Here is a 71446-nt window from a genome sequence, read left to right on the forward strand (position 1 = left end):
AAAAAATAAAATAAAATAAAGCAAGCCCCAAAACAAGCCCCAAAAGCCATGCCCAGGCTGAAGCCCCAGTTTGTGGCAGGCTCCGTGGAGACTCAGAGCCTGCTGTCCCACTCCTGGTGTTCTGCTGCCATCCCGTGGCAGCCGGGCGGGCACCTGCTCTCCCCCTGCGCGGCTGCAGGCGGGGGTGACCAAAAATCAGCTTGTGAGCCTGCCTTGATTTCTTGCAAAGGACGCTGTAACCTGCTGCCTCCTCGGTAAGGGTTTGCCGTTACCAGTCTTGGTGTGATTTCTGCTTGATGAACCTCAGAGTTAAGTAGTATAAAAGCAGGAAGCTGCAAATGATACCAGCCAGGACGAGATAGCTTGTGCAGAGAGGTTGGGAGTCCATATCCAGACTGCCAGTGATCTGTAACCACAGAAAATACAAAATTAGGAACGGACGCAACATTTTCACGCTGGATCTGAGACGTGTGCTTTATGTGTGAACTTCTCTGGTCCCTGACATCTCTTTCCTCGTTTTCCGTCTTGATGTTACTTTCAGAGTGGTCTGATAGCTGGTTACAGCTACACTATGTCTAGTGGCTGTGGTGTTTCAGAGGAAAACAGTTCAGCTTCTGAACAATTTCGCCAAGCACATAAGTGGGGTTTGCGAAGAGAATAGTTGCCTCTTTTTTTTTTTTTTTTTCCCCACTAAAAAGAAAGGGATAAAAGGAGTGACTGCAGTCAGGACATCTGTAGAGACAAATTTAAAATATACGAAGTGTAACAGGACTTCACAAATTAAATGCTTGCCAAATATGAGGCCTACAACATCTACTTAAATACGACAGGCATATAACTAATTAGAATGCTATTTATCAAACATTTGTAACAGTTTTTATTAGTGACTTACAAGTTTCCCTGGTATTGAAAAAGTAATATTTCCAACAGTGAATTCATACGTCACGTCAGTGAACTGAATTTGCATCAGGCCTTGAAAAGTCCATCTGAGGAAAGAAATTTTAGAAAACCAAGATGGAACTGGAAAAAAGAAAAGAACGAAAGAAATTTATATACATACACAAAATTTACTTGAGATCTCAAAAGCTCCTGTGTTGCTGCCAAATATAGCAGTTTTATCTATTTTCTTGACAACCAAAGGCTGTAAACACAGAACAGCTTATTATTTAACAAAATAGTGAATATACTTTATATTGTTCTGTACAGATGGAAAATTATGAAAAAGCTCCAGTTGAGGCTCATTGAACTCCTGCTGTCAACAAAGTTTCACTGGAGCTCAGTCTTCATCTACTGAATGTAATTAGTTTTACTGAGAAATTTAGAGATCATGTAACAATCCAGCCCTTCACTAGTGTTTTTTTTGACCAAACTTATTGTTACCTCATTTCCAGGTGGAGAAACCGATGTAAAATGAACCATCTCACTCCAATGTCACCACCCAAGAAAATAATAGCGAAGGTGGGAATAAAGCTGAGCTTTCCTGCACAGGACTCACTCAGCCTCACAGCCACCAGTCACTAACAAAAACCATCAATGCTCCAGTTCGGAGGGATGATGGGAGCTTTGTCTTACCTTCCCAGAGGTTTTCCAGGCTTATCACAAAACCTCCGCTCAGGTAGAACAATGTGAAAAGGATGTTGCCGAAGAAGGCTGAGAGCTGTAATGTGGGCAGGAGTGCTGCTGCCCAAAGTGCCATCGTGCGGGCACTGTATACAGCCAGCCACACCAAGAGAAAGTTCAGCAGGAAATGTTCTGGGTCAGGAACGAGGTTTGCCAACCAGTAGATGGGAATGCCATAAAGTATAACAAAAGCGCAGTGCTCTGGGAGCTCCCCCAAAACCTGTTTGGGGGGGGGGGGGGGGGGGAAAGAGAGAAAGTAAGTTGAATGATAATCACAAAACCTTGTGAAATGTACTTCAATGTACTTACAGACTGTTTATAAAAACTGTAGGAAATACTCCTTTAGAAGGTAGTCACCTCCCTGTTAGGTGTTGTCAGTGACATGCAAAACCAATCCACAACAGAAATTGAAATCCTCACTAATTTTTTCTCCAGTTGTGACAATTCTTATAACTAATTGTTAAAATGAGAGTATTCTTGTTACAGATTAGATGTCTTGGTTTGTTACAGTTTTGGCAGCTTCTAAGAATTTAAGGCACTTGGTCCCTGAGAACTGGTGCACTTGGTAACAGCGATACTGTTACTGACTCATCACATCTCTCTGTTTTGTCCAAATGTCGTTGAACCTAGCGTGAGAACAAATTGAGACAAATTTGGCTGTTGGTCACTTCTCCACTTTGTCCCAAAGGCAGTCCAGTTATTAACTTCTTAACTCACTGTAAAACAAAAACATGCTTAGGATTTTCTCAAATATCTAAAGATATGTATAGAGAGTATTATGATTATTTCTTCCAAAGTGGGTTGCTACTATCCTCTAATACTAAGGTTGTAACAAATTACATCGATTTCTCTATGAATAATGTGCAATCTTTGTGACACAATGCAGAGAATATTTTTCTCTGGCAACCACTAATAAGCATTTAAAATCTTGTGCAGAAATGGAAACCTAAATTACAGATGCCATGGCAGGCAGAACTCATCTAACAGTGGCAACATCACAAAGAAGGGATTATTCTAAACCCTTTTGAAAAAGAGAATATAATTTTTTAAAGTTCTTATTTATTTCCAGAAACTCTGACTCTTTATGCACTTAATACAATTGTTTGTCTCTGACCAGTACAGGCCCAAACAACTACTGAAAATATCACAATTAGCATTTTGTCATTTCTGGTTTACCTTTGCTTTAGCATTTAATATGAATATTTTGTTTTACAGATCAAGACGTGTAATCAGACTTTCGAAGATGCTTCAGCTAATGAAATATGCAGGTATGTAAAACTATCTAAACCCCCAAATTTGAGTTTGGGAATTCTCAAATTTTGGCCAAACAACCCAGTGAAAAATTCTTCTTTAGCTTTTCTGGGGTGAGATCTCAGCTGTGACTTATGGCAACATATCTGAAGTAGTGTGAAGTTTAGTCCATTAATTCCAAGGAAGCAAGAATGATAGCCTTAGCTGGCAGACACAAAAGAACAGTCTGTTATGAATGTGATCGTTTATACAACAAGGCTTTGGTTTGTTTGTGGTTTTTAATGTTAAAGCCAGTTGTGTGCATTTCCTGGCAACAAAACCAATTACCTTAGCAAAGAAATATGAGCTAACAGAGTACATTCCATCTTCCAAGTCATGATAAAGCATAGCTCTTTCCGAATGACCTGCAGGGTAGAAACAAACAGGTTGGTTTCATCCTAAGGCTGCATTAAGGAGTATAATTTTTTTATTGATTTAGGAATTTTCTGGTTTTGATTGCTTATAATATTTACAAGAAAACTGACACTTACACTTGGCAATAACATCCAAAATCACTGCGAACGGGACTAGGGCACCTATCATGAACAGCAGTGCTGTCGTGTCACGAACAGAGAGTCTGGTTTTCTCATGGCTGTAGTACAAAAATCCAATTAAAAATGACATGAAGAGGGCCTCAAATCCGCGGATTAGTAACGTTGAAATATCTCTGAAGTCATTGGAGACTTGACGACTAGGAAAACAGCAACATTGACCATAAGGTATTGCACATACTAATGCCAGTTATTGTCAGATATATTGCCCAAATGCTCTACTAACATCAGTCTGTGGAACTTGATGGTTTTGAGTAGGATGGAAGTTAGACTGTCTGGTTCTGTAAAGGATTTTACCTAATCAAAGCTATTGAGTGTCTCTAGCTGCCTAGTATTTCAGGTCTGAAAAGCTGAAAGCTTGAAGGCAGGCAATGGGGGCAGGAAGGTCGAATTTCAGAGACACAGAAGCAATTATCTGAGTTATAGAAGTCTCTCTGTTAAGGACCTGTATGGTATGCTAACAGCAGGAGACACTGGTAGTGATGTCTACATGTATCAAACCAGTTGATTGTGTTTCTTTTGAGTACACACACGTGAGACACAGCTACAATTCCCATCTATGCTGGCTGTAATCAGTGAAGCCTCCTGGCTTCAAATCTGAGGCAGAAGTGTGAGGATGGCGATGCCTAAGCCTACCATGCAACTTCCTGGGCCTGCTGAGGACTGAGTCACCATGCTTAGGCATGGGTATCAGGATGGCAGTACTCAAAACCGGGACTAACGTTCCTGAGCCTCGAGGTTCCTGCTGCCGCTTAAAATTGCAGACTCCCAGCAATGAGAGCTGGAGCTGGCTCTGTCTGGAAGGAGTCCTGGAGCAGAAAGCTGGGGCTGTACATCTGGCTGCTGTCCTGTGCAGGGGATCAGGGTGAGTTGGTACAGCAACACCTCTGCTCTATGGCTTGCTCAGGCCTAGCCCTAGCTGTGCACTTTTGGCATGCATGCAGTTCTCATTTTGTGCTTCTTAAGCTTTAAAATACAAATGGGCATCGTACATAACTGTTTAAGCTGGAGATAAGGTTACCGTAATAATATAGTGAACTGCTTTAAGGCTGCTGGTAACTGATCACTTGAATGGTCAGGCATGTTGATAGTCTCTTCTGAATCTAAATGGGACCTACCCAAAAGAAAAGAGGAAAAGAAATTGAAATTATCACAGGCGGTAGCTGTTATTTCAGATGTGCTGTATGACACTCTTCTTTACCTTTGGTTGCTGAATGCAGTTGCAACGCTGTCTCCTTCAGTAACTTTCCATAAGAAATCATCAAAATCTCTCACTTTTTCTAGGAACAATTTGGCAAGAGTATTTGCTCTTTTTTGGCTTTCCGTCTTCTTTTCTTCAGTCTGTTTATCAATACTGGTCAAATCAACTGCAAGACATTATTTGACAAGAGTACACATGCTATAGATGTGATATAACTTCGTGATATGTTTAGAATCAGAGATTTCATGGTGAACAGACAGTACGACCTGTGTGCCTGCATTAAGCTACAATGGGTGAAACTTTATCAGTTATTTTAGGTAATTTGAGAAGAACAGATTGTTAATGTGTATTTTGTCTTGGGAGATGTTTCTTATCTAGTCATTCAATGAATCATTGAGAGATTTCATAATTGATTATTATAATATTGTAAACTACTATTTCAGGTTTTTCTAAATTTAATAGAGGCTGAGAATAAACAGTTTGAATTTCCTTCCTGGGGTGTAGGCATTTACAATCTGTTATGTAACTTTGACTTAAATCATGTTTTTTTCTCCATCTGCAGAATGATAGTTATCTTTTTTCTCTCTTACAGATGTGCCATAAACTTTACCTGATACTGAGAAAGTCCAAGAATATTACCCAAGGATGACATAGTAGCAGCAACTTACAGTAGTTATTTCCCAGTGCTGACCTTCAGTGTAGAGTGAAAATATCTGACATTTCGCAGATGCTTTGTGAGAGAACTAGCACTGCACGTTTTGTAGCTCCTTACATTGGGCTGATTGTCTCCGTTCAGCCTCTCCAGCAGGAGTCCATCAGAAATGAGTTGCAATCTGCCCTACCTCTTACCTTCTCCCATGGTCTCCTGTTCTCTATCTGACACAAAGCCAGCATTTGTGTGTTTGTCAGGCGTTCCTTCATGCTGTGGCATCCTCTACTATCCTGCCCCATTTCCACCTTCCTGCTGCCCATGTTTCTCTGCGTTTTCTATGGGTTCTAGCTCGGTGTATATCACTAAATGATCTTCCACCTCTGTTTCTCATCCCTTCCCACCTTCCTTGTAGTAGGGGTTTATCTCTGCAACCACAGGCTCTAGCTACGGGTTTCCCCAGGACTGCCTCAAATTCTCCGTTCCCACGTGGGGGTGCTTGGAAGCCTTCCTCACGGCTGTGCTTGGCTGCGAAGAACTGCTCTGAACCATGGTGGCGACAAAGGTCTTTCTGCAGGGCTTGACATTGAGGTTAACTTCTGTTTATCTCTGCATGGCTGACACCAGCTCACGCCACCTGCCAGGCACAGCCAAAAAGGTTACTCCACAGCATTGCAGTTGGTGTCTGTACAGGTCTCCTATCCAACTTGAGTGCAAAGACCTAAGGGCTGGAACTGAACCAGCCTCAGTGGTAAGAGACTACTGCCATTAGACTAACGGAGCCAGATTCCCTTTGCATGTTGCAAAAAACAGAAGAGGGATGGATTTGGAATGATGTAGTTAACTTTCTTTGCAAAGAGGAATAAAAGGATTGGTGTCCTGGATTTGTTTTTTCTCTCATCCAGTACACTCTGTTTGGCAGCACTCCTCTTGAGTCAGAGAAGTAGCTACAGAATGCAGTTGATCAGTTCATCCATGTCTTTCTCAGTGAGGGCAAGAGTTTCAACCAGCTAAAACACAGGAATAAGTGCGCTAAACATGTGGAAGAGTTGCTACACCTGGCAGGGTTAGAAGGAGGATTATTTAAAATTGATGTTGTCCATACTGACAAATAGGTTCTTATTAAAAACTGAATGTGCTGCAGTATTGATCTGAGTCAGTTATAAGGCATTTCTGAGACAGTTATGGTCAATAAAAATCAATGTTAGCTGATACACTTATGGAAGTGAGTGATTTCCAGTAACCTTTTTTCATGGCAGTGCTTGATACTAACCGTAGAAATCTGCAGGATTGCTGTACCTTGGGCAGGGATAGCCTAGTTCAGTGAAATACTGGACCATGTCTCTAGCTGTTCCAGAATAGACAGTGACTCCAGAAGTCATCAAGAGAACTAAATCAAACAGTTGGAAGATATCTGACCGGGGCTGATGAAGTGAAAGAAGAACTAATCTGTTTCCTCTGGCCAGTCTGGATAATGTTATCACAAGGTTATGTGCAGTAAAACTGTCCAGTCCAGATGTTGGTTCATCAAGTATGAGTATTCCTGCCAAAGACAATAAGTTTAGCTGTAGAAAGCAGCGTGTTTGATTTGGAAAATATGTTCTAAGTGAAACGACGCTAGTGCATGAAATATCATGGATATATTCCTTTTTTTTTTAAAGTCCAAAGTGTATTTCATGCCAGCGTCACATAATATTCAACAATGGCAATTTCTTCCCCTATCTTACTGAACACGATGACCAAGAGTAATTATTTTAAAGCTTTTCTTGCTCCCACTGGAAACAAGAGATTTTTGTAATTTTTATAGGGATGCAGATTCAGTTTCCTTATTAAATTTACATTCTTCTCTGCAGTTCTGCACTGTCTGTATGAATATCAGGTACAAGAATATTAATTAACACAGTAGTACTAGTTTTGTATCCTACCTACTGAAATATTTTAACCTAAATGCTTGATACTTAAACTTCTTGCATTATTCATGTGTAAATACTCACACAGTATTCATTTAGCTCCTCCTCTTCCCAACCTGCGCTCTATTTTGCCCCTGTTCACACATACATATGAAGAGATATTCATATGTTTGGATTGTTTGGTTGGTTGGTTTGTCATTGGTTGTTACAAACTTGAAAGTGTTTTGTTACTTTGCAGTGTTTGTGTTATTATAGACCTTAATGCCCTCAATCAACTAAAGGCAACATCTGTACACAGATGTGGTTTCTGTGCTGAGGGATATCATCCATTTGAAACGTAAAGAAAACTTCGCTTATTTTTCCTAGAACTAATTATTTTTTTTTTTTACTTCAGTACCAGCACATCTATTCCTAAGCATCACTTCTTATAAAAAAAACACCTCTGCTTTCCCCATAATTACAAAAATATAACTTTATACAAGCAAAAAATTCTCAGATCCCTTTCCCAGTGGAAGAGCTGGTGGGAAATCTTGCTCAACAAGAGACTCAGCCAAGATTAGTAGTGCTGTTGATATTTATAAGAGCAGACAGGGCATTCAATCCTGCAAAATCAACTGCAGATTTAGCCTCACGTTTTGCTTCTACTGAAGACGATGGAAATCTCTGTGTCACCTGTGGCATGAGCCAGCCACGTGACTGAGTTGCCCAAGACCACAATGACTGACTATACAGCCAAGAAAATGACCTTCCTTGTTAACTCTGCACTTGTAAATGAGCTAGTTGGAGGAAAGGAAAACAATCTTGATGTTGTAATAGGCTTCCAAAGTAACTTGTGGCATGTGGTCAGATAAACAAACCTCATACTGATAAGCACAAACCAATGGCTGCCAAAATAGAATCATAGAACGGTTTGGATTGGAAGGGACCTTAAAGATCATCTAGTTCCAACTCCTTTGCTATGGGCAGAGACACCTTCTGATACATCAGGTTACTCAAAGCGTCATCCAATCTGGCCTTGAACACTTCCAGGGATGAGTCATCCACAACTCCTCTGGGCAACCTGTTCCAGTGCCTCACCACCCCCATTGTAAAAAATTTCTTCTTTATATCTAATCATGGAATGGTTAGGGTTGGAAGAGACCTCAAAGATAATCTAGTTCCAACCCCTCTGCCATGGGCAAGGACACCTTCCGCTAGGTCAGGTTGCTCAAAGCGTCATCCAACCTGGCCTTGAACACTTCCAGGGGCGAGGCATCCACAACTCCTCTGGACAACCTGTTCCAGTGTTTCACCCACCCTCATTGCAAAAAATTTCTTCCTTAGATCTAATCTAAATCTACCCTCTTTCAGTTTAACACTGTTACCCCTTGTCCTATCACTACACGACCTTGTAAAAAGTCCCTCTCCAAACACTCCATTTACAGAATTATTACTGGAATAATTTCGGTATTATCTGTAATCAGCACTGACTTCAATTTAAGGGCATGGACCAGCACCCAGTCACTGTGTCTGACTTTGCTATGGAGAGGCAATCTCTGGCAGAAGGTGACGCAAGACCTGTTAAGTGTCCCAAGTATGAACTCCTCAAGCTGCCCCAGGGGTAACTGTGTACCACTTTTCCCTGAAAGCTCCTATCTTCATTTACTGCCCCATTTCCCCCAGTGCTCTGTCGTGGGCACAAGGAAAGTGTCAGGGTTTTGCTCACCTGGGTTCCAGAGCAGCTGCACACCGATGCTCACTCTCCGCCTCTCACCTCCCGAAACACCACGGAGGTACTCGTTCCCTACCCTGGTGTTTGCGCACTGACGCAAGCGTAATTCCGCTATAACATCTTCTACCTGGGGGGATCCAAAGGGTAACAGAGACAAAGCAAGAGTTCATTTGCACGTTTGTGCGTAGCTAAAGCTGAAAATATGATTAGTGTGGTTAAAATTCACCTGTATGTTTCAGTGCTATCTGATCAAGAGACACTTGAAAACAAATCTTGATTTCAGACATAATATTAAAAAGGCTCAGCAATCAGCAATTTAATTCTTCTTTCAGCCTCTAATGCTTTCTCTAGATTGTAATTTTTTTATGAGCTTTAGAACAATTGCTGGTTTCTATCTTGAAAGAAGAAAAAGGTTTATAATTCATAATCTATATTAAAAAAAAAATGCCAGATTAGCTGTTCTGACTCCAAACACACAGGATCTCTTGGATAATTCCTGTCAGACACATTTTTTGACAACTTTATTTTTTACCAACAGCTTAATTACCCTTTTTTGCCTTTGTGAGTCTGAAAAAAACTTTGGAAGGCGCAGTCTGGCAACGAACAATAGCGTTTCTCTGACAGTCAGGTGGGGGAGCAGTCGGTCATCCTGCCGCACGTGTGCTATGCATTTCTTAACAAGCTGGGGAGTGCTGGGTTTGTTATTGATCGTGATTTGACCGGACGTGATTTTGCCTCCATGATCCCGGCAGGTTATCACATCAAGCAAGGATGTCTTTCCACCAGCTAGAAAAACCAAAATTGAAAATTAAATTAATTTCCAAGGGATCACTTTGAAAAGTGATTTAGTCATAGAAGATACAAGTTTTCACTCCTTAACATCTTTTCCCCAAACCTTCATGAAGCTTTTCCAAAGCCACAGAGACATAATGGTCTTGAAAGAAAATACCAACTACAAGCTCACGTTGAGGCAATCTCTCTCCTTTGGAATGCAGTACGTGGTTTTAACCTTGATCCTTTCTCAGCAGAATTGAGTAGAATTGGGCATTGAGGGTAGCACCATGAACTCAAGAAGCATGATCTCTTTGTGCTCTTCTTACCTCTGCTTCACTTTTGAAATATAGGTGAACGATGGTGATCCATGCTGGCTGTGGGACTGGTGCCTAAATGCATGGCAAGAGCTTGCTTTGTGAAGGGAATTGTGGATTCGGAAATGGCAGCTGGAGCAGCTGAATGAGTAAGGCGCTGAATGATTATGCAGACAATAAGAATCTTAATCATGATTGAAATAAAAATTCTTATGACTTCAAATAAGACAAAAAGCCATTTGAATAATTAAGAAAAGCTGGCTCATGGTGGTAAGAAAAGTAAAACAATGAAAACAACACCTGATTTGGAATTAAATAGCAAATTAGTTTTTCCTTTTGCTGTATGATACTGTATGTAAACACACAGAGCTCTCTTATTATGATTAGATGTCATTTATTTCTAGTATCCCCGTTGAAAGATTAACTCCACACTTGTTTCTTTATATATACATTTTAAAAAAGAAACCCATCCATCTGTAAACCATGTATTGCTCTATTTAAGAGTGACATATTGATTGCCATTGACTATGTGAAACCCATCAGCAGTTTAATCCATTTTACTAAGGCATTTGATGAAATAGATGATAAACAGCTTTTAAAAATAGTTTGACTAGTTTGCTGAAAGAGGTTTGTGCTTAGTGTATGTTACCTTACAAAGGTACTATATCTGTAACTCAATATGTTATTTCATCACAAGCTTTTCCTTTTATTATCGGGAGAATCTCTAAGGTAAAACTTCAATTACATTAAGGATATGTGCTAAGAAAAAAATTCCTGCGGCAATGGGGAAGAAAAACCTCTTTTGTAGAAATAAAGTTAAAACTTTTTTGGCAAATATGCCTTGCCTTTGAGAGAGAGTATCTTCATTGAATCACTGAGTTAACCTGATGTAAGAGTCTAGTGGAGACAAAGCATGAGGGTTTTTACCTCCAAAATATGAGTACTTTTAACTCCACATTAACAGATCACGTGTCTACTTCCTATCACCCTAGATGAGCTTAGGCTCAACTAACCACATAGGGTAAAGGCCATTTTTCCATTAGTCGGCCTCACCCTGGGGAAGATTAAACCAGTGCCACCAGAAATTGGGCGGAAAAAAAAACACCACCACCACCACCAAAAACAGCTGTAAGAAAGCAGGGACTCATTTTAAAGCCAAACAGAAGAGGAACTGTCTTTTCTTCTCCATAAGTTTCTCTTAATTAATCCAAACGTGATATGTTATCCTGTTAGAATTGTTTCAATCCAAAGAGAATTCCTGCTTATGGCTATGCAACTTGCCACTGATCTTTCTTACAGGGCCTGGCCTCGTTTGTCTGAAAGGTCTGCAGTTTGCCTGTTTTGAATCTGAGCCATGAAGCTGTTTGATGCCCAGCAGGGCTGAGACTGCAGGCCGCAGTAACAACAATACCCCAGCACATCTCGGGAAACAAACAGCAAATGTGTAAAAGTCACCAAAAAAATTGCTTTCTAAAATAAATGTTATTTTTTTTTGTCCCCAGGTATCATTCTTGTTTCCTCATGCATTTTAAAGAATGTATTTAAGTGAAACATTTCCAATAGTTGTTTCTGAACTAGATTTTGGCATTCAAAAGACTGCAGAGTATTCCTCTTGGCTGTGTACATTTTATCTGAGAGTTGGTCAAATGACAACATTTGGTTGCTCTTACCAGTACTTCCTATAATAGCTAGCATCTGACCACTGTGAACTTTTAAATTCAGATTCTGGATTATTGTCACATGAGAATGGGAATCCGCTTTCCAGGTCCAGGGCATTTTCATCTGCGCAAGATTTTCATACCAAGGAACCTGGGATGCCATGTTAACCTAACAAAGAAAGAAACGAGTTATAGAATCAGAATGGTTTGGATTGGAAGGGACCTTAAAGATCGCCTAGTTCCAACCCCCCTGTCAATGGGCAGGGACACCTTCCACTAAAGCAGGTTGCTCAAAGCCTCATCCAACCTGGCCTTGAACACTCCCAGGGGTGGGGCATCCACAACTTCTCTGAGCAACCTGGTTCACTGCCTCACTTTCTCAGAGGAAATAATTTCTTCCTTAGATCTAATCTAAATCTGCCCTCTTTCAGTTTAAAGCCATTACCCCTTGCCCTATCACTACACACCCTTGTAAAAAGTCCCTCTCCAGCTTTCTTGTAGGCCTCCTTTAGGTACTGTAAGACTGCTAGAAGGTCTCCCTGGAGCCTTCTCTTCTCAAGGCTGAAGAACCCCAACTGTCTCAGCCTGTCTTCATAGGAGAGGTGTTCCAGCCCTCAGATCATCTTCATGGCCCTCCTCTGGACTCGCTCCAACATTTCCATGCTGCTCTTGTGTTGGGGGCCCCAGAGCTGAACACGGTATTCCAGGTGGGGTCTCATGCGAGCAGAGTAGAGGGGCAGAATCACCTCCCTTAACCTGCTTGAATTGAAGTCCCTTCAATTCGAACAATAAACTGTTTAGCAATAAATACCTTTGAAGTTATGATGTTACGAGCAGAGAATATATTAAAATAATATTGTTAATCTTCAGAAATACATTGAAGAAAGCTCTTTTACAGCAGATGTATGGTTTTCATGCTTTGCTTCTTATTCTGTTAATCGCTAAAGCTACCTTTGTACTGTTACTTTAGTAATTTATTCCTGTTGTGAATTCTAAATGTTTAAAAATTTTAATATCATTTGAAATTATGCAAAACTCAAAACTGTGAAATCTACTTCAGATGCCATGGTGGCACAAAGAGAGATGAAAAATTTTACTGGTTCCCTGAAATCCTCCTTGTTAGTCATCCTCTCTTTGTCTCCTTCCACATACTTACTCTTGCCAACAAGGGCTCCCACCATCCCTAGCTGGACAGAAAGTCCCTCTGCCCCAGCCCTCAGAGGAATAATTTGGCTCAAGACTGAGAGAAAACAGAACCTAGAAACAGACTTCTTTTCCTGTCTTACCACCTAGCTTTGCTAGGTATGTTTACAATGAAGGGTTTCACCTGCTGTCAATATTGCAGCCAAAAGCATGTTTCTGCTCACAAAACTTCTGTGTATTTGACTGTGCAACAGTCACGTGAACTTTATGTTGTGAACTTCAACTTTCTTTGGCTTTTAAAATGGCTTGCGTATAGAAACAGGCATTTCTGGATATGCTTCCTGCTGAACGGAGGTGTATAAATTACAACTTTTACCTGGTAGTTGAGTTCTTTGACCTCGAGAACGTTTGATTTGCCACTGTATGTGAAATACAGACTGTTGTCTTCTTCAGAGCAAAAAATAGCATCCTGGACCTTGGTCTGGAAAAGTTATTAGATTAATTACAATAGTTAATTACAATTCCTAAAGTGCTGTTAAAATTTGAGTTCAGAAAAGGTGAAGCACAAAGGGAAATATATTTTATGGGATATAACAGTATTGTTGATGAGTTACTGTAGTGCAAAAATCTGAAGGGTTGAAATGAGTTATCTGTTAATCAGTGTGAAATGTACATTGTTCTAGCACATGTATGAGGGCCAAATGTGCTATGCTCTTCTTTGCTTTCAGTTTAAATGAGATCACTTTCAAAATGGAGATAAATGTCATATCACTATAAAGAGATTGGATTTCTGGTTTTGAGGAAAAAATGTACTGCTTCAGCAACGTTAGTCTCCTAGATCACAATGGTGCATATTGAAATTCATGAGTTATGGCAGCTAAAAATGAAGGTTTACTGGAATTATGTTCGTTATCGAATTCCACAGGGACTCATTAACTCGATGGCTTTATGAACAAGTAGGTGTGCAACCACGAGTACTGTCTCTTTTTCTCCTCTTTTGTTTTTTAAATTCACAGTTTGTCAACTGGAACTTTGCATTCTGAGATACCAGTTAAAATAACAGTGTCTACTTGACTTGCTTAATCTTTTGCATACAGCTGCGCTTAAGAAGTCTTTGCTGAGGCAGCTTTCTGGCTTTGGGTTTAATTCGGTGTGTGAGCCTGTAGGTTTTACTCTGGCCAGCCATATCTCTCCCACAGCCTTGCGCCGTTCCTACGAGTCAGACTCATATCCTAGCCAAGGCAAATGTACCTGTTCCCTGTGTAGCAGACCCTGTCCATGCCTGTGGTAGCTTTGGCAAATGGTGACCACAAACTTTTTGGCCTCCTCCTACCCTCACAGCAAATGACGCTGGTTAATCTTTTTGGTCTAGATACACAACAGAAAGCAATGTGACACCAGCAGCCTGCAAAGCCATATTAAAGCCCTCCAAGCTCCCCCTGCTGCCAAAGCACTCTGCACTCTTGATTAAGTTGAATGTAACTTTAAAAAAATCACACGTGGTCTCCAGCAAATGTGGGGAGCTGGTTTTACAGCCCAAAGGCATGTCCTGGGAAAGCCAGTCCAGGCTATGCTCAGGGACTTTCTGCTCCATCCACGTTTTTCGTTTTTGACATCCCTCTGTCAGGTCCAGCACTGTGGCATCTGAGCACGGCTTGCATGGCAGCGGCCTCATCCCCAGTGTGCTCTCGTGGGGGTGAGGACGCTTCCAGCTCCTCTGTGGCTGGAGGGAGTAAGGGCTCTCCACCTGCGAAGGGCGGTGGGCAGGCTGGCCACCCGCCTCTGCCGGCTCCCGGGCAAGCACTGCGGCTGCGGGATGGTCGAGCCCATCGGGTCCCTCCCAGCTCGCTGCAGGTCTCACTCACCGGCAAGCCCTCGCGTGCCACCTGGCTCCAGCCGACACCATCCAGAGAGATTTTTTCAGTGTCTTCCTTCATGGTGGTGGCGGAAGGTCTCAGTCCCTGCCGTGGTTTGACTGTCGTCTCTTTGGAAGCTGTGGAAATCCTTCTCCTCTTGGTTTTGAGCTCAGCCCGTTCCAAGCGCCTTCACCGCAGCACCGTTTCTCCTGGTGCGCCGTGTCTCCACAGCAGGAGTGACCCCATGGACCAGGAAACGTTCCCCACCTGTGGGATGGTAGCAGCTCAGGCTAAAGGTACATCAGATAGTGGCCTCGGCTAATCACCTGTCAGCTGGCAAAAGGGAGGCTGAGCACCCCACCCCGCTCCTTTCTTTAGGGCACCTCCCAGGGTGACGAGCGGTGGGGACAGCGACTCGCTCCGACCCGGGGCAGCGTGGAGCAGCCCCTGCCCAGCGCAGGGATCATGGCGGTGGCAGCGCCAGGCGCCTGCCCAGCTGCATGAAGGAGGTGGCCCGTGGGGCCCTGGTGCCGGAGGATGTCGGGCAGAGGGTCTCCTGCCCCGGAAAGGAGCGGCAGTGGTGAGCAGACGGGCGACATGAAGGCTGTCACACAGTCCTCTGGCAGCATCAGTGTCCAGGGCATCTCCTACACCGTCAGGTAGGAGCGGGGAGGGTGGCTGCCTGCCGGGAGCTGCTCCGAGCCCAGGGAGCCAGGGGAGAGGGGTCGGGACCAGTGGGATGTGGGGAGAAGGAGGGAGGTTGCCAGGTCACCCGCCCCATGGCACCGGGCAGAGTACTGGGCTTGAGGAGGGCAGAGAACTGGGCAGTTCACCAGTTCTTCTTCTCGTGTCTCTGAAGGAGGTGCTTTAAAGGAGATTTCCAAAGATCATGCCCTTTCTTACTGCTGCCAGAAGGATGACAACGAGGCCCTAAGAAGGCAGCCAGGTGGATTAATGGCTGGCAAAGACCGTCAGCAAATAAAGCCTCAGTTTGCGTTTCGCCTTTTAGTTGTAGTCCGAAAGCCTCCTAGCAATCACTCTCAAAAATCTGTTCAGGCTTCGTTTTATCTTCCAGACAACGCTGAAGTTAAAAAGCTAAAGCCTGAGGTGGGAGGAGGAAGAGATATATATATATATATATATATATACATTTTTTTTTAAATATTTTAAAATCCTTGCAGACTCGCACCCCACATGCAAGTAGCTATAAACCATTTGCTTACTTGATGCAAAATTTTAAAATCTTGTCTATTTAATGTTTTTTGATGTTTGTTTTTCAAGAGAACGTGTTGGCCCATGGTGGAACGTTTCTTTATATCGTAAAAAATGGACCCGGCAAATACTTAAGGATGTTTCATTTCACATAGAGAGTGGTCAGATTATGGGGATTTTAGGAAATTCTGGTAAGTTGTTCCAGTACTTTAAAAGAAATCAAAACGGAGTTAATAACGGTGACTTCCACAGTGGGATGAATGTGGCTAAGGTCTGTGTTTTAAATAATGAAATTGAGCTGATTTTAACCTCTGCTTTGTAGAATTATGGTGCTTGGTTTTCAGAGTTCAATCTTCTGTCGTCTAACTAACAGTTATAACTTCAATAAAAGATAAGGTTACTTCTAAATGCAAATGTTGCACTATGAAGTGTGAATTTGTATGAATTAAATGATAATTTACACACGTTCTAGGTTTCCCATTTACTTCCCCTTAACTAGCTTCATTTTCAGGACCTATTATTTTAGTGTTACTGAGAAAAAAAACCCACATTTTTCTTTTCCTATGTCTCCACCAAGTGAGGCTACTGTTCTTGAAATCGTAAAATTCATCTCATTAGATGCTCAATTTATTTTGTTTGAAAGGATCTGGGAAAACAACACTTCTGGATGCAATATCAGGAAGATTGGGATATAAAGACAACTTCTTTGGTGAAGTGTATGTGAATGGGCGTCAGCTGAAGAAGGAACAGTTTAGAGATTGCTTCTCTTATGTGCCACAGGTTAATTTCTACATTTATTTTTGTGCTCTGTGCTTCCTCTCATGTAAAGAGAGTAAAGTTGTTAGTGTAATGGAGTAATGTGAGCTGACTGTGATATTACTGGTAAATTTGGTATGAAACAGTTAATAAATTGTATGAATGAATGAAGGTTGTGTGAGCAGGGGCAAAGTCTTCATTACCACAGGACTAACTGCTTCTTCCTCTTCACCTTCTTTTTCAGAATGACACTTTGTTGAGCTTCCTTACCATACAAGAGTGTCTGACCTACACTGCTTTACTGACTCTTCAGAGACGTTCTGACGACTTCATCAAAAAGAAGGTCTGTATTCTATTGTCTTCCACCAGAAAGGCAGACGTGATGTCATGTAATGCTTTCACCAGCAGCACTTTCCATCCATGGCTGTGGTTTACGTTTATGTAAGGTTTTGTAATCCTCATTCTGCAAATGGGGAGAAATCCTCCAGCTGAGGAGTAGGACACAAGCTCTCTGGTGCTTCCGCCTCTGCAAGGGGCTTGTGCTGATGCCCCAGGGAATCATAATTATGCTGGGACAAAACTCTCCCTCTCAAAGCTGCAGCAGTTCACTGCTGCAAGAGATGCTGCTGTTGGTATCGAGGTCAGTTCCCCTTCCCCAGCTGGGAAGCCCAGTTCTCTGGGGTGTTTAGGGCTGTACGTGCTGGCAAGTCTCGTGGACAGCGAAGGTGACTCTGGCTCCTGTAGGACACATCTCTTACTAATCAGAACAGCTTCAAAAAGCACTGGTCTAAAAAGCCCCCTACAGGCTACTTTCTTGATAAAATAGATGTGTATCAGATCTCTTAAAGGACACTTTTTGCCCACTGTTGGGAGTAAAGATTGGATATTTCTGACCAAAGGCTCTTGCTCTTTATCTTCTCTCTTAACTTGTCTTCCACTCAGTATTTTGTACTTCCCCAGAATTGATGTGCTTTTCTGCTCCCTTATTTTGGAAGCCAGACCAGCACATCATGCTTCATACCTTAATTTCTGAACTCTTCATTTCTTAATGTCAGCTGAAGCTAAAATTCTACTCATTTCAGAATACATGAAAATAAAATTTAAAAAATAATAATTGAAATAATATATTAAAAATAATCAAATAGAAATGAGGCCAGATACCTTCCAACTAGAATGGATGCAAGCAGCATATTGAGAAAACCATAGCTTAAAATTATGTTCATTTTTTCACATACACAGGTATCTGAGTTGGACTGTGTTTAGTCTTTCTAAAATGGAATTATTTTTCAGGTAGATGCGGTTATGGCTGAGCTGAGTCTCAGCCACATTGCTGACAAAATAATTGGAAGCCGTATTTTTGTAGGAATTTCTGGGGGTGAGAGGCGTCGTGTTTCAATTGCAGCCCAGCTATTGCAAGATCCCAGTAAGTACCACTGCATGGATTTTCCAAATAAAACAAAGCAGTGTCACTTTGTGCACCTACCATGGACCTCCATAAAGCACTTTAAAGTGTAAAAGCATTTATATTCTGTAATCAGCAAACGCTAGTCTAGTAATGTCAGAAAAGGATGAGCAGTAACTCAGGTCTGCCATTAATCTATTAGTTGATCTTGGAAGGCAGACAATTTTAAAATCTTAGGGACTGAACGTAGGTTTAGACTTGCATTTATCCGTTTTAAGTCTTTCTGGGCTTGCCCTTCCTGGGTATGCAATGTTGGCTGTGGACCATCAGTTTATAGTTTTTGAGTGCGTTAGAGTCATATGTATGCAAGCATTGAGCCTTGTAGCAGAGAAGCTGCCGTTAAGCCACGGATGTGTGAGCGCCGTGTACGTTCCAGAGCCAAAAAAATTCATAGAATCATAGAATTGTTAGGGTTGGAAGGGACCTCAAAGATCATCTAGTTCCAACCGCCCTGCCATGGGCAGGGAAATCCTCCACTACACCAGGTTGCCCAAAGCCTCATCCATTCCAATGAATGAAAATCAAAGCAGGGTGACTAGATGGATTAGCCATGGGACATAGCTAAAACCTGGAAATTTTGTCATTTTTGAGATAGTTTCTTAAAGGTGCCAGAATCTTAAGGAGTGAATGTAGCATGCATTTGTTGGATTCTGGAGTCCTCGTAGTGGTGCAGATGTGCTAGGACTGCATAGCAGGCAGGAAGAAACATTTCAGTAGCAAAGTGAGGTATATCACTGCTACTGGTGACTCCTGGAGCGTTCACTGGGTGTGGTTATTGCTCAGCAAGATCAACAAAGCCTGTAGTAACTGTATGTAGATAAACATACAAAGAAAGCACTCCTCCCCCCGTTATCCTCATCAAGGCTGAACTATCCTCTTCTGTGCCATGTCTTCTCTATGTGAAAGTACTGGCTTTGACTGTAGCTTTTACCCTTCCACACACAATAAAATCATGAAGAAAATGCAGTAAAAATCCTTCACCTCTCTGATCTATGGAATTATATATGCCTTATTTTAGCAACTCTTAATCTGCTCATAACAAACTCTGTGTGTATATGTAGATATAATTCAGATTATAACGTCTAGCTAATTATGTCAGTTATATTTACATTTGTACACACGCTGAAATTTATCATTATTGTTCTTAGAAGCTGATGTATACATCAAATTAATTTTGATATTTTTCAGATTTCACCTGAACTTAGAAAAAATGATTGTGCTCTGATCCTGCAGTAGTTTTTTATGTCCTTATCCCTAGTCATTGAAACCGAACCGCTGTAGCTAACGAAAACTGAAAGATCACGTCATGGCAATATCTATGCATACCCTGTTTTACATGTGGAACTTCACATGTGAAGTAACTTCTATACTGTTTGCCAAATTAGCTTCAAAGGCAGAAGCTATAACTTTTGCTCCTCATTTACTTAAGTTTTAATGCTGTTCCTCGTCGTTTCACAGAGGTCATGCTACTCGATGAACCAACAACAGGGCTGGACTGCCTGACTGCAAACCAGATTGTCTCGCTTCTCTCAGAGCTTGCACACAAAGACAGGATTGTGATTATCACAATTCATCAGCCTCGCTCAGAACTCTTCAGGGTAAATGATACCTACACACCATTTGCTCTTTTTACCAGGCTTTTTAGTACCTAGGTTCTTTTCAGGATAGAAGTACAAGATCCAGTATATTTGCTTTCAAAGCGTCTCTTCCTTCCCCCCTGCATAAATATGTAAAAACAGTATGTACACTGACCGTGTGCCTAACTTTTGTGTTATGCAGCTACCCAAATCAAAAACACTAGGGGAAGCCATGTAAATCCCTTAGGTGTGCAGGCACTGTAAAAAACAGTACTTTATTTATGTTTACATATTCACATTTCAGTAACACTTGCAACTTCAGACAGATAAAGCCATGACTTGGAATGGAAAGGAAAAGGAAAAAAAATATCTTTTTTCCTCTTTGTGTGGGGCGATCTGGGTACACCTTGGTCATGTGATGAGGCAGGCCTGCCTTGTGGGGCTTGTGGTAGGGAGAGCATTATCTCCCTTCCCGTTACCGTTTCGTACTTTGCCCTTCTGACACATCCACCACCCACCACAGGAATGGAGGCACCTTTTCTCCGGCTGACTAAAGTGAACGCAAGTGATTGTGAAGCCAGAGGAGAGCAACAGTGCTTTTCTGGACCGAAAGCGGTCCTGGTGCCTTGGGAATATCATAGCTGGTGGGAACCCTGCCCTGGCAAACGTCCACCCGAAGAGCAGTGCTGTTAAAGTCCTTGAGCACTTCAGGATAATCTTCCCAACAATTTGGGGATTTTACAGACTGGGGCTATTAAGCACCAAAGGAGGTCAGTCAGTAAGTGAAGATGCATTAGAAGTGAAGCCAGAAGTCTGCAGCTCCCATTTCTGTTTGTGAATTACCTCTGTATGCTGCTGCCTGTTAGTCTCGAGAACCAGTAGTTTTAAGAACTTACAAATGTTTTGTCTTGCATAACCAGAGGGGTGCAATAGAAAGGACAAACTTCCTTTGACAGAAACATACTAAGGAAGTTTGAACGTGTCAAAACTATTTTTCCTCTCAAAGCATTTTTCTTATCAAGACAGTAGCTGTACTCAAGAATTAATGTGCTGCTTCTTGGTATGTATTGCTAATGTACTAATTTGCTCCCCACAGTTATTCGACAAAATAGCCATCATGAGCTTTGGAGAAATGGTTTTCTGTGGGAACCCTATGGAAATGATCACGTTTTTTAGTGACTGTGGCTATTCTTGTCCTGAGCAATCAAATCCTTTTGACTTCTATGGTAAGTTTGTGTATGTTGTTTTGGTAAAAATATGGGTTTTCTTTAGACAAACAAGTTGCTTCCTTCCCCACAATTAAGTTTTTCCAGAGATAGAAATGTGTTTGAATTCTTCCTTAACTTTGTAATTATTCTCAGCTCAGAGAAGAGCAAGAGCTGGGCCCATGCAACCTCCACTGAGTCCATAAACCAGCAAAAGTTTGCAGTAGGTCTGAAACACAGCGAAAAGGAGTAAACTACCAATAAGAAAAAAGGAATCTCAGCTTCATGAAACCTGTGAATTTCTGATGGCATCTCCTTGTGACTGTCCTCTGAACGTTGGAAAATTGATTTGATTCCAAAACTGTGGAAAGTCCCATGCTTTTACAGACTCTGTGATGCTAAGCAACTGAAGACAGTTGTTGCCTGGAGGAGAGGATGTAGAGTAAATACGGGATGAATGAGACATCAGTTTCCAGAGGTACTGAGGTTTAGGTTTGGAAGTTTGGAGTTGCTTCTGGAAGTTTGAAGAGTTGCTAATACCAGGGTAAGCTACTGAGCAGCACATACAAATGCTTCAGGAGACGATGATAGCAAGCTGTTGGCAGAAACTGAACAGCACTGTTTTACCAACTCAGGATGAAAAAAGGTGTCAGTGTGAGATTTTGGAAATGAGGCTTGGTTTTGCTGCAGGGCATCTGTGTACTTGATCCAAGTGGACTCATGTTTGAAGAACGTGTGTGTGTGTGTATGTGTACATCCATATGCGTGTGTCTATGTACATCCATATGTGTGTGTATCTATCTATCTATCTATCTATCTATCTATCTATCTATCTATCTATCTATCTATCTATCTTTTTTGATCTAGTATTTAGGCTGATTTCTTATGATACTAGCTGAGCATTAACCAGGGAATTTGACCAATCCAAAGAGCTGTATTCAGAAATATGGCACATTCAGAGGAGGCAGTGTTTTTTATTGTCTAGATGGCATCCTAAACTCAGAGAGAAGAGAGGATGGTTGTTGGGATGAAGCTGAAAATACTGGTGTGACAGTGAGGATAATTTTGCCTTCATGAATTTGAATAGTCTTGAAAAGCATAGATGATTTGAGATTTAGACCCACTTTTAAAAAAGCGTGGTAAAGAGAGTACTGCATTCTTCAAGTGTCAACCTTTGAATGTGACAAGAAAAGGAAAAAACAGAGTTTAGAGCAAAGAATCATCAGAATATTTAGTCTTTGGAAAATTGGTAGTTTATATTTTTTGTGTGATTTAATGATGTGAAGGAAGGGACAGATTCTGATATCATTTACACCAACAACAGAGGAAAATAGATCCTATATATTGAGCGTGGATTATATTATTGAAATGTCACACGTGTTTATAATGAAAAGTACAAATGCACGAGCGGCATTAGCTATTTGGTCTAGTGACTAGTTGGTGTTGCAATTTTTTTTAAAACACACCTGGTTGCCATTTATCTACTTTGTGACTTCCAGCAAGTCACAGTGGCCAGGTTTTAAAAAGTGTGCCTATGTTTCAGATGTTCATATTTACGAAAGTGAAGACTTACTTCATTTTGGATACGTTTACCATTAAAGACAATTCTGCTGAATTCAAGCTTTCAGAACACCAGGGAAGTATTCATAAGCTTAATTCAGGTTTTGAGGACAAATTAAGAATCTTGGACAAGGGCTCCTTTTCTTTTCTTCAATTTGTATTTTGAAGTTGAGCATAACACTGTTAAACCGAAATCTAAGGATGACAGAAACCTTAGGAATAAATAACTGATAAAGATGTCTTATCAGATGTAGAAAAAGTAATATAAAGGTCTGTAAGAACAGCTATTCCTGCGAACAACGATCTAATTTTTTGAAGCCTTAGATAATTCATTGCTATTAGGGAAAAGGAAAGTTTCTATTACATTTTAGCATTATTGCTGAATCCGTATGGCTTGTACAAATAGGACACACAAAGCTCCCATCTGCCAGTAAAAGAATTATTGGTGTCAGGAATAGGTATAAGTGGATTTATTAGAAAGGAACATTAACTCTGTGAAGTATTTACCTTTCCTACGTTACACAGCAGGAAGTAATATTTTCTTCAGCTTGGGCTGAGCCTGCTGGGGGAATCTGGCCTGCTGAACATCATCTAACTTCACATTAAAACAGAAGTCACTCTGAGAAGGAGGTGGATGAAACCCAGTGCAACAACACAGGAACAGCTCAAGTAGAGAAGAGCAGTGTCTCTGCAGCATGAGCTCAGACTAACTGAAAAATAAAGCTCCATGGTTATGAAGGAGCAGGCAGAGGACAAGAGGGAATCAGGAAGCCGTGTCCAAGTATTTACCTGGAAACCTCAGAAATATATGACCAGAAAGCTGTTTCTTCATCCTCTTCAGTGTTCAGCATCAGCTGGTGCTCTGTCTTGCTCTTGGCAGCAAGCAGTGCTTTGCTAGTGGCACAGCTCTGTGCCATGCAAGGACAACACTGAAGGTCTGACCAGCACACCACTCAGTCTTTGCGTTTCCAGATAAAGGACTCGAACTTCAGGGTCCTACAGGGGCCACAAAGCACAGAAATTTATTGTGGCCACACAGTTATTCATTCATGCTGCTTCTAATGGAAGAGAGGAGTAAAAGAAACCTTGAATACTTTCGATGGACCTTTTCTTCTTTGCAGATTTTAGCATAGAGACAAGGAAAGGTTAGTTGTGAGGAGGGGAAGAGTTAAGAAGGGAAAGTGATTGTATTATAGTAAACACTTTGTAAATTTACAGTGGATCTGACATCTGTGGACACCCAAAGCATGGAACGTGAACTCGAAACCTACAGGAGGGTTCAGGTAATTGTATCAGCCTACAAGAACTCGGAGATCTTTAACAAAGAACTGGCAGCCATTGAAAGAACAAAGTACATGAGAGAGCTGCCACCAATACCATTCAAAAACAAAGACTCACCCAGTGCCTTTTACAAATTATGGATTCTTTTACGGTAAGACTTTTTTTCTTTCTTTCTTTTTTTAAGATTTTTTTTTTTCCCTCTTCCACTAATCCTGCACTGCTCCCTCTCACCCCCCCCACCCCCCCACCCCCCATATATGTAAATGCACTTTCTTGGTTTTTTGGTCTACCGCTGTACTTGTCAGTGTCTTTTTTAAATATTACCTCTTTGTGGACATTGTGGTGTAAGATTTGTTCAAACCTAAATACCCTGTCAACATGTGGACAGTCATAGCTAACAAGTATATTGTTATTGTTTTGTTTCGTTAATAGGAGGACAACAAGAAACTTCTCCAGAGATAAGATAGGCATCATCATGCGTCTCCTCCAGAACCTGTTATTTGGCTTGTTTGTAGCATTTTTCCTTCTCAGACTAAGGACTGACATGCTAAAAGGAGCTATGCAGGACCGTGTGGGACTTATCTACCAGTGCGTCAGTGCTCCTCCACTCACAGGGACACTCAATGCTGTTGCCCTTTGTGAGTTTCTGTACTGTATTATGTGCAGCAGCAGGTATTGGTGCCACTGTTTTGTAAATACGGAAAAGTCTTTTTTGAAGGTAGTCGTTTAAAGGGTCTGAATTGTTATAAGTCATGTCAGAGCTGATATAGAAGCATGAAATTCAAAGGTGAAGCAACAGGAACCTTTGCACCACTGAAAAAAGATTAGCCCATCAGAGGGGCTCCAAGTTCACTGTGCTTAATGAAGTAATCCCTGCCTCTCCCTTTTACAGCTGGCCTCTGTTTGGAGGCTTTGTTCTGAATTGTGCAAGAGCCTCGGTCTGTAGTTAACATCTTAAGTGAGATCAAAACCAAAGACAACAGAAATGATGGAAGAACAACACGGCTTTGACAACAATTAAGCGTAATAAGATTTAGGAGTATTATTTGATGATTACGCTTTTCTTAGAGGATGTTTCTCTTACAGCTGCCATACTAAGACCAACAGAAGTTTCTGTTTACAGCCCTAAAAACTGCTCTGCTTATGTAGGCAACATACATGGCTGTCATCCCCTTGAGATGAGAGCACCTCAAGAAATTATCCAGCGATGGCAGTTTTTTCATGGCTTTAATTTGTATCGGCAAAAAGAGAAGGCTGTCCTGCATGCTGCCTAGTTAGGCCTCTTGCATTAAGCTTAACACATTTTTGCAATCTGCAGGGAGCATGTTTCGCATATATAGTGGGGGGAAAAGCGATCGGAGTGGTTTGTACAGAATGTTTCTGATATATTCCCAGTTGTCTCTCTGCTTCAGGTCATTTTTGCTAGCAACAAGTCTTAGTCTCTTTATTCAATGGTGATTTAATTTATTTCTTCTCTGTTTAATCCAGTCCCACCTTTACGTGCTATCAGTGACCAGGAAAGTAAAGATGGCTTGTATAAGAAATGGCAAATGGTTTTAGCTTATATAGTACATTTCCTGCCCTTCAGTGTCATCAGCGTGGCCATTTTCAGCACCTTTATATACTGGTAAGCACTTGTACCATCTGTTGGATTGCTGTTTTCCTTTTGTTACCAGTTTCAATTCCCATGTCAGCAACAGGCCTCCTGGCCTGTCTTCCTGATACTGCCTCTCAGAATGACTACAGAGAAAGTTTAAGGGAAGACAACACAATTTTAACCCTTCTTTTTCAGGCAGTGTTAAAATAATTACTAAGTGAGTAAGTTACCAGTTCTCTAGGTAGCCTGGGAGGTTTTAACAGGCCTGGGACATTTATCATTCTTGTGTCATACCAAAAGCAGAAAGTGTCATTTTACATTACATTTAGAAAGATATGAAATAAGAGGGGAAAAAAGTGAGGAGGACAGCAGTAGGTATGTGACAGTAACAAAGCTTTGTATTTCCTGAGAGGTTTGGGGTTTAGCTACAGCATATGGAAGTGATGAAATCTGGATCCCTCTCTTCCGCTCTCCAGAGTAAGGCACAAAAATGGATTTCTGATCGTGAGAGGAAGGGTTTGATTGTAAAGCTTGCTTCCCCCCCCCCGTACATTCATTTCCTTGCATCATTGTGAAGTAGTACCTCAGAATGGGATGATGAAATATTTCATCTGTTCATCACCTTATTTGTCATATAGATCAGCTCTTTTTCATTTCTGTTCCATGGATTTCTCACCTTCAATAGAGTTCATGGCTGCTTATGTAAGCTACTAGCAAAGTAACAAGAACCAATTTCTGTCCTTCAGTCTTTGTGTTTTTTTTTTTTTTTGTTTTCCTAATTATGAAAGGAGAGATGTGTAGTGCACTAAAGTTAACTTTTGTTTTCATGTGACAGTTGATAGTAAAGTTGCAATCAGATGGCAGTTTATAGCAAAATGTGTACAAATGAATAGCAGTCTTGGTTTGCGTCCTGGATGCGTGTTCTCTGGTTAGCTGTTGAGAAATGGCAAGTGGGTAGACCCTTGTAAAAGAGCTAAAGTGCAAGTGAAGGCACTATTCTGCTGTAGCTCTTTGCACTAAGATGCCCTTGGGCGGTTTGAAAATGAATGAAGTAAAACTGCACCAAATGGCTTGGACTACTGAATAAAGACTTCCACACAGAGAGCTAGTCTGCCACGGGAATTTTGCAATAGCTGTTTTCCCATCTAGAAAAACTCAGGAAAAAGATCACTGATTTCTTCTTCCTTCTGGTCTGTAGTAGGTACTGAGGGGAAGCGCTCAACACTGACTGAATTCTTTCTGTTTGAGATCTCAGTAATTGTCAGCTCCTAGATGAAAAGACAAAAGCCCAGAGAGAGAGATTTCTGCTCCTCCAGATGTGAGGACTTGTGTGCATGGTTTGTTTTTTCGGTGGTTTGGTGCTGATATTGAAAGAAGCAGTTTTGTTCAAGCAAGGCCATCTTTCTCTTTGTCCCCTTAGCTACCTGGGCTTTTATTTCTGTGAGCTGTCAGTGCTGCCTGCTTCAGGCGGTACTCCTATAGAAGTCCTTTTTCACAGGCAAACAGGAGTTACTCCTTCTCCCACTAAGTGTTTAGAGGATGCACTGTGCTCATCAGGGCCCTTCCATTTGTGTCTGCTGGTGAGCTGGTTGCCAAGGCGGCAGCCCTTTGCAAAGCAGCTCTTCAGGCTCAATGAAGGAAGGTTTGTGGAGCTCTGGAAGATCACGAGCCACTGTTTATCACACTCACTCCTTAACGAACAGGGAATTTGCATGGGCAGAGACTTTGCCCTTGTGCTTTGGTAGCTTCGAAGACAATCAACAATAGAGAGCATGGTTCCGGTTAATGGGTAATAATTACAGTTGTTACCCTCCACACATCTTTGCTGTCTTGTGGTTGTTTGGAAGCCATCAGTCCTGTGTCAGAGTGATTTCATAGTGCCCGTAGACCTCTTAGGGCAAGCAGTTTCTCTGTCACATTTGAAGATTGTATCTGTGCAGGACTAAAATTTTCTGGATGGACTAACTTTTGGAGAAGCTTTGATAGCCCCTGGTATGTGTCCTTACAAGCCATTTCTCTCGGAGTTTATGTTTGTAGGGTCAGACAGACGCAAACTCTTACCTGATCAGGCACGAGGCGGCTCTGGCCGAGAACAAAACCAGCCATTTTTGCAATCATTTTTTGTATTCTGTTTATGTAGATTTTCTTGGCTAAAGATAGCCCTGGGAAATGTTTTAACAGCTTATGTTATCCTACCATTCTATTGCTCTAATATTATCTCAGAAGAATTGCTTTTTTCCTTATCTTTTAGCTTTCTTCTCTTTATTCCTACCCCAGATTTACTAGTCTGTATCTACACAGCTCTGTGTAAAATAATAGGGCATTTCAGAGACGGTGGTACTTTTATGCTAGGACTTTGGAAAGCCGTTCCTTCTGCACCAATCTGTGATTAAAGGCTGTTAAACACCTGCTAGCTTGTTGAATGTTTAATACTTGAAGAGTCAATGTTCAGCCATCTATTTATAAGAAGAATTATTTTGGTATTACGTGCAAAAAATGTTACGGGAAACCTGTAAGAAAATTAATACCTTTATTTTAAGACCATGTTCGAACATGATGGAGTTAAAAAAAAAAGACATAGGGCCTTGCATTGAGCAATGAAAAAGAAAATATAAGTGCTGAAGAGTTGCTTGTTCTAGCTAAGCAAAACGTGCATGTACTTAGCATGAGGCAATTTTGGTAAGAGGTATTTTGGAAAAAGAGTAATATGTCACCATGTGACAAAAGGTTTTGTCATCTGTCTATACACTGTAAGGCCGAATTAAGTTTTCCAAGCAATTGCTGGCCTTTCTTAACATTTTCATCTTTCGTATGGTTTGGAGGGGACTGTTTTCCTTAGGTGCGCTAAGGAAAATCTAGGAAGAATGCGTTGTATTAAATAGTGCAGGAGTATGGAGGAAATTGCATTTGCATGAATTATATGGGTGGTGAATTCAATTAGCTTTCCATTTAACTGAGTACATCCATTTTTACATTGGCATGCACAGTATCAGAAGTGCAGAATTCCATCCGTTAATTATCTGCTTAAAGACGTTCTTTAAATATGTGACTTATTTATGCAAGCTGCGCTGCATAGACTCTAAAAGGAGGAGGATATTAGTTTAAGGGATTGTAAAAGCCACGGTGGTTATCCTGAACCAACATGGATTTCTGCTACAATTACATCTTGACGTAACCTTCTTTAATCTAGACGGAGAAGACCTAATATATCTGCACTTATGTCGCGATATTAAGCGGGTATCCTTAACGTTAAGGCTCCAAACAACACACAAAGGATTAAGACATGACCTGTTCAATTAATTGAGCTATAATTGCAAAAAATAAATTAAAGCAAAAATAAAAGCTACATTCCACGTTCAGTACCAAACCACTGTTTTTTAAATGCTCTTTTGCTCATTTTTGTACAGGACTGTGGGGTTGTATCCTGAAGCTTCCAGATTTGGAACTTTCTTTGCTGTTATCTTAGCGTCTCATATAATTGGTGAACTACTAACACTTGTTATGCTCGGTGTGGTTCAAAACCCAAACATAGTCCAAAGTGGAGTGGTGCTACTTAATTCAGCAGGTGTGATAGTGGGAGCTGGACTGCTAAGGTAGGAAGAAGCTTTACTTCATTATGGTGTTGATGTTAAAATAATCTGCCCAAAGAAGAAGAGTGTCGTGAACAGTGTGTATTGCAGAAGCACAACAATGCACAGGTAGCAATGGAGAGGAAGTGTGGCTGTTATCCTTCGGAGACAGAACTACCTAGCCATGTTAGACTTTGCACTGAACACACAAAAAAGACACTTAATAACTTTAGATATCTAATCAATGAAGATATTAAATTTTTTTTCACTTTTGCAAATAAATTGAAGATAAAACTGAGCAATTAATACCTATCAGCTCAGCTGAATGCTTTAATTTATGCCAATATTGTCACATGAAATGCTGTGCTCATAAACGTGTCTACAAAACCAAAGAGTAGCTACTTCTAGTAACTGCTGGAACTTGTCAAACATTAAACACTGTGAATGATGGTTTTAAAAGTTGTTCTCAGCTATCTTATTAGTGTATTCTCCAGTTTAGCCATTAAACTTTTCAGATGGTTTTTCTACCTGTGCAGACTGCACTACACAAAAACAATAAATAAAAAAGTAGTGTAGTAAATATGTGGGGAAATTATGATCCACGTGCTCTATGACTGTGAAAATAAATGTTTTTGCATTGTAACTGCATGAACTTTGAATGGTTTTCCTCTTGTATTGGACAATACAATACAAGTATTGTACTGACCAGCAGGAGCAGGGAAGTGATCCTGCCCCTGTACTCGGCACTGGTGAGGCCACACCTGGAATATTGTGTCCAGTTTTGGGCCCCTCGCTTTAAGAGAGATATTGAGCTCCTGGAGCGAGTCCAAAGAAGGGCAACTAAACTGGTCAAGGGGCTGGAAAATAAAACTTATGAGGAGCGGCTGAGGGAGTTGGGGCTGTTTAGCCTGGAGAAGAGGAGGCTGAGGGGAGACGTGATTATGGCCTATAAATACTTGAGAACAGATGGTGGGGAGGTGGGGGAAGGGCTCTTTACATTAGTGATGGGTGATAGGACAAGAGGAAATGGGCATAAGCTTAGTCAGGGGAGATTCAGGTTGGATGTTAGGAAGTATTTCTTCTCTGAAAGGGTTGTCAGCCACTGGAATAGGCTGCCCAGGGTGGTGGTTGAGTCCCCATCCCTGGATGTGTTTAAGAATAGGGTGGATGATCTACTTGAGGATATGGTTTAATGGGGATTAGGGATGGTTGGACTCGATGATCTACAAGGTCTTTTCCAACCTAGAAATCTATGAATCTATGAATACTGAAATTATTATTTTTTTAACAAACATAATAAATTATTGTCAAAAAAAGTTTTCTTGAGATGTTGAGCAAACACGATATGTTCACCTGAGATCTTCCCAATAAAAATGAACAAAACAAAGCCTAATGAAAGATATCGAGTTGTCCTCAAGAAAAGCATACGAGTCTTCAGAAAGCTGATGATGCTTTGACTCTTCAAAATAGATCTCAGCTAATACTTGCTTATCAAATAAAACCAAGTTCATATCTAATTAATTTGGTCCCTGCCTAAGCTCAGGAAGGTGTGTGTTTATAGTGACAAGACAGTTATTCCCACTACCATAGTCTAATGCCTTAATGATAACTTTTAAAAAGTATTGGAGTGGTTTCTAACCTAGTTTGGCAGTACAGACATTGCTAATTAATAGTGAATCTCTTTGATGATTAAACTTCGTAGGCAACGAAGGATATTAAAAATAGCATTGAGACCTGAGTTGCTGGTGGTTTTTTTTTTTCTGTTCATTTAATTATAAAGTCTGGCAGGATTTTAGGTGCAGAAATTGCTCCGTCTTGTTGAATAATGTTATTTCAAAATTTTTATACTGTGTTTCTCTTCTTGTTATTCTGTGCATCGTTTTTGTATTGCTGTTATTGTTCCAGTGGATTGGTTTTCAGTCATTTTTGGGTTTGAAGATGGAGTGAGGGGGTGGTGGTTTTTTACTTTGGAAGCAACACGTTTTTGCAATTAAGGTTTATATTGGGTCTCATCATGTTCAGTTTATCACTGCAATGTGAATATCAAAAAACTTCACAAAATTATTCGTGGCTGGCCATAAACAAGTCAGGGCTGAACATTGCGACCAAAGTCAAGAGACAGCCTTCATGGCTGTCTCCTCATTTAGCACTAAAATGGGCTTTATATTTGAAAACTCTACAGGTGCAGCCAAGAACCGTTTCTGTAACAGGCTATGACCAAAGATGAGACCTTGTTTTAATTTGGGGTAGAATTTGCCCTTGGAACATAGCAAAAGCCGACTTAACTTCTCTATTTCTTTAAGGACCATCGAAGAAATGCCAACACCTTTTAAAATTCTCAGTTATCTTACCTTTCAAAAATACAGTAGTGAGATTCTTATAGTCAATGAATTTTATGGCTTAAACTTCACATGTGGTAAGTGTTCCAAAAAAAAAAGGCCTTTAAGTCCATTGTAAATAATTTTAATGAGATTTCAATGCTTATTTTCCTTCTATGTACGATAAAAGTATCTTGATAAGTTAAAAGTAACTTATGAGTTGTTAAAAAAAGCTTACTAATTAGTGTAAGATTCACTGTAGTGCCATATCAGCAAGCTAGCCAAAGGTTTGACTCTTTTTTCCAACCATTTCTCACTCTTTCAGTTTTTCATCTTTCTCTTCTATCTATTCTTTCATCCCTCCTTGGGGGGCATTTTGGAAGGTAAACTTTGCAGCCTGTTATGTGCTTATCAGAGCAGCGTTACACAAATAGAAGATCAATAGAATTGCACGGTATGAGATCAAACATCAGTGCAGGGAGCACTGTCAGGTAACATCTGACCATATGTTTCCTCTTGCACTAGTGAGTCTTCATGGCATGTATTGAGCAGCTCAGATCTGTCAGGCTGTGCTTTGCTGTTTGTAAGATAACCGGCAAAACATTAGAATCAATCAGGTTGGCAGCATTAGTAGCTAACATCCATCAATGGGGCTGAAACTTAACAGCTTTGGACCTACCCTGAGATATTTTGGGCTTTGTAGCCAGGTGTCTGTGCTCCTCTCCAAGGTTATATATTCTTTATCCATTAATCTCTCCTGCCCCTCTTTATTCTGAAACCATAGGTGACAAACATTAGAAAATGAGTCCATGACTTTGGTAGTGATAATAAACAGCTGCTTTTTAATGTGCCCTTCAGACAGTCTCCATTTCTTGAATCTTGGAGGCACTCAACAAATAGGAACACTGTAAGCCTACCACACTGGGCGACTTGCTTCTTGAAGGTCCCTCCAGATAACGTGTCTGAAAAGCCATCAATCTTGTTTTGTTTAACATGAACTAAAGAGAAGGCTCCTAGTGACCCTTTAGTTTGCCCTTCAAAAAACACGGCACAGATTAAACTGCAGAAACATACGGCTTGCCTGTTCTTACTCCGAAATGATGGGAAATACTGCTGTGTGTACAGTTCTGTGTTAAAATAACGTTAGGGCTAGGCACATGAAATGTATGAGCTAGATACTGAAGCCTGAGTTTTAATCTTACTGATTCACCTACTAAAGATACTATTTTTTTCTTTTGACAGGTGAGCCCAACAGTTCCACTGCAAATCATCCTGAGTGTATGTTATCTCATGGCCTTCAGTTCATTGAAGAAAACTTTCCTGGTGCATTGTCCCGGTTCACTATCGATTTCCTAATACTCTATGCTTTTCTACCAGGACTTGCCATTATAGCAATTCTGAGCTTCAAAATAAGAGAGAGAATTATTGGCAGGCAATAAAAAAGCAGCGGTTCTCACAATTCTATGTCTAATACTATGTTTTTAACTTTATTATGGTTGAAGGCTTAAATTGTTGGATTTTTAGATAGAATTTAAGTGATTATACATGTAGAAACACATTCACCTTCTCATGTCTGTTTCTAGCTGGATGTCTTCTATCTTGAAAAACAATCTTCTCTTAAGAGAGTGAATGGCTTCCTGCTATTGGTATTCCCTCTCCACTCCCAAATCAGCCATAATCAAAAGTAGTACGTGTTTTAAAGGACTTTCTGAATTTAATTTAGTCAGCTGGTGCTGTCAATTTTTAACAATGTAGCAATGATGCTCTAACTTTTTCCCCACTATTTTGTTTTTTAACCATTACCAATAACCAGAGGGGTACAATTGCTAGTAAATCTCATTTCTAGAATTGTATTTTAAGTCCTATGCTTGCTTTGATACCATTTTGGCGATTTGTAGAAAGGGAACAAACATATTATGCATATTATGCAACCAATGAGTACAGGATCTTTAAGCAACACAGAAGTTACCTAACATGTTTTTTCTAATGTACATGATGATAAATCAGAGAAGACAGCTGTTATTTACATCTGTTCCCTCTTTTTATTATCAAGTTCTAAATCTTGTTTTTGAAGCAGTTTGTTAATTACTAGAAGAATTTTTCATTTGTTAATAAAATGCCAATCTAACTGGGGAAAAAAATATACAAGTTGTTTGCCAGTTCATGGAAGCGATGTAGTTTGCATCTTTGGAAATTATTTTCATGGGCTCACAAACATCAAAAAAAGTCTAATTTATCCATTTAATAAATATAAGTATCTCTCAAAATTGAAAGCCTAACAGAATTCCTAAGTTTTTTAACTTACTTTTTATGTTCAGTGAAGAAATTATTTATTACAGAGGGATAGCTAGAGACTTCTTTGAGGAGGTAATTATATTTGTATCTTGAAATTCCCTCATTATATGATTAGAGATAATTTCATAGTTTTAAGATGATGCATTTTGTAAGGAAGAATTTGAAAGACTTGAGTAAATGCAAGTTCTACACTGAAGTGTGAGGCCAAGATTTTTTTTTTCCTAATATCTTTACGTATAATATTCTGAGATACAAATATTATATCAGAAAAACATTTGGTGAACAAATATGTTAAAAATAACAAATAACTTGAAAGAGCTGGAAAGATACCACATTAGTTTCTTTCCCATTTTTATGTGGATGTAGGGTTGTTCATCAGGGAACATTCTTATGATCTGGTCTGCCAAGTGACTGTTCAGACATTTACTCTCCAGAGACACCTCTGGCTTTAATCTAGATCTTGTCCTGAAGATTCTCAAAACACTCAGTCCATCTCCTACTAGTGAGGATCTCCATAGACAAAAAGCCGTATCTAGTTGAGGCGAGCATTTCACCAGCTTTCGTGAATCGATTATACTTCCACTACTAACTAAATATCTGTCAAGTTGATTAGACTGACTTCCTAGCATTTGAGTATTTGACAGACATGTCTGTCTTCTAAATTCTGTGCAAGTTATTATAACATTATACATTGCAAGAAATAATTCCGGTATTAAACTGTGTAATACTGGAGCAGAGATAAGGCAAACTTCTGAATTCAGGTCAAACACGGTTTTAATTCCACCTTATTCTGCCACTTTTTGTGGACCTATCCTATTGAAATATATCAAACAATGATGCCAATATATTCTTAAACTTTGCTTTTGAATTATATCTGCAAAGAACTAAGCAAAGACGCCTAGCACACTTTACTAGGCAGTTTCGTATCTTGCGTGTGAAAACTGGTTTATATTTAAATACATGTTTAGGGCAGAAGCATTCAAAAATAAACCAAATAACGTGTTATAACTTCAATAGGTAGAACTGACTAATGCCAGTTGTTCTATTCAAACCCATCTCTGAACACTCTAGAATTCCTTTCTCCCCACTTTTTTGAATTCTGTGTGAGTACCAAGATACACTTAAATTTGGACTGAAGGAATAAACAGCACTTTTTATTAAAAATAACAACAGGAATACTTAATAAATATTAATTTTGTAGTTTGATATTGTATATTCTCAACTGCATCAGATTAAATTGCTGAAGACACCTACAGCAGTTCATCAGTCGGAATCAAAATTCATTTCTTTCCAGGATTTAGAGGCATTTCTTTTGTATTGCTCAAGTTCCTAAAACAGAAACATACAAACATCTTAATCTAATCTCCTCGATACTAAAAGTTATGAGATACATATGTTAGCCACTTGAATATTTAAAGCATGTACAAGCATTTTTCACTGTATTAAAAATATACTATATATGTTTTTATCTTTAACAAAATTATACTAAAAGCGCTATAAATTTTGCCACATTTACTCTCATATAGGGAGCTAGGTTTTTTTTATTTATTTAGACCTAGATACTTTCTAGGGAAGAAGAAATTTTGTCTCTTGGACATCCAGTTTGAGAAACCAGGCTCCCTATAAACATACAGAAACGTAACACTACTTGTGTTTTCAAAACAGAAACCAGAATTACCCAACGGAAACTACTGTTACACACTTGAAGTCAGGGCCTTTCAAGAAGCAAAATGGATCGGTAATTCCTTAAGATTACAGAAAAGAAACTACAAAAATAAAGCCTACTTTCTTTTTTTTTTTTTTTTTTAAGCATAGGCCATAATGAACTTCTGTAAGCTTATACATCACCAGTGGTGCTAACGTAGAGAGCTACCTGTGGACCTTGGACAACCCTGCAGAACATGGGCTTGTCCAGAAAGCAGTAAGCAGAAATATATCTTAGAGGAATGCAATGGGTGTTTAGGACATCAGCATACCATGTCTCTTCAGTCTGTGGCACTGGATATTTGTGGAAATATTCATCATTGCTTGAGGTTTTTCAGGAAGTGTATTACTCATGACAGGCAATGATGCTGTGCTTTTACTTTTCTTTTGTTTTTCAGTTACTAGTTAAAATATTCTTTCAGGTGCTACTGTTTAGCAGATTGAAAAGTTAGCATCTGTGTGTAAAATTAAAATGCAAACCCCATGTGGTAATTAAAATTATGCCTCTTTTAGGTAGTAATTAGATTATTAAAAGCAAACAGAGGCTCAAGTTGTGGAGGTATAAACAAAGTGAATTAGGTATGAAAAACGATGCAGTCTACATTATGCTATACTTGACATCAGCTGAGTACTAGCAAGGTAGTCAAAAGTGCTACTGGGAATTTTGAACCCTAAAATAAAAGGATCTAGCAACATTACAAAACAACAGTTTCATCTTCTGAATTTTAGGTAGTGGTGCATACTGTCAGGAATTACTTCTGAAGATTTTTTTCAGCAAAAATTAATTTGGAAAGCACGGCCATTGCTTCTCGTTCATTTAAGAATAAGGTGGCTTCCAACATATTTGCAGGAAGATGATATTCTAACGAGGTACTATTAGACCTGATCACGTACTGCTTGCAATACAGAAACGTCATCGTCTCTTACTTAGATCACAGAAAGAGGTGAACATAAACCAGAAATTAGTATAAATGTAGCAAAGACTCTCAAAGGTGAGCATGTGCTCTAGATGATTGTTATTCTGATTTTAATTGAACAATTAAATTGAAACCCATCTCTAATTTAACTGAATTGACTTAACAGAGTAAGGGGGTTTCACTGTAGGGATACAGAGACAAGAACTGACAAAAATAATAAAATTCACACCCAGTGCATTTAACAGCAGTATTAATTATCAACCCAGAGCACAGAGGGAGAAAGGAGAAAATAAAGGGCAGAACAACAAAGAAATAATCATCTAAGAATCGTATGAAAATAATAAATGGAATTTTCCCTCTCTCAGAAAATCACTTCAGCAGTTTTGTCAGCAGTGTAAACTTTTCAGAAAGCATCTCAGGTTTCTGAGCAGTAAGAGGTTAGTGCAGACTCTTCACGATGCTTGCAGGAGTCTAGTTTTACAGGGAAGTAACTCGGAGATGACTGACCCAGAACGTACTGTGTCCAGTCTAAATCTAGTAAGTTGCATTATTAAACACAACTCTTGTACTACTGAACTGTTCTATCTGTAGGCCAGTCTTTACTCAGTATTTTCACTCCCTCGTTATTACTATAAAGTCATTATGACCTTGGAACATACAGAACTGTTCGAAAGTTGCCAACAGTTAGAAATAGAGAGAATACTGTGATGTTTTAAGAAGCACGCTAAGTAAATAATTTCCATTCTAACAACTTTCTCAAAGGCTACAGGAAGGGGTAGAATTAGACAACGAAGTTTTACATATAAAGACAATGCTGTCTGGAGGTCATGTCTAGAGGTGTCGCCTAAATAATTTGCCTTACAGCTTTATCATCTGACTAAACTGTTTCAAGAAAGAGACAGGTAATTCAGCAGAATTTATTTTGCTGTAATTTTAGTTAGCTGGAAGGCAATTCAGTGTAAAGGCAAATCAAAGCAATACGGAAATGCAAAGTATCAAACTCACAGCACGTATTAAAATGGCATAGTTATTCCATTACATAAAGAAATACAGAACAAAAAGAGAAATTTTTATTTTGGAGACATATCTAGATAAGACTAACATTTAAACAATGAGAAATGAAAGAAAAAAAAAGAACTTAAGTAGGAGGATATTTACAAAAAAAAAAAAAATTTTAACAAATTCAGTGATTCAGGAAGAAGAATGCTGTCAGGAAAGTAAAGTACAATTCCTGAGTTTTCATGCAAAATAGAAAGTAAAATAAATCCCCCTAAATCAGAAATGTAATGAAAAAATCTTTCCAATACAGCTTAAAGATCACTTGAGAGACCCTTTTGAAAAAGGGGTACCTTCCTGCTCATAAAGTCCTACACTACAAACATAAGTGGAATTCTGGAATATACTTTAATTATACACTCAGCTAGATATCCTCTCTCCAAATGGAAAGAAGATCCTACAAAAGACTATATCTCCAAGTACACCAAAACGTTCACACTAGCATTATGCTTCATTTTCTGGGTACCAAGTGTAGGGGTCACAGAGCAGATTTACGAAGAATTAACAATTGCAATTCAAATATGCTTTCAATGTGCTCTGAGAGCTTTAAACATTGTTAGTGCTAACAACTTGCCCTAGATGTCTCAACACTGGTATAAAGTGGATTTTTAGAATTTTTTTTTAACCTTCATGCTTCTGTGTTTCTATAAATTCTTCATTTGTCAAATGGAGAAGATCACACCTAAGCTCATAAAGGGATTGGGAAGAACGACTTAACTGATGTTTGTGAGGCACTCAGATATCTAAGATTACATTACCACACATTCTCAGAGAAAAAAAATTAATACTTTTGTGTTCATTGAAGTGTCTGAATGGCAGGTTGAGAAATAAGGTACACAAAGAATAAGGATGATGAAAAGAAATACTGAACAATTGAATTGAGACATCAGCAAAATAGTATATGATCATGTAATTAAAGACAATACTATAATGCCTACAAACAAGGAGAAAAAATTAAGATTGTAGGAAAAGCCTTAATTGCTGCGTTCCCTCAGTTCTGATGGACTGACATGACTTTAACTTTCTTTTTCATGCAGTTTCTCACTGAAAGTGCCCTCAGTCTGGAACATGGTGAAAATAACCAAGTACTGAAACAAGGATTACAAATCTTAAGCACCTAAACTTCAGTAGGAAATTTACTAACAGTGCCCTAATAATGATCTTAAATTGGTATATATATAAAAAAAAATAAATCCATTTGCACATGCTTGCATATGAAAATGAGAAAGCTTATTCTTGGCAGCTTTGTAAACATCCTAAATAACTTTTTCTCCACAATATCAAGACTAGCAGTTTTCCTCCTCTGCAGAAAACGGAAGATGCAACTGCTCTGTTCTCCATGTTAAGGTGCCTGTCATACTTCTCTGCCTAGTAACACCAGTCTGACCAAAGAGGTTCATCACGCAATGTGCAATCTTCTGTTGTTGAATGAGAGTGAAATTGTCTCCTGAAGTTCTGCAATATGGTCATGTCAGCAAGGTATGTTGAAAAAAATCGTGTTCTTGTTCTGTTGGCCCAACCTCAATTAGACAACTGCAGGTCTGACACTGAGATGACTTTTAGTTATGAATGACATGGTTAAATACGTCACTCCTATTTATTTTAGGGGAAATAGGACTACACTTCCTTGTGAGATGTCATAGAACTTTCCCTTCTTCTGTTTAAGATTGGTTAAAGTTTCAACAGTTATAGCCCTCTTCATTGAGATCTGCTTCCTTTACTTGTCAGCTGACACCAAACAGCACTAGCCACCTACGTCGTTTTTTTGGTTGTTTTTTTTTTTAACTATACTTTATGGCATTAGGCTTCAGCTAAAACTGGCACCAATCCCTACAATCCCTAAATAACACCGTTGTGTAACAAGGACCAGTCAGTGTGAACTTTGGCATTGTGTGACACTGACTTCTTAAGTACCTGACTGGGAGACTATCCAATTCTTTGAGCTCAAAGTCAGCTTTATCCTTCGCTTCAACACATGAAGCCACAGTCAAAATGACCAGATAAAAAAGATCCAAGCACCTATTTTGAGTGTTAGCAGTATGAGGTATAACAGGGCAGCTAAGACCTGAAAGTCTAGAGTAACTTACCTCTGTGGTAGAGAGCATTTGTAAAAGAAAAAGAGCAGCCTTCCCCATGTGCCATCTCACTGCCACAACCGTTTAGAAGGAACTAAGGTACGAGACTTTCCTGCGCTCCTAAGTGCTCACAGCTGCAGGTGGTATATGTGCAGCTCTAATTGACAATGTTATTTTAAAAGACCTCACTCTTATTCAAGTGATGGGTGTACCTAAAATGAAATTAAGGTGACCTTAAAGCATCGAAAGCCAAACAGCTAGCCGAGAATGGAGAGAAACAGACGACAGGTTTTTTGCCGTCTTATTTATGTTTTATGTGGGCTGTATGAAGAGTTAACAGCAAGCTACACATTTAAGGCCTAATAAATATGCAAAACAAATGTTTTTCTTGAATCTTGAAAACCCTGCAAAGAGCACAAAACCCCATTAATTCCCTGAGAGAATCTGCTAGTTAAGAAATAAATCCAAAACGTGAATTTCAAAAAGTTCCCTGGTGCTGTATTGTCTCTCTCATAGCTTAACTCCAGAGAATGAAAAAGCAGTAAACAATTGCAACAGCACTATTTCCTACAAACCTGCACGTTGCGTGTCTGTAGGTTAAGAACTAGGAAAAGAATTCAGAAAGGACATAGTTGAGAAAGAGAGATGTGCTTCATCTTGACCAAAAGCACCGTGAGGCAAAGAGACTCAAAACTTGAGTTTTTCAGAGCAAAAAGGTCTAGGAATAGAGTGGGAGGTCTCGTAGTTAACTCTGAAAATATTATGGAAGCAAAATAATCTTGTCTGAAAGAAAACACTCTTGTGACACAGTGCTGGTGAGCTGGACTCTCAACTTCTACAGCCAAAAAGTGTCTCAGACAAATACTAGCTGACAGCTAGTACACGGGAGTGACCCAGGTACTTTTCTGTTTCTATATTTCTTTTTTAAAACTGTTTTTCAATTTTATACTTGAGACTTTAACCTTTTACTCTGCTAGAGCATACAAACCCTAGCTGCAGACACACCCTTCAACCAAGGTTACAAAGTCGGAATCGATTTAATTACACTTTGTATTGCCAGAGTTATCCATAAATCTATTCCAGTATTATTAAGCAGTCCCAACTAAGACTGCAACATCACTCAGGTATGCTAGTTCTTCCGTCAGACTCAGTGACAGGGGCTATATTTTGTTTCTGTTGGCATGGTTTTGTGTTTATTTTTCCTTTAAAGCTTATCTTGGAGATAAACAAGCAAACTGGTTACCACTTAGAGACCAAAGTGGCATATTAATTAACCAAAAGTAACTAAGAAAAATCATAACATGCACTTAAAGGACTTCAGAATATACACTGTCATATGAATTTTCATTTTGCATTATGTTTCATAATTTCATTAACAAATGTTGCATATTAAACATGTTAATATACTGTTCCTCCTGCACAATAGGTATTAGACTCCATAAAGAATGTCAGACTTACGATGCATTTAAAACGTTGCTTTAAAAATAGGATTCTCGTGCCACTCTTCATATAACTAGGAAATCTAAAGACACTTCCAGAATCACTGCAACTACAGAGCTCTGTTCTTTTAGATGTGCATTTGCTATCTTGGTACATTTCAAATTGAATGAAATTCTTGGAGTATAAAATATTTTAATAATATGCAAATAATCTAGTAATTGAATTTCGTGATAGAGAAGTTTAGGAAATAGCTGCAGATAACAAAAGTAATTTTCTCTTTAATGCTCAGATTACTTGTAGTAGTCCAACTCAAAGAAGCTACACTGGTTTGCAATGCCCTTGAACAGATTAAGATTCTAAAAGCCTGTCTCTTTTGTTTAAAACCAGAAAATTAATAACTTCCTATATGATTTAATCAACGCGTACCAGTATCTTCATTTGCAAGATGTAAGTATTATCTAAAAATAACAAACCCAGTACACTATATAGTTATTTTGAGATATACAGATATACTGAGTATGAGATTACATTATAAATTCCAAAAGCAATGTGCTTTTAATGATTTCTAAGACTGCTCTTGATGTAACAAATTCAGAACTGATGCCTACATTAACAGGATATTACAGGTAATGTGCAGGTTCAAAGACTGCAGGCGATTCTTGAAATTGCTTTATTCTTTTACATTATTAATGTATTTCTTTGGATCAGGTAACTGCAGGTTTACTGCCTTATGCTATCTAACTAAACTCTACAAAAACGTGATAGCAATAATAATCTAATCCTTTGGCTTTCTTTTACAAGCATGCAAAATATGAAATTTGCCACAGTACTTTAGGGTTAGTTGAGATTAACTGCAGTGCAATTCACTAAAACTGCCTTTCATCTTAAGAGTGGGGCTCTATAAAAGCATGTGAGATCTAGATTGGTACAGTTTCCTTAAAGCACTGTTAGAAAAACCTCCTTTAACCACAGCAACTTGGTCCACAAAGAAGTTAAATGGGGTACAAACAGCCCACATATAAGCTGTGACAAGAGTGGAATGTTTCTCAGTTATTCTAGCAAAGAATTTTCTCTGTGTGAAACAAATGGATCTACATGAACTAGTGAGTTTCCAGAATAAATATGTGATACTTCTTCAAACAAAGGCAAACACATAAATCTTAGACTGATTTTAACAGATCCATACCTATGATTTTGATGAAGACTAGATACAGTATTTCTACTTATGTGATGTTGTACACTGATATCTATAAAGCAGTGTTCTAGCCTTCATCTAGTTTGCCCCAGAATTGTTCTATAAAATTGTTTCACCACAAATGTAGGGAAATGCAGAAAGACTTAAAAATTAATAAGAAAAAAATAAAAGACCCTTTCCCACTAAAGGTCTTTCTTGGAATTAGAGGTTAAGCCAAATATCACTATGTGGAATAATTCTGTTCATTCTGTTGAAGATAAAACATACATAGCCTGCAAACTGGAGTCAGAAATGTTACCTCAGTACCTTTCCAGTTTAAATAAAAAGCTTTGAAGGAGGAAGGCAAAAATAAAAAGAAGTAAACAGCCCCCATGCCAAACCTTGATACTGCCTTCCTGGACTTTCTGCTAGTCAACATCCAAATGAGAGTACAAGGTGCAGAAATGAAGAAATTACTGCCAAGAAAGCTTCACAGCTTTGCTTCGATATTGTTTTAGTGAAATAATTCTGGAAGAGAGCTAGAGGGGAAAATTTGAATTATTCATTTCTAAAGAAACTACAGAGCCAAAACTTTGAGATCTAACAATGCCCTACCAGCTTAATGTCTACCAATGGAAAAAACCCCAACCAGCTACTAAGCTGAAAACTAAAGCTGAAGTTATTTAAAGGCAAAAAGGGGACTACGAGTATATTCTACAATTAATTCAGCAATGCTGGTGTTCTGGAATACCTGACTGTGAACAGCAACTGGAGAACAACCACACACCTGGTTTTTCTGAGCTCTCATGACATCAACTTCATACTCAGCGTATTGTAAATCCTCTGCAGGGTCCTTGGTATCTTGTAAATCACAGAAACTCTAAAAGAAATGACAGAAACCCAAACGATAAAATTTATGTTCTGTTCTTTTAACAAGAAAATGCCATGCTATAGATCTAATGGAAGTATTAGCTTTTAATACAAATGTATTAAAATCCTGCATTTATGGAAGAATTTTGTGCTATAGGATACAGATTAGATAAAAAAGAATCTTAGATTGGTAAAATGATGAAAAAGTAATAGTGCAGCTGTATCTTAAAGGAAAGAACGTGTTCTTATTTGGTAGTTGTTTATTATTCTCTCCTCTAAATGAAAATATCACTTCCGGCCTATGACATTTGGGCAAAGTTAAGGTTACTCTTGCCAGAACATTTCATACTCAAGACTAGAATTCAGTTCCAGTTACCAGAAGCGTCACTTCAATCACTGAGAAATTGATTAATATTTTTTTGCCAAATACCAGAAATTTCATTTACTAACCTTAAGGGAACTATAACTTTAATTCCAAAGAAGCAAATACACTAATACAAAGAAACACTATCAAATAAAGAAATTTTTTTTGATATTGTCCTGTACATTTCTCCTTACTCATAAAAAATAGAAAGTAGCAAGAAGGCAATTATACAAATGATGGAATAAAATTATCCAGAATTATAATTACTATTAGATGAGGTGATAGAAATTCACAATGCATAAAAACTGCTTTAATGTTTAAAGCATATTTTGCAACCAAAACAAAAGACCAGGAATCTACTTGGCAAATCTTCTTTAAATCTTCTTTAATTAAACTGATACGTTAGAACACTGATGGGGCTTGCAAGATGAGAAATGTATTCACTTCTCCAGCTGTTTCAGAGGGAGTTCAGGAGTATTGGGTGGGGCAGGAGATGTTTGTTTATTGTGTTTTAAAAGGTTATGAGCAAAAGTAACATGAAAAGTAACAGTCCTGTATAGTTTCTGAAAAGTAAAGTTTAGTTTTTATCATGTTGGGGCAAACTGTACTGAGAACAGCATCTTAGTGATAATTTATTCTGGTCACAAACCACCTGAAATCATTTGTAGGCTTTGATATGTAGCAGTCAAGTAAGTGGGAAAGGGTGGATTTAGACTTCTCCTCACCAAGAATGGAGATCCACAGACTGAAACTAGAAAAACCCAGTTTGTGCACCATAATTTGAGGCACATAATTTAATAGCCCCAACTGACTTCCTTGTCTGCCCAGGTAAGCATTAGGGCAGGAAATGGACAGGGATAAAGAGCCGTGATACAGTCTAGTACACAAGGAGAAAGCAGCAGTCTGTATTTGCTCTGGTCAAATAGAAAAGAATTTTGATCTCCTAACAAGAACAATTACTTTTATTGAAAAGAAGTATTAGGGGGGTTGCCTCTTGGGACTGGAAACTTCTGAAATATGTACAAGATTTAGCACCACATAGGTGCCAAGGGGTTCTAATTACCTTGCAAATCCAAACACTTCCCATAGCAAAAATGACAGGTTTTGGCAAGGAACTCTAACACACTCGCCTCATTCAAAGCCTCATGCCCTAGGAGACCAAGGCAGCTTGCAGCAGCCATGAAGAGCTCTCCTCTTGGAACATCACTGTCTTTTGGTTTAGGCATTAGGGGATATGTGACCTTAAAAAATTCTAAAAACATTGAGTATAACTTGTCTCTCAATACAAGGAAAGACAGAGGGTTACATCAGTACTTTCATTATTACTAAATGTGAAGTGACTGAAGGTGCAGAAGCTAATAATCAAAGTGCCACTACATACAAATCTGTATTTTTTAAGAATGTATGAATTAAAGAGGTTGGAAGGAACAGGACTGCTAAGAGAGACTGAAATTCCAGTCACGGGACTTGAAAGACAAAATTCAGTAGTAAATACCTACCTTGGGAGGAAACGTTTTCTCAAACACTTTTTTCCACAATTCCAACGGTGTGTTTGCACGCATCTTTCCAATATCACTGTCAGGGGCTGGTGGTGGTCCTAAGGATTACAGTACAGCACAAAGTGATACAAGTATGTTGTCATAACAACATAAATTATCCAATTATTTTGGATAATGAGCCATCTAATTTAATATTTTATCTTCTACAGTGACAAGCTGCAACAAGTCTGAAAAAACTATTGATCTCCTACACGAAATGGGCTGAGTGGTATTGTATGTTATATTTTATTTCAGATCTAAGCTTGTTGGTACTTTGCTATTTGAAGTAGTCCCCATATTTTATTAAACTACTTAACAAACATGCACAAGTAATTCTCAATAATATAAATACTGACTCATAATTTTAAACTTTCTAAGCCATTTCTTTCAATAATCTGTTAAAACTGATGCTGATGTTCTATAATTTATTTTCTATTTGCTTAAATTTTTCTTCTTGTTTTCAAAGACAATTAAGCAAGAAACATACTGAACAAGAAATGTCCTAACCTATTTGGCTTAGGGAATCCAGGCCTGCTGGTATAAACAGAGGTTTGCTGTGATCCACTGATACAGACTTGCTAAACAGAAAAAAGAAAATGTATCAAGTGAGCATTTAGCAATCGATAAAAAATTACATTATTCTAGCCAAGACTAGACTCTTACTAGGCTCTGCATACAAATACATGTAAATAAAAATCTACTCAATCCTAGTGGTGACCATTTTTCTAATCCATCCATTTTGGGATCAAAACCAAGGAGTTATCACTGTCCTGTGCAGAAATAGGCAGCTGAGACACAGGAGTCACAGTGCACGAACAAGAATCTTTCAGGGATCATATTCAAGAAAAAAAAAATGTTTTGGTGATTAAAGTATTTTTTAATAAGTACTTTTAGACCCTGGGCAAGACATTTAATTCTCAGACAATAATTATGTTACCTTTTATCATAGCCAAATGCCAAGTGGTTAATAAGAACACGGGCTTTCAGCAGGAGAGCCTCAGATTTGCTGGTAAACTAAATGAATCAGAAAATGAAATATAGGTTATAATCTTCCATCATAGAAATATTACATTATGTCATCTACATAGATGATTTCAGATACAGCCTGGCTAATTCCTGACCTCAATAAATTTGGTATATGTTCACTGAATTTACTAGAATAAAAATCTCACTCTCCATTTCCAGAACATGAATGTATTTTGTCACTGAATATATAGGTCAAGAAAGATTAAATGAAAAATAGCATAAATAAAGATTAAAGAATAAATTTTAAAATATTGATTCAAAATTTTGAAGTATGCACATTAAGAGTCACAAATTTTTTGCCCAAGACTAATGAATTGTTAAGATTCTGAACTACATTAAAAATTATCCAGAATACCATAAACATTTAGAAATGTAATGAATAACTATAAAATTGTTGATATGTCATAAAAACAGCTTCACAGTGGCAGAACTGGTACAGATTTATTAGAAAGCAGCTCACAGAATATCTTCTTAAACAGCATGCTTATTCCTGTCTAAAGGCTTTTGTATCCTAACAGATTCATGTCTCTAATAAAAGCAGTCAGATCCCTACTGTGGGAAAGTAAGTTTCTCCTACTCATTTCAACAGTAATAGGGATTTAGCAGCCAAAGAGTTTTGGGCTCCTAGTTTTTCATTTTTAATTACAATAATGCTTAATACTTAAAAAAAAAAATCTAGAGTTGTAATCTCAGTTAACAAAAGATGAATTCACATGTCTAAGTACAAGAGCTGTACAATCTTACACGGATGTAAAAGGACACGCTGTGATTATAAGAATTTAAAGCAAACATAAGTTGTTTGGTAATCAAGCCACTTTCAATATTATTTATTACATAAATGATGGTTGATACAATTAAAACCAACTTCTGATGTAGAGAGAGCCCAAGAGGCAGCTTTTTTGGATTCTGAACCTGAGCATGCATGTTTCTGCTTTTACAGAGGAGATGATCTGCCAAACTCAAAATCAACATAAATACATCATTGGTTGGCAGTTCCTACTCATTACTGTAAAAAAATCCCTGCTTTTATTCTGCAACACTGTAAGTGGTGTAACCTGGTATGCTTAAACTGCTGTGAAGATGAGACCTTAGGCCTAATTTTTTAACATCTACTGATGCCAGGTCACTAGATAAGTTCATGCTTCTGCCAAAAAAAGACCATCTAATTCTATCTAGGGCAAGCACTTTTTTCCGTCCTCCTTTCTTGTACCAAAAAAATTTTGCCAGACATGCAGTAAACTCAATGCAACAACCGAGGTGGCTAACAGGTAACTATTTTTATTTAGTTTTTGCTGATACTGGGAATTACGTACTTTGAATGTTCACAAGGTATATCCATCCATGGCCTGCCAACACCTGTAACCCGTTTTGACAGATTAGCTCAGGAAGAAAGCTACTCTAAAACCAATTAAATCCCATTTTCTATAGGAGTTTTACCTTTCTATTTTTTTAAATACTGTTTTGTAACACAAACATTGCTCATCTTCTCTATCCTTAGTTAGAAAGTGAATATACACACCACTAATGATGCTCCATAATAATGTGAAACAAATCGAAGTGTCTTGCTTATTATTTTCCTCGTTTCAGAGTCAAACTCCTGAAAAAGTTGATATTGGAACATACACATAAGAAACAAAAACCAAAATACTATAGCTAGAACTTTTCATTTTTTTGTATAAACTGCAATGCACTTAGGCTACAATATGTGAGGCTTTCAGCTGTCAGCATAATTACATCTTAAAGACAGAATCAGTAACAGCCTACTCTGAAAAGAAATGTCACAATTTCCCTTTGTTTCTCTTCTACAGAGGGAGCCTAATTCAGGCAATATGTTAGTCCATAAAAAGTTTCTTAATTGGGAATATGTATTCAATTTTCAATTAATCTGTTTCATTTTGTTTTAAATTTTTAGAAGTAGAAATACTGCCTACTAGAAGAATAAGGATTTTTTCTTTTTGTGAAAATATTTAACTTTTGGTAAACCTTTGGGTATATGCTTTCTAAATTCTAATGCCTGCAAGATTTGAAAGTTGCATAAAAACACCTTTTCATCAATGTTTCTTTAAGATAAGATTATACAGGTGGCCTTCTCTGGACAAAGTGGGTGAAAACCTGGTCCCAATGAAGCCTTGCATGAGTCTGTCCATAGACCCCAACAGAATTAGGCTGTGATTCTGTGCCTAGTACACGAGAGTCACTGATTTTTTTGGAAGAGGTCGTGGCTCAGCATAAAGCTTTAGTATGAAAGGAGGCACAGCACCTTACTAATAAAGAACTAAGTAACTCAAAGAGCCAGCCAAGTATCAACACACTATGTATTCATCCAGAGAAGCACAGGCTGCCAGCACGGCAGCTAAAAATCAAACATACAGTTCTAGTTGCTCATGATCAAGTGCTGCTTGAAAACTGAGCATGCATTTTTTTGGATGTTTAATGTCCTGGGGGAAAATCCAGCAGTACTGTGACATTTCTTCCCTCTCCTCCCTAAAAGATGCAATTACTCACTTGTCTCTAAAAACTTAAGAAGTACTTCAAAAAATAGTTCCAGACTGAAATGATAGTTTATTGTTTGTGCTGCCACAACTATCAGAAAATTTGACCAGCCAACTTAAGAGATGCCCCTCTGCCATAAATTTACAGCTGCTGTCAGAAGGGACACATGGAGTTGGATTTCTCTCATAAGAGATCATCAACACGATGTTTTCTTGCTTCCCTCTTCGGTCTGCAGCAACTTATATCTCAATTTTTTCCAAGTACATCTCAAAAATCATTAGTTTGGGAGTGTTTTGTGAAGGAATGACAGCATGCCTTCCATAACGCTGTTGGACAGAGATATTCTTTTGTGGTAGAAAGCTGACTGGCCGTATTGTTGTTCAAATTATTACTATTATATTAGCAAGCTTTTAGTACATGGAATCTTTACCAGGAATCTTTTAATTATTTGAAAAAAAATAATTAACACTTACATGAAAAATATCATATTTGCTTCCAATTATCACCAAGGGTATTGGAAAAGGGTCAACTAACTCATAATCCTGTTAAAGAGATACATGACAGTTAAGCAGTGTAAACAAACTGTGGAAGATTGCAACTGTTAAAACAACTGAAAGGGGTTAAAATTAATTCACAGAAGACAAGGTCTCTTTTTTCAAAACCTTAAGTTAGATGAACAAACTTCAACGCAATATCCATACCATATTCTACAATTTGATCATTTTCTTCATAAATGGTCAGGAAATAATCCCTCTCAGCAGTCAGAACATGTACTGGCATAAAAGGACTCTTACGCTATATACTCCAGCTCCAATATTGGATGGGAAGGGAAGAGAAGAAAAATCTCTTATATTCAAACTGCCAGACTGGATTAGTAGAACTGCCTTTTTGACACATTCCCTCTCCTTGCATCCTATCCAAAGTAATACAGACAAAAGCTCAAGAAAATTAAGCTGAATGATTTGCTTGTGTCACACCTTTGTCCTCCCCACATCACATTTTCCAAACTCTTAAAAGATATTTAATGTGATTTTCAAATGTTTGATATCAGCAGAAAGACGAAACGTCACCTAACGACCATGAAAATGCAAATCGACACCAATGGACAAAAACAGCTCTGGGGATGTAGATTTAGCTGTTAAATAGTTAACTTGTGATAAAAGTTTTAATAAATAGATTATAATAATTGTTAAGTTATCTGGAAGGTTCTCCTGTAGTCCATATGAAATGAGACAATCCCCTCATTTGTTCACACAATTAATTAGTCAAGCTGTTGGCTGTAGCCGAGTGGAAAACAGATGTGTTGTAGCAGAGGTTGACTGTTAACTGCTCCCTTCCAAACACGGTTATTTCACATCCAGGTTAAATGACAGTCAGTGTATTAGCAAGACGCTGTACGTACTGAAAATACTCTACTTTGACAGGGAAAATAATGGCTTCACTCATACACCATCAAGGCAAATGCTTTGAGCAAAATTATCTTAAAACTGGATGCATAGAAATGAAAAGAATTAGTTTTAGTTTCTTAATTAAGAAAAAAATAATTCGGGATAACATGAGAAACATTAAAACTGGCATACGGAACCCTATTCATCTTTTGACTATGGAATTAATCTTTGACTATGGACTACTTCAGGGACATCCAGCCTTTTTAAACAAGGTCTGCAACTGGTATGCTTTATCATCATAGTCAGTAATTCTTTATCCAGGCCAATGGAATATACCTAATCTTTCTCTAAAATAACCTCATCAATTCCTGTTTATCACAAAAATATGTTTAGCTATAAAAGGCAAATAAAAATCTGCGTAAACTGGCATTTACTTTGAGTATAAAAGATACTACTCCCTCCCACAAAATTGACATATTTTTTTCCTGACCAATGACGAAAGTAAAAAGAGAACCAAGGAGTAACATAACATTTTGTTTGCATCCTTTCTGGTTTCGATAATGAAGTCTGAAGAGAAATTCTAGTTTAGAAGGTATAATTGTGCTCCCTATGGGGCAAGTATAACAAGTCTTCTCTTCTTAACAATTAATGGCATTATTCTTTTTAATTATTGAATAAAGATTGCAGTTTTCTGATATGTAAGCCTCTATATGTAAACTTGACACTGGTCATGATTTATTGCGAAGTGTGCTTGTAGGCATTTTCTTTTTGTGAATTACCTTCTCTAAAAGTAAAAATTAAAATCATAATCCAGCAGATCTCAAACCCTATACTCTAAATCTGCTGTGTTGCATATGTTGCTTTCTCAAAAATTTTAAGTTACTTTTAAATTTTTCAGCTATAAAAGCATTTGCTGTACTGCAGCATTTTATAGAAGTTAGAGTAACTAGATTTATGTGCCAAGCCTTTGAATTGTTGAATACTTATTTATGCATTACATACACACAACATTTGCAGAGGTTTAATGCACAATGACTTTTCACTTCTATTGCGCATAATCTAGTTTAGCTTTTCCAGAGATTTAGTTAGCAATTATGTTTAAAGGACTGATGTTAACATTTCTGAAACTTTATAATTTAATTAGTTGTCAGATTATCAAAAGGCATTGAGTTTGTGATAGACATTTAAATAAATGCAAAGTATATAGTCATGTTGATGGCTGTTATAACTATATTCTTTGCTTAAATTTGTACCTTCAGCGAGTCTCTTGCTAGATGACTTTTGTACGTTCTAGTTTTCATCTTCATTTTAAAAAGATGAGGGGGGAAAAAAAGCAAACTGCTACTCTAAAACTATTTCTTTTGATTGGTGTAACATGCCATAACAATCACATTAGATATCTAACAAAAAGATATAAGAAACCTTCTTTCCTTGTTTCAGCTCTTATTGAATTTTTATTAAATTGCTATAATTTTCCAGTGAACAGGTTCATCTACATCAAATGGATTTTCAGTCATGCATAAAAATCTAAAAGAGTTGTTTATGATTTTCAAAAGCATTATCTTTAACTGTATAAAGGCCTGTGACATCTGGAGAAAATATTAGAGGTAACTTACTGGATGATCCCTCTGCAGACTGTTCCGCATCCTCTGTTTAATTTCAGTAGCTACTTCAGGATTTGTCTTTTCTAATTTGCTTAAAATTTTGTTGACATGGTTCCTGGTGACTTGCAGAAGTTTCTCCATAGTAGTCCAGAGTTCATTAGGTTTGGACAGATCCAATACAAGAACTACACCAAATGACCTATTAAAGAGGCATTATGTGGTCAAATCTTTAGTGCATGAGACAATTAACGTTTTCATATGCATGAAAATGCATATGAAATGCCCTACAAATGCTGAAAGCAACAAATGTGAACATAACAAATACTAAGATAGAATTAACTCTGACAGCAAAGGAAGATGGCTTTTAAGGATACTCTGAGCTCTGAAGAAACTCTCATCTCTTGTTCAGAACTATTACTTTGGCGACTTTCCATCAGAGGTTTTTTGGGGGATTGTATACATTAAACTTTGTTTCTGGAGACTTTGTTTCAAAGAAGTAAAATATGCAAATATTCTGAGCCCATTTAACTCCTCCTTCCTATATGGCTGGGCACTTCTACTGACATGTATCCCTGCCATCTCCTAACTCTACAATCCCAGATGAAGCAATGTTAGCAAATGGTTAGGTTCCTCACCATTAATGTATTAGAAAGTTCTATACTTTCATTATTCTTTTGTAATATGAAGTGGAAAAAAATTGGTTAAGGGCAATATTCTAAGCCATGGACTGTGCCAATTAGCTGTGACCTCAAATGGGTGTATGAGAAAACCTTCTGAAAGATAAATGGAAGAAGTCAGAGTACTCAAGACATACTTAGCAATTACCAGGCTTTTAAAAGTGGGTTATGATGAGAAATGTTTTACGTATAAACTCCTCTCCTTCCAAAACACTGCCTCCAAACTCTAACTGCATTAAAGTCCATCTGTAAAGAAGAACATTGCAAATGCAGCCATTTGAACTGAGGCAATCACTCTTTCACATTCCATCCTGACTTGAAAACGGGGATTCCAGACCAGAGTGGTGGTAGAAACACAACAAAGCAAAGAGAATGTTCAATTTCACTTTAAAATGGTGTGGGGCAAAAATGTGGTGAAAAGTCTCTTGGTGAAACTAGATACAGTTCGTGGAACTTTTAAATAAGCAAATTGCTTGACTACAGACAGATGAGAAAACCAGTGAAAAGCACTTCTACTTTAGTTGAAATGGTAGATTTGTTGACTAGCATATTAAAATAGAGCCCTATGAACACAAGCGGTCTTACAGAACAATGTTGCTATCCCATCAAAGAATCTTAAGATCATCCACATCAGAAGATTCCTTATCAGTAAAAAGAGAAGAAAAGACTGATGGAGATGGAGCTCAGTTAGGTCTATTTAGACAACAGCTGAAAAATGATAGTTGATTTTTTTCCCCCAAGGTCTTCTAGAAACAAAAAGCTTCAAATGCCAGAAGTGGGTTTTTTTTTAATGCCTTCTGTCTGTCTCTCACTAAATAATGGCATTATCTCAATAGCCAAAACAGTAGCAAATGTATATGTTAAAAATTGTATCCCTCCTTTTTTCTTTCTTTTTTTTTTCCCCACAGAAGTTAAATCTCACTAAAGAAATAAAGCAATGCATCATAACACAAAACATATCTTTTGATCCTTTTCTCCTCTTTCACTTTCAACGCCATCTTCCCTAACCAGGAAAAACGTAAAATGCACTCCCCATCCCTATCTCATTTCTTCATGCAACTCTTTATGCATTTCTTCTTCCTATGCTATTCCATCACTTTTATGGGTTTTTGTCACTGCATTCTCTTAATTCTCTCTAAACTCCTGTTTCCTTTTGTCTCCAAATCATTTTAATAGTTTTAGTCCCTCTCAGAAACACCACCTCTCTTCTATGATCTTCTTCTCATCAGATGGCCACTTCACTTCCCAAAAATCCAGATTTTTGGTCACAATTTTCTGCCCTGTTTTTCACCCTAAAATACTGCCCCTCGCAGAGACAGCATCTATGTTGCGTACAGAAATAAGAAGCAAGATCTTATTTTTTCATATGCCCCCAAGCTGCTTTTTCTGCTCTTTCACAGAGCGTAAACATATTATGTCTTCTCTTTTTCTGTATTTCTTGTTCTGTCTACCTAAGGCCAACCTATTTCCTTCAGGTTATTGCTTTTTCTTGTGTTGGAGATTGCTAGGAACTTGTCTTATTAGGAGAGAACCATGAAAAGGAAGATCAAAGCAAAGTATCAGGGGTATTACAATGATTTTCAGAAAAATCATAAATGTTCTATCTTACATTTTTTGGAAAGAGTTTTCCACAATAAAATGTCTAGAGATTTACTAGATTTCCTACAATCTATAGACTGAAGGAAAGCTGAAATTAACTTTGGAATTGCAATATTAATCCCTTACCTTACATTGTTGCTAGTGATTGGTATTCGAATCAGTTCCAGTAATGAAGTTCCACCACCTAGTTCCCAAAAATGAGCTATATCTTTAGGCTGTGAAAGAGTTTCTTTACATTAGAAACATGTGCTTCCATGCAACACCAAGAGATCTTCATCTGATAAACTGTCTTTTCATGCAAATGACTCAGAACAAAAACATATATTATTTCACTAGTATTTTCTGAAAAGCAAAACCAAATAAAAAACTTGTTCAAGAAATCCCATACACTACTTACAAAAGACTCCTGGCATGCCCATGACTGTCTCGATAAATTACTATGGTAAACTAAAAACGTCAGGAAGCAGCGTGATTAATGATAAACATTAAAAAAATCAAGTTGTCTTCTCTTTCTTTTTGTTTATTGCAGCTCAAGATTAATGCTTTTTGAGAAGTTTGCAACTGGAAAAGTAATGAATCTCTACCTTCATGTTTAGTTTCTGGGAAAAGTTTTAAGTGATTTTTATCTTTCAGAGTCAGATTTTCCACTCCCTGCTTCAGTAACAGAAACAGCAATTACCTGCAGCAATAGTTACTGCTGCTGGGCAGTGTTGTGCTGCCATGGGAATGGGTTCAATATTTTGCACTGCAGATTACGTTAACAGAAATTTAGCGATACGGACCTATAACCCAAAATTTTAATTATGATTTAACGTCTTCTAAGATGACTGCTTCTCTCGTAACACCGGTTGTAAAGCATCTTCATTGGTTTTTACTCATTTTTCATTTTAAAGACAAAGTTAAAGGCATGCATACTATGTTACAATGGGAAAATAAAAGCAATCAAACACGACAAACAAGGTTGTTTTTATAGAGGAATTCGATTGCTTTGTGTTATACTTTGATCTCTGATCTACTGTGTTTTAGTGAGAGAGAAAAACATATTACAGATTAAAATACAAAATTAAGCCGCCTAATTGAAAAAAAAATTATATAAAAAAACACTTTTTCCTTCACAAACAATAAGCTAAAACCCCTAAGATTCTTATACATAAAAATAAAACACATATTATTTTTATGCGTGTGTGTGTATATATAAAGATATGGTAAACTATAATTTCTGGATACTTACTGCATTGTGTCTCCTTGCCCTTCTTCCAAAAGTATATTCCAAGGCAAATGTTGGCTTTGGAGCCTCTTCCCTATGCAAGGGAAAATAACTTCATTTTGTCAAGATCCTCTAAATAAAGTTAATTCTCCAGTTATTAAATTATATTTATCATTCAGTTCAAAATTTGGCTTACAAACAGCAGTACAGAGAGGACACTATAAGACAACAGGTCTCAGTTGCTGAAGACAGCTGCTGAGAAGTAGCAGCACCAACCTGAAGGGATAGCCATTTAAGCTCTCCAACACCGTAGAAGAAGGACTGAAGGGGTAAGTGAAGGGAAGTAAGTTTATCTATAAGTGGTCAACCAGTCACAGAATACAACATCTGTATACATATATTATGAATTATCACACAATATAACTATTCATGTAAAATTCTAATCCACAGTTGAAAACTGCTTTTCAAAGTTTAACACATACCTGTCAAGACACCTCAGTATAATAGTGGTCTTTCCCTGGAAGTTAAAAACAAAGAAGAACCCTACTGTACTGTCATTAAAGCATAAAAGTTGTATCACTACATGCAACTCACTCATTCAACATTCCAATAATAAAGCACCGGAAAAGTGTAAACTCATGTAATTGTTTGTAGCCTTATAGTGGAAACTTAACTGCCAACTTTCTGTCAAAAACAAGTTACACTACCATTATTATAATTATAAACTAATAGAGATGACACAGTAATAGGAATAGAGTGCTTTAAAGTTAGACACTAGTGATCAACCTGGCCAACTCTGTTAAACTGTTTAACAGTTTTTAATTATTAATACATTTATGTAATGTTTGGTTTCCACTGGAATTAATTATTATCGATGAGATGGAAATAAAAAGAATGCTTAAAATACAAGTAAACATACAGAAAAATATGTCTTTACACTGTTGAAATTCAGACACTGAGTACTGTGCCATACTGAAGGGACTAGCATTTCTAAAGTTTACCCCTGTGTCCTTTTCTATCTTAAAAATCAGTGAATTTCAGGTAAATCTGAAAAGTCATTGTATTTTCTCTGAAAAAGGTATTAAAAAAATCACTGATTAAGAGGTTGCACATATACCAATCTTTCTAAAACAAAAATTGTACTCTCAAAAATATGACTCACTTGGTCAAAAAAGCAAGTACTTCCTTATTTACTTTACAAATAAATGCTAACGGAAGAAAAATATGAAATTACTAATGACCAAACTTATGGGACAATGAGTTAAAACAACCTTAGGCATGTGGAATCATGAGTTTGCAGTGACTGATAAGGCACGTTCCAATAGGTCTGATGTAACACAGACAAAATTCATAGCAAGATGTCAAGGCCTCTATTTACAACAAAACTGGTATCAATGCACTTAAATTGGATTGTTACCAGTTAAACCTTTACAAGGGGAAATTTGAAATGTCAAACAATTAAAGCCAGTAGCATTATTTCCAGCAGTTACTTGTACAAAAATGAATTAAGCCAAACCTCAAAGAATTAGCACATCACCCATAACAGTGGTTGAAGTTTTGACCCTCCAAACCCTAAACTTGAACTTGCGAATTGTAATAATGTCTAACGGGTCAACGGTCTGTTCTCTGCAGAATCAGAACATGACATATTTTGTCTTTAGAAGAATTAAGTGGACCTTAATATCCGAAAAAATCACATATTTTCCCTGACACAAGCCATGTGCAAAAAGCACAGAACTGTGCAGTATTTAGCATTACCCCGTTTTTGTTTCCCATAAATAATATTGATTTTTCCCAAACTTCCACATGCTTGCCATCGTCGTCAGGGTTCTCTCTCTTCTCCACTTCAGCTATAGCAAGATCCCATAAGGTATCACTAGTTAGATAAAAAAACAAAATAAGAGTGTCATTAAACAACAGACCCTAGACCATAATTCCTGAAAATATCTAAATGTATAAAAGAAGAGCATTGCGGTTTATTATTTATGATTATTTCATATCACATGCCCTCTGCTTGTTGAGGGACTTCTTCTAACAAAGAACCAGGACGCCAGGTTAACTAGAACTACTCGGGTAACCCAAACAGCCATTTGTGGCACACGCTGAGTAAATAAATACCAGCCGTGTGGCGGGAGGCTTTGTTTTGAGAACGTTTACGACACCTTTAAGAGGCTGTAAAACCACCAGGGGTTTCCACAGCACCCTGCGGGTCGGGCTGGCGGCCCCCGGCGCCGGGAGCTCCCGGACGCCCGCACCGGGAGCGCCGCTCCGGGGGCTCGGGAGGGCTCAGGCCGCGCCCCCGGGGTCCCGGAGAAGGGACTGCTCGGCGCAACGAGGGCTCCGCCTTCTCAGGCTGCCCTGTGGCCCCTGCGGGGTGGCGGGGGTGGGTGAGGCCTCCCTCTTTTCTGTGGGGTCCGTCAGAGGAGCCGCCGGCCCCCACACTGGCCCCGCGCGCTTTCGGCAGCAGAAGCGGAAACGGCGCCTTTTCCCCCTCCCTCCCTCCTCGGGGCTGTCCTGCCGCGGCCCCCGGCTCCTTCCCCACACGGCAGCGGAGGCGAACCCCCCCCACCGAACCCGGGCAGGGCTCCCCGTTACCTGGCCTTGGGCATCGCTCCTCGGGGCGCGGGCCCGGCTGCCCGTCGCCATGGGAACGGCAGAGGGCACGCTGGGAGCTGTAGTCCCGCGGGCGGCGATGGGGGGGGCGTTCGGAGGGGAAAAGGGCGGTGCCGCGGCCCCAACCCGCCTTCCGCCCCGGCGCCGTTCTCGGCGCAGCCCTCCCCGCGGCCGCAGCCGGCGTGTGCGGTGCGGGGGCGGCCTCGCAGGCGGCAGCAGTGCCGCGGGAGGCGCGTCTCTGCCGGCGAGCGCCTGAGGTGAGCGAAGGCCCGCGGCCGTTCCGCTCGTCGTCCCGCCCGCCCCCGGGACCCCGGAGGTGTTGGTGTGACCCGCGGCTGCCTCTGTGTTTTCGGGTGCTGAAAACGGTGCCCCGCCTTACACCCGAGCTGATGCGAGGGGCGGCGGGGTCCTTGGGGGACCTCGGCTGTGGCTCTTGTGAGGAGGCAAAATACTTCAGCTGTGGAGAAGGCCGAGGATGTATAAACAAGTCATCAAAAAGGCGGGAGTCCTTTGTTGTTTTTGTTTAGTTGACTATTTTACCTCAGCCTTAAGCATTGGTAAACTCATGGTCCTCAGGACAGCTTTATTAACAAAGTGAAACAAGACCTGAGACAATTCCCACCCCCTAATAAGTGAACTGCTGTATAAGAAAATCACTAATTATGTAGTAGTTACTGGGGTGTACAAATCAACTATTTTAACTTGAAGTGAGATGCTGTAACAGACAGGAGGCAGAGGCTGGGTTGTTTCAAATAAGATCTATCCGTCAAAGATCAAATCCAAAGCTTGAGTTAGGGTTAGATTAGAAAGTAGGATTTACAGGCTGCAGTACAACTGTGGGATGACCGAGCATAGGAAAGGGATATGCAAGTGAACCCAACAAGTCAAAAGTGTCCCGTCAGGGAAGTGGCCCAAAATCCAGGACAGTAATTACAGCTGACCTTGGGTAGCTGAAGAGCTGCTTTGCATCTTGAGAGAGGAGAGAGAGAAAAACCTAAGTAAAATCCTCTCCTATCTGTTTGATCAAAACCAGGAAAGTGACCTCATTCATAATGATTAACCCAGAATTCATTTTAACTGTTTCTTCTTCCACCCCTAAAGGCTTATGTAGCCTTCACAGACCCTAAGTAATACTTGTTCTTTAAATAAGAGGTTTTTCTAAGTTTAGCTTGCATATCGCTCAGTTTCAGTTCCAGAAGCCTTCATGTGGTTATTTTCCCCTGTCTTTTCTTCCAGGTTTTTATATGGATCTTCTAAAGCATTTGCTAACCCCCTATGGAAACCACAGTCTTGCTAATGAAAATCCAGAAAGCGACTTCATTGTTTAGTGCTGTTCAGTGGCAGGTCGTGCTTATGCCTCTCTTCAGTGCATTTCTTTCATCAATTTCATGTCAACAGAACATTTCTGATATCTTGGTGTATGAAGCCAGTGCTGATCTATAAGCAGCAGTTAGAGGTGGTGAAAAGCCTGGACAAAGCTGCTATTGCTCTGCCAAAGAAAGCAAAACTAAGGTAGGAATTGCTCCTGGCACTGTGATCTAGGGATATATTACTGCAGCAAGAGCGTAACACTAAAAAGCAAAGTATTTTTACAGTGATTTACTCACTGGCAGAGAGGTGGCAAATCTGGAAGATGCTGCAGTACAAATCTGAGCTGGGAAGCACTGTGTAAGGCTTGTACAATTAATAAGTTGTACTGAAGTCTAATCTGGAAATGAAATTGGAGTTTTCAATATATTAAGTTTCACCTTACTCAGTTTCATTTCCTTTGCCCTAAGAAACTGTAAAAAAAATAACTTTTTTCTTCCTAATTCATTACTGAGTTACAATCACCTTAGTTAAAATTAACTCAAACTAATGGATTGCACTGAGCTGTATGGACTATAAATCTCTACCTAAAGCTTTAAGTGGTGCATTCCTTTATGCAAGGATGATTTTTTTTCCTGCAGGACCTAACCTATAAAAATTGTGTTAGTCTGACAAGGAACTCCAACACCAAGTACCTACCAGCCGCCTTTTATAGAGAAATACATGCCTCTATTTTAAATTTAAATATAACCCAAATTAAAATAACAGAAAAACACTAATTTTGTGGATTGTACTAAAAACTCAAAAGCTTTATCATTTGTCTGCTGTACTACAGGAGTAACTGGGTCTTGCTTGTTTTAGAAATGAGCAATCTGCTTACTAATTCTGCTGCACAAAAATTGACAAGGTAAAGCGAAGTTCAATATATTAATTTAACTTGCATTCCAAGTGTTGCTTTCAAATCAATGTGATTGAGTTACCAGTGATCTTTCAGTTTCATTGACCGCTTATACTGATCATTGTTACTGACCAGAAAGCAAGCACAAAAGATGTTCTAAAGTTTGTCATAGAAGGTGAAGTCTCCTTGCACGTGCTAACATATTCATCTCATCCTGAGAATATCTTTACAGCAGAGGTTCTGAAAGCCTGGAGCACGGGAAGTTCTTCAACACCAGTCCTAGAGGTCACTGCTCATCTGACAGCTCCCATCGCGTCATCACTGCTGAAGGTAAGAAGGTGAGAAAGGTCTAGTCCCTACCTGGGCTTTAGTCATGGATTAGGTAGCACGGTATGAATTGTTTTGGTGGACAACTCAAGGTGAAGACTGAGATGTGGATCACTCATGAGGCTCGGGCTGGGTGGGGAAGGCAGAACAGATTACCTGCCTGGACTCTGAAATTTTCAGCTTTGCTGTTTTACATTGTGTGGTATCCTCTCAGTAGCTCTGAAGCTATGGATTAACATGGAACCAGTTCCCCGAGACTTGCACAGCTGTGTTTGAAAGCTGAGATGTTGAAGTGTGCTTGCTCTTGTGTGAAAGAGACTACTTGCTGACTGTTTACTTGAAGGGAAGTGTCTGCTTGAGGAGGTTACTGTCATACTACGGAAACCTCACGCTTGCTAATCAAAATCCTGGAAGAAACTTAATTGTTTAATGTAGCATCATGGTAACGGTGACTCCGAGTGCATTTATTTCATAAAAATCAACACAGCATTTCTGGTAATGTGACTATATGGGATTAATGGTGACCTATAATGAGCAGTTAGTGGTAGTAAGTCTGGAAAGTGCTGCCAAGACAAGGGAAACTAAGGCATGAATTGCTTCTGGCACTATGATGTAGGGACGTACTGCAGCAGCAAGAGCTTAATGCCAAAACGCAAAGCAGTGTCTAAAGTTACCTACCCAAAGGAAGGAACACCACACTATACTTCATAGACTGTATACGGCTTTATAAAACGGCTGTGTGTAAGGCTGTATTACTGAAAACTGTTTAAAAGACTCAAAATCTGCACATCAGCTGTGTGTATTGTGTATCATGTCTCCAAACTTAACAAAGATTTTTAAAACTTCATTACCAAGCTCACTAGCAACAACGCTCCACTTTTTTTGCCTTCTAATAGAAGCTCATCTGCCACTTCGGGGGGACCTAATAGCTGCCTTCCAATACCTGAAGGGAACCTACAGGAAGGCGGGGGAGGGACTTTTTACAAGAGTGTCCACTGATAGGACAAGGGGAAATGGGTTTAAGTTGAACAGATTTAGATTAGATCTTAGGAAGAAATTCTTCAGTATGAGGGTGGTAAGACTTTGGAATAAATTGCCCAGAGAAGTTGTGGATGTCCCCTCCCTGGAGGTGTTCAAGGCCAGATTGGACGGAGCCTTGAGTAGCCTGATCTAGTTGAGAGGCGTCTCTGCCCATGACAGGGAGGTTGGATTAGATGATCTCTGAGGTCCCTTCCAGCCTATGCCATTCTATGAATTAGGAAAGAATTACTAGTTAGAGCATTCTAGGTTGATGGCTATCATAATTTCATGATGACATGAAAATTTCTGTATCTGTCAATTGCAGTTTCTAATCATCCTGTTTGAGAAGCTTCAGAGTATGACCTGTGTATAACCAATGCAGTAGCATGTTTGAATTTGCACGCATACCTTTCCCCCTGAAATTGCTGGAAGTTAACTGTCCTGCTGATGGCAAGGGCATGTTAATTCCTAGCCCAATTACACCACACTATCTGCATCACTTTATGTGGTGGTGCTGCACAAAAAGATGCTGCAGTTGGTGCCAGGGTCTCTTGTAGTTTCCAGTGTGCTTTCCTTGATGGGAGATGGGCAGCACAGTAGGAGGTAAACCTCCTGCTTGCTGATGGCCCTGCCTCGCTGAAAGAGAAGGATCCAGTGCCACAACCACCACCAAAGAGTAAAAGTTACCAGGAAGCTCTTCCTGGTTGCAAATATGAAAGCATCACGATGTAGCATGCTTGTTATTTGCTTGTAATTTTCAAGACAAAGTATCGGCCCATTGTACCGTTCACAAAATGATGCCTGAGTCATGCAGACTTAAGTAGCCATGGCAGGACTTTGAGAGCTTTCAGAAGAAACGTTATTTATCGAGTCAGCTTGCCAATTTGTCTTTCCACTTTTTAAGAACATGTTCTTTTCACAGCCTGTGTTTCCCTTCCAATCTATTTTAATTCTTTGGGAGGATACTTCCTACCTTTCATAGAGGGCAAACAGCTGAAAATTCTTTTTCTCTCAATATGAGTATGTATATCTCTGAAATGTTTAGGTGTCATAAAACAAAGGAGATTTTCAGCCTTCAAATATTAAAATTCATCACTGTGAAATTACTTCATAGAATCATAGAATCATAGAATCGTTAGGGCTGGAAGGGACCTTCAAAGGTCATCTAGTCCAACCCCCCTGCAAGGAACAGGGATATCTCCAACTAGATCAGGTTGCTCAGGGCCTCGTCCAACCTGGCCTTGAACGTCTCCAGGGATGGAGCATCCACCACCTCTCTGGGCAACCTGTTCCAGTGTTCTACAACTCTCATGGTAAAAAATTTTTTCCTAATATCCAACCTGAATCTACCTCCCTCTATTTTAAAACCATTACCCCTTGTCCTATCACAACTGGCCCTCCTGAACAGCCTCTCCCCATCTTTCTTGTAGGCCCCCTTGAGGTACTGGAAGACCGCTATAAGGTCACTCCGGAGCCTCCTCTTCTCCAGGCTGAACAGCCCCAACTCTTTCAGCCTGTCCTCATAGGAAAGGTGCTCCAGCCCTCTTATCATCTTTGTGGCCCTCCTCTGGACCCTCTCCAACTGGTCCATGTCCTTCTTATGTTGGGGGCTCCAGAACTGGATGCAATACTCCAAGTGAGGTCTCACGAGGGCAGAGTAGAGGGGGAGAATCACCTCCCTTGACCTGCTGGCCACGCTCCTCTTGATGCAGCCCAGGACGCTGTTGGCCTTCTGGGCCGCAAGAGCACATTGCTGGCTCATATTGAGCTTCTCGTCCACCAGTACTCCCAAGTCCTTCTCAATTCATTCCCTGTTCAGTTTTAAGTAACTGAAAAACAGGCAAATGATGAGGGCTAGCATGGATTAATGATCCATGATGACTAGCATGAGCAGAAGTGGAAACTGTGAAACGTGTATGAATCAGCAATTTCTGTTTGACTACCTTCTCTATGGTTGGACCTAAAATACCTATTGGAGTATGCTGCTGATCTATTTCAGAGCCTGCAGAAGTGGTTTCTTTGTGCAGAGACGAAAGTGTGAGGACTGGAAGGAAAAATGGGTGTAGTTTCTATGTACTTGACCCTCCGTAGCACCGAGGCTTGCAGCTCAAGCAGCCAACCAGAAAGTGCTGCCAGGTCCAACAGGGCAGATGCAGCGTTATGTCTTCAGTGTGCAAGAACATTATATTGGTATTATAATATGAAATGCATAGATACAAATAAAACCCCAAAAGTACAACTTTTACAAAATATTATTCTGAATCATTCTATATACATTAGACACATTACACATGGATTTTGTATGTCACATTTGTCTCCAAGTTTAGACACAACAGTTGAAAGCAATGTCTTTCTGTGTTATTCTTGTGTTTTCAGTTGTGAGTCATTCTTGCATCTGTATTGTATTATTATTATGGATTAAAGAAGAAATTAGGTATGGGATCTTGTTTAACAAAACTATATTAAATACAGTGCCTGTCCAATTTAGATTTTTCCAAAAGGCTAGGGCAGAGAGGGATTATTTAGAAATTTGCCAGACCAAGGCTGAAGGTCTGCCAAGTAAAATAGCTGTATAACAAAGGGTAGAGTGTATCAGGAGAATACTCTTTAGATTTATAATAGTTACATGATGTGTTTATATTTTTTTTTTAAGGACAAAGAATTATACAAATCAAACAGTTCATTCTTTTTAGTCCCATGGTGCTTGTATTGCAAATAAGGAGGGGTGCTGGAAGTGGAAAATATTCTGTGTTTGACTTTTTATTTAAACAAAAATTCCTCTTCAAAATGAAGGTTATACAACTTGTATAATTTTGAAAAACAGAGATGAAGAGTTAGAGCTGAAGACAGTTTGGTCCCTGAGTAAATACATGGAAAATGACTAAAATCTATACAGTTGTTCCCAAGGCCACCTTTCCTTATCACTATCAGCCGACACATTTATTTTTGAGCTGCAGCCACGAGCCACCACCACGAAAGCGTAACCCTTAAATTGGCTCATCATCGTTCCAGTTCAGGCCAGGGCTTTAAATAAAGGCTTCCACCTGTTACGTACCATTGAAATGAATGTAAACCTGTCTGCCTTTCTGTTGTTTATGAACCTGTTTATGCTCTGTCTCGTACATGAAAAAGTTTTCAATCAGTGTAGAAACCCTGTAGCAAAGATGGATCACCATGGTACCTAATCCTTTCATAACAGAGTGGGACATTTCGTGGGTCTGTTGTTTGCAAGAAGTGGCTGACTCCCTGTTTCCTTGAGTTTCTGTCCACTTGGAGGTGTCAGTAATGCTGGAGCAGAGAGGTGATGAGCAGCTCCTTTCAGCTGATGGAAGTTGTTAATATAGCTGGCAATCAGTAGAGTGATCTCAAGAATCTATAACAGGAACACAGAAAACTCTCTGAAAAAATACAGTGATGTGTTTTGACTGCTGAAAAAATAGCTAACTTTTTAGCAAGTGACAATCACCATCAACTGGAAAAGTACTTTATCAAACAAATTAATGATGGGGAGAGAGAAGATGCCTAATAGAGCTTTTTTTTTCTATTGCTCCTCGCCAATAATGTAATGTTATTCCCATCAGTATGCTGGATACGTTGTCTTCCACAGTCTTAAATGATTCAAACAGATGGTTTCCTGCACTTAGAGATTCTGAAGTCCGAAAGATGACACTCTTAGAAAAGCTTTCATGATGTGCTCCCTCAGTTTTGCTAGAAAATACCTAGTGCTCAGAGAACCAACGACACAGGGTAGATAAAAGGAATAGAGACTTCTAGGACCTTTTTGCCGTATCTTCTCTTTGCAACCACATAGCCTTGCCTGTAAGGGCATAATCTGAGGGAAACTCGAACAGATGTATTTCACTATGTGTATTTGTATGAAGAGTCATGTTTTGACTCAAATTTTTAAGTAGAATTTTGTATTCTATTTCATAAATTGTTCTGACTAACAGTCAACTTTGAAATCTTTGCTTTTTAAAAAATATAGTCAATCTTACCAGTGAAGGACAGAATCTAGATTTAAAAAGCATGAACAGGTAAAGGTAAAAAATATCCTAGGATTTTTAAGAAGTGACTGAGCTTTCAGATCTTGTGTTCTAAAATTCCATGTAGAGCAGAAATGTACCTTCTTGATAATTATCTCTGGTGCCGATCAAGCAAACAGACTAGTTTTTAGGTCCTGCATATTCTTCCTGTCCTTAATAGCCACCTTTGTCCTTCTATGAAAAATTTGGAATGTTATAGACAGGGGCATGAAAAGAAATCAGCATTGTCACTGTTAGCTCTTATATTACTAATTGTTTCACTCTCTAAAACCATCTGGCGAAAGTCAATAATCTGAGAATAAAGAAGGTGTTTGATCTTTCACATCTGTTAAGGATCACCCGCTAGAAAAAGTTAAAAAGTAGCAGATGGTGGGAAACTATTTCAGGTAATATACCAACCTTTGGTTTTGTCATGGCAAAAAGGTGTTTTTCAGTTGATTTGTCCTTTGTCTGAGCATTGTTAACAACCAACATAAAATCATCTTGATAGCCTCCAAAGGTCATCAGGCTCTTATACGTATATGTAACTGTTAATCGCTTAAAAAAAGAAAACAAAACCAAAACAAAACGCCAAGCTATAAGCAGGACAATGCAGGAAAAACAGATTACGACAAATGCTTCTTTTAAAAGTAGAATTACAAGTCTGCTTTTCAAAATGTTAGTCTCTTACAAATCTTGAAATGAATTGTAAATTCTGGGATAGCTTCATTCAGACCTTCGCTGTGAGGAACTTCCACTGCAGATGATGACTCTTGTAAGTTTGACCTCTGTTTCTATTCCAAATTAATTAGATCAAAGATATTATAAGCAGGTTTCAACTCAAGTGTGTAATTCAATTTACACAAGTCTTGACTGACTTTGAGATAAGTTAATCTTAGGAATTTCATTTGAAATCGAAGCAGTGTCTAAGTAAATTAAATGGCAGAGTATGAGACATCTAAAGGAATTTAACTCCAGGACTTCTTTTTGTGCAGTGATGTTGTTTACATACACATAAATGACATTAAATTCTGTTCTCTTTTTTTCACATCTCTGATGAAACATAAATGTTCTTCAAAGCTGCTGTGCTTTCCATGCCTCTGCTCTTACTGTTCTATGTTCAGCACCACACTAGTGACCTTTGAGTCTCTGATTAGCATTTAATTTATCATTACAGCTTGTATTAATGTGCTGCAGATGTCCACATTTAAAATTTGTCAGGAGACAATACTTGTACAATAACTGACTTAACGCCCTTCTGTTACTAAACCTCTTTTTGCCCTTATTTTGAAATAATGTTTTCTCTTTACTACCCCTTGCAACATCGGTTCTGATACACTTGATCCTGCCTAGAGAAAATCAGACTAGTATTCCCTGGAAACGAGCATTTCTTGACTGGCAAGTGAGGCCTGCTGATACTGTAAACTGGCAGTGCTCTGCAGAAATGCCATAGCTAGCTCTGTGAGAAGATAGTGTTTATAGAGCTTTCTGCAGTCTGACGCAAGCTCGTTTTGCTCATTCTCTCAACAGAGCTGCTGTTTGCTCTCCTCATGTTCTTTGTTTTATTATTTCTTTAACTGCAAAGAAACGGTAATGAAAAGGCCCATATCAGTAGAATTATAAAGCTGAGATTTTAATTTTCTGATATTCAATATTAGCACTTGCTAATAGCGCCATGCCATTCTGTTTCTTTGCAGGATATAAATTAAAGCAGGGATCTTCTCAGGCGCTGCTTTTTTACACTGATTACCGTGAGTCGTTTTCTGTGAAAACTTTTATTGCAAATCAAAGAAAAATCAGAGCTTAAAATGACATAATTAAATAACACTGGGTTATATTACCTACTATTAAACAAAAATAATACAATGAAAATAACAATCTTTTAAAGTAACTGCTCTTTGCAGAGTGTATGTATTATGAATAATAATGGAAAATGAAGTCTCCAGGAAAAGAAAATTAATGTTATTGTAAGAACTGTAACTATGGATCTCCTGACATCTGAATGATTAAAACATTAACATTCCATTAAAAGATACAAAAACTGTATCTGATAAACAAAAATAAGTTCTGTGCAAAGAATTCATTACTTATTTCTATTGTTAGTGCTACTGTAATGATGATAACATTAAAGCGTTTTGAAAGGAATGAATTTTTGCTTTATCAGAAAGACTAGATAACTTAGCAGGGAAGGCTAATGCCATCTTTTACGTAGCATGGTGGTGAATCTCTCCATATACTCAGTATTAAAATCTACTTTGACCAAAATTAAAAAAGAATTGCACTTACCATAGAGCTGTAATCTAGGATGCTTATGCCATCTTCATGTACAGCAAACCATATGAAGGGCTTCTCAACTGAGGATGTTGCTAGAGGCTAAAACCAGAAATGTTTTTATTACTACTTCAAAATGAGGTGATATGTAAATAATTATAAACTCTCACCTATTATAGAGCTTTCTCCATCCACAGATCTTACTGAGATTTACGCTGGGAGGGAACTGATGTTTTAAAGGAACTGAAGTAGCTGCCCAAAGGCATGCAGGTGGCCAGTGGCAGAACTATGAACTCAATCTAATACTCTTGAGGCCTCCCCGGTGCTTAGTCCAATAAAATGTATAGTCTCATTAATAAAATACAAAAAAAAAAGTCAGGTGTTATAAAATTTGTGCACTAGCACATATGTCTACATAAGCAAAGAACAGAGTGTCAATAGCAATTACATATATACTGGGATTGCCTAATAAAATATAAGGGGTGAGGCGAAAGTTTTGTTTAATGTACCTGTTATTTGAACCAAGAGAATTAAGATACTAGTGGTTTAAGAGAAATTGAGAGAGGCCAGCACAGAAGGGAGTGCTCTAAATACCCTCAACGACATTTAGTGTTTCTGCAAGGTTCAGCCTCCATAGCCAGTTAATGATGCCTTTTCAATATTCTACTTTTTATCAGGTAAAAAAAGTCTGAAACAAAAACGTTATCTCAAACTAAGATATAAGAAAATGAAAAGACCTAGATTAATAACATAAAACAAGCAGTAAGCGTATTGGAAAGTTACTATTATGGTATACTTAGTACTATGACTAGTACATTTCACCAATATACGGCTTAAAACAAATTAGTAATTTGACAAGAGATTCAATCGGCACATGTGTAACACACTCGTTTTCAACAAAAGGGTATGACTATTTGCAAATTATATTTATATTAAAAAACCCCCACCACTTAAACTCAGTAAAGTGTCTTACTTTTGCTGCAAACAATTTAGCACCAAAGAAAGACCATTTTCTGGCTACAGTGAGATAAATGCGCACACAGTCTGCAGCACTGTGCCCCCGGAGAGCCATCCATCTTGTAGACAATCGCTGACAAAGCTGTCTGTTGAAATGAAATATGTAATTTAGTTATTGAAAGGAATGTAAATGCTTACCCACAGCGAGTTTAATGAGCAAAAAAAAAAAAAATCCATTTCATTTAATACAACTATCATTTACACAGTATTAAGTAAATCCAAAATGTCATTTAATATTTTTATGCACAAGAAAACTATGAAGTATCTTCTAATTTCTGCAACATTATGATTAAATATTGATGCAGCAGTTGCAGCATAAAGGGAAAAAGTCTAGTACAGCTTCTAATATGTCTCTACAGATAATCAATCTACCTTTATCAGTACTCAACAGCTATGCTAGTTGTCATTCCAAAAATCCATCCATCTTAGCACATATCTTTCTCTGTGGCCAACAGTAGATGTGGAAGATATGGCTTAACACTACTCTTTTTTCATGTGTCATCTGGGTGCTGCTACCAAAAAGGGTGCTTCTGATGCATGATGTGTTCACACTGGCTCTTTTCTTTTTTGGCCCCATGGTGAGCTGGTTCAATAAAATGATCCTATGGAAAGCTAATCCTCAAAAAACCCCACGCCAGAATACCTTTCTAGCACATTGACTTGCAGGAATGACTCACCCAGCAGCCACAAGATTATTAGATGCAGCCCAACAGAAGGGAGGGGGAATGTGTAGTAAAGGGAGATCTTTCACTTGCAGCTTACTCTTACTGGACGTTTATGAAGTCAAATTGCACACTTAGCAAAAGAAGACAAGAAACAGGGCAGGTATAGCGATTCTTTCCCTGCCCCAGACTTCCAGCTCTGACAACTGGTAGTCTAGGGACTGTTGGAACAGTTCAACAGGTGTTTGACTTACCCTCTATGACTTAGTCTGATCTAGGTCCTCTTATACTTTGTTCTTTGAAATTAAATTACGTAACTTCCTATTTGTTGTGCGTATACTTTTGAATGTCCCTATTCAGAGTATGTAATAAAGTTACTTTGTGCATATGGTAAGAGTTTTAAACCTTCCCAATCCTGTAGTGAAGAATGAGGAAAACATTTCTATGATGTTTACTAGATTTCAAAACTGCTGTGTCATTGACTTTGGATAATTTATTACACTGTTCTGCTCTTCTTTATGTTAATAGGTGTTGATTGAAATGACTTGCAGATTATTCATTTTAAATTGACACCTTGCTAGCAAGTTCACGGAGTTAACACGTTGCCAGTTTGACTGGCTGCCAGAGATTGCACATTTGAATAGCAAACACTCAGATCAGATCCTCATGTCCTTTCGTTTCAGTAGATCTTTAGTCTGTGCACAGACTTAATTTAGATTTGCTGAATAAGAAAAATAGGGATTTCAAAATCACTGGGTTTTGTAATACTATGTAGTAATTTGTACAGCTTTTGCTGGAATGTGTGCTTAATGAGGGTCCTCTGTTCAGATTAGAAACATACAGAGGGAATGGGTTCTTCAATTTAGCAAGAATATGAGTTTCAAACACAGGTTTAGGCAAATATGGCGTAACAGTAAGTTTTACCTAATAACAATTTAAAACCTTCTCATTTCACTCATAGATTTTTAGAGAATACAAACCACAAAATACATCTCACCTTAACTGTTCCTCTGAACAACCATGCCTGTATCTCTTAGGGTAGAATCTCTCCAAAACTTGTTTTAACGTTTGATTGGACTTGGACTGGGAAGTGACTTGTCCTGCTGGAGTTGAGAAAGGCCGTTCAAATTCTCCAATATCTACCTAAGGGAAAGATGACAAAGAAGCAATTTTTTGTTACTCCAGAGTAATTTTCTAGCTGGGTATTATGAACTATCTTTTCCTCTGTCTTGCCAAGTATAAAATGAAAAAGTTTGCCAATTTATGTATATTTTTCACCGATATGAGTCATGCAAGTAATTTTATTTTTTTTAATTTTATATTTACTGTGGAAAAATATCAAGTATAAATTGTACAAATATCATACTTACTAGTTCTGCTCCGAGATTGCTAGATCTCCAGCTGGTAAAAAACCAGTTTAGATTTATTGAATAACACCATCAAATAACTTTCTCACTAACCTTCCCTTGAGCCTTTAATTTTTTAAAAGTAAAAGAGATCTTATCAAGACCATGTTTAGTAAAGGAGACTTAGGCTTTCATTAAACAGCTGGCACTTTGGTGTATTAACTTGCAGAAATCATGTAAGGAACAGCAAATGAAGAAATGGCATGTGATTAATCAAAGAGGGCCTGACTCTGTAGAAGGTAAAGCACATTTGATCCATACTGGTGCCACCAGCAGCATTATGCTGTAAAGCATTTCCACTGAAGTAGGGAGTTAGCTTTACACAAAGATTCCAGCCCCATCTCCTGCACTATCACGTGTAAAAGGTGAAGGTCACTTGACTGGCAGACAATCCTGGACCCGCTTCTTCATTTAAGTTTTTCATCTGTAAAACTGCGGTGTGAGTCATTAATGCACAAGGATTACCTGAGCTAAAAGAGCTGTCAATTCCATCGCTAGTTCTTTGTTTACAGGGAAAAGTCCATTGACTATTTGATCATTTGTCTGATACACTAGCAGCAGCTTCTCTCTCTCCGTCTCCCCATGGACTTGAACTGAAAAATAAAGCCTACAGAAAAGACAGAAAGTTATTAAATAAAGAAGATAGGGAAATGCATTAGCCCTGAGGATTAGCAGTATCTGCTCTGAATGTGACATGTTTACGTCAGCGTCAAAACACATTAGCAGAGCAATGCTTGTACTTGGAGCAGTGGGCAAATATTTAATTTCAGTCTTCTGAGTTCAGTGTCGCCTTTTTTTTTTTTTTAGTAGCCCTGCTCACCTCTTGAGAGCTAGAGAAAATTAACTATATTTTTTTTAAAAAAGATTATCCAGTTACACCCATTTACTATTTTTGTTGCAAGCTTTGAGTCAGCCAGTATTTTTCTGATGAAGAAACTGTAGGAATTAGAAACAAATCCTGGGACAAGGCAAAGCTGTTAAACTTGCTGTACAAACCTATTTTTGTAAGTAAGGCGGACAGTCCTTGTGCCTTCACATTTCCCAGGATGTTGCTCTTTGGAGGCTTGCTCCCATTTTGAAATAATGTCACAGATCTAGAAGGAAAGCAACACAAAACTGACTTTGCCACGTATTCCTCTTTGAAAAGACCTCTGAATGGAAATTGTCTTCTTATTTCAATATCTTTTACCTATTACAGATCAGAAACATACGTAGCTTCAATTTTTAAACTCAATGAAAGATAACTTTACTTGCATTTCTT

The 71446-nt window shown here is 38.7% G+C and overlaps 4 protein-coding genes across 4 annotated transcripts in view; 1 reads left to right on the forward strand and 3 right to left on the reverse strand.

Annotated features, from left to right (window-relative positions):
• Nucleotides 1–268: 268 nt before the first annotated feature.
• ABCG8 (ATP binding cassette subfamily G member 8) lies at nt 269–14758 on the reverse strand. Its single transcript, XM_086628834.1, has 13 exons — nt 14687–14758; nt 13198–13302; nt 11691–11847; nt 9480–9718; nt 8927–9059; nt 6585–6854; nt 4663–4828; nt 4483–4575; nt 3402–3601; nt 3199–3275; nt 1573–1840; nt 893–1020; nt 269–406 (listed from the first exon to the last, which is right to left on the reverse strand). Exons 1-13 carry the CDS (start codon nt 14756–14758, stop codon nt 269–271), a joined length of 2046 nt encoding a protein of 681 aa, XP_086484960.1.
• Nucleotides 14759–15214: 456 nt separating this feature from the next.
• Nucleotides 15215–32653, forward strand: ABCG5 (ATP binding cassette subfamily G member 5). Its single transcript, XM_086628846.1, has 13 exons — nt 15215–15336; nt 15959–16080; nt 16533–16669; nt 16890–16988; nt 17936–18068; nt 19566–19705; nt 20781–20910; nt 23668–23881; nt 24163–24368; nt 25219–25357; nt 28735–28920; nt 31200–31312; nt 32457–32653. Exons 1-13 carry the CDS (start codon nt 15215–15217, stop codon nt 32651–32653), a joined length of 1938 nt encoding a protein of 645 aa, XP_086484972.1.
• Nucleotides 32654–34772: 2119 nt separating this feature from the next.
• Nucleotides 34773–57287, reverse strand: DYNC2LI1 (dynein cytoplasmic 2 light intermediate chain 1). Its single transcript, XM_086628858.1, has 13 exons — nt 57237–57287; nt 56400–56517; nt 55124–55158; nt 54666–54735; nt 53561–53649; nt 51171–51357; nt 48640–48708; nt 47193–47270; nt 45585–45661; nt 45155–45225; nt 44609–44706; nt 42663–42755; nt 34773–34838 (listed from the first exon to the last, which is right to left on the reverse strand). Exons 1-13 carry the CDS (start codon nt 57248–57250, stop codon nt 34773–34775), a joined length of 1065 nt encoding a protein of 354 aa, XP_086484984.1. The 5' UTR covers nt 57251–57287.
• A 6710-nt stretch (nt 57288–63997) lies between these two features.
• The window catches only part of PLEKHH2 (pleckstrin homology, MyTH4 and FERM domain containing H2), a 55676-nt gene continuing 48227 nt past the window's right edge, over nt 63998–71446 (reverse strand). Inside the window, exons 24-30 of the mRNA XM_086628872.1 lie at nt 71182–71279; nt 70651–70792; nt 69777–69922; nt 68074–68203; nt 67116–67202; nt 65250–65387; nt 63998–64180 (exon numbers count right to left, since the gene is read on the reverse strand). Of these exons, the coding sequence (XP_086484998.1) occupies nt 63998–64180; nt 65250–65387; nt 67116–67202; nt 68074–68203; nt 69777–69922; nt 70651–70792; nt 71182–71279 (924 nt within the window). The remainder of the gene's footprint in view (nt 64181–65249; nt 65388–67115; nt 67203–68073; nt 68204–69776; nt 69923–70650; nt 70793–71181; nt 71280–71446) is intronic.

This window comes from Tauraco erythrolophus, chromosome 2, assembly GCF_009769465.1.
Source record: "Tauraco erythrolophus isolate bTauEry1 chromosome 2, bTauEry1.pri, whole genome shotgun sequence".
NCBI lineage: Eukaryota > Metazoa > Chordata > Aves > Musophagiformes > Musophagidae > Tauraco > Tauraco erythrolophus.

Bases quoted from the DNA above. Each gene is read 5' to 3' on its own strand.
- ABCG8 (XM_086628834.1), bottom strand. From the start codon at position 14,758: ATGAAGGAAGACACTGAAAAAATCTCTCTGGATGGTGTCGGCTGGAGC. The intron at 11,848-13,197 runs GTAAAAGTTGTA...TTTCTTTGTTAG, and splicing joins TCAAAGAACTCAACTACCAG to GTTAACATGGCATCCCAGGT. The intron at 4,829-6,584 runs GTTAGTATCAAG...AATGTCTTGCAG, and splicing joins CAATCCTGCAGATTTCTACG to TTGATTTGACCAGTATTGAT.
- DYNC2LI1 (XM_086628858.1), bottom strand. The intron at 45,226-45,584 runs GTAACATAATTA...TTTTCTGTTTAG, and splicing joins GCATTTGGCTATGATAAAAG to CAAGTCTGTATCAGTGGATC. The intron at 44,707-45,154 runs GTTAGGACATTT...TGTAATCCTTAG, and splicing joins GGATTCCCTAAGCCAAATAG to GACCACCACCAGCCCCTGAC.
- ABCG5 (XM_086628846.1), top strand. From the start codon at position 15,215: ATGTCGGGCAGAGGGTCTCCTGCCCCGGAAAGGAGCGGCAGTGGTGAG. The intron at 19,706-20,780 runs GTAAATGATACC...TGCTCCCCACAG, and splicing joins CTCGCTCAGAACTCTTCAGG to TTATTCGACAAAATAGCCAT. The intron at 20,911-23,667 runs GTAAGTTTGTGT...GTAAATTTACAG, and splicing joins AAATCCTTTTGACTTCTATG to TGGATCTGACATCTGTGGAC.